The following is a 72,089-nucleotide window of genomic DNA, read 5'->3' as shown; positions in this document are numbered from 1 at the left end:
TTTAGTTTCTCTCCCTCAATTTGTTCAAAAAAAGTCATAAGGCGAGATATATCCATCTTCTTAATAAATATGATGGTACGACATTCCTTGGTAACCAAATCAAATACCCCTGATATGAATTGACTTATTCGGGCATGTGTGTCGGCAACTAATAACGGAGAATACTTAGAGAGCTTGGTGAACTTGAGGGCATAGTCCCTCATTCCCATGTTGCCTAGTTAAAGATTTATGAACTCCAACAGCTTAGCTTCCCTTAGCATAAGAGGGAAAAAATGATCAAGGAAAGAAAGTTTGAAGGTGTTCCATTCAATTGGTCCTTCATTAACCCTCTCCATATTCCATTGATTATACCATACTTCTGACAAACCTTTGAGTTGGTAAGCCGCCAACTCTGCCTTCTCTAACAATGACACCCCAATTATAGTCACTATTTTATAGACCTGATCAATAAATTCTTGAGGATCCTTATTGCCTTTGAACCATAAAACTTTGGAGGGTTCAGTCTTGAAAAGTCTCTTACCCTCGATGCTGGAGTGGGAACATTAAGAGGAGCCGGCACCACTTGATTTTCCAAAACTTGGGCTAGCATAATGATAGCAGTCTGAAACTCTGCATTGGTCACTTGGTCAAGTAGGGGACCATTATCTTGAGGAGCTGGGCGAGCTTGGGCCCCATTAACATTGTTTCTCCTTAGAAATAGTGGTCTTCTTAGAGGCATATTTCTGAAAATTGCAAAGGAAGATCGTTAGGGAAAGAAAGTGTTAGGGTAAACTCTATAGCATGACATAGACCATTAAAGAAGTGAGAATTTCCTAAAAAGCCTTATATCCTCCTATTCATAGATTTGGAGCACTGTACAACCCTGAATAAGACTCTACTCTGCCCGGCATATTGGAAACCTTAGGATATCTTAAATCTTGTGTTCTGATACTACAGTTGTCATGAACCGACCTAAGTCCTAGTCATAACACGATGATCAAAACCCCAAAAGGGATCCAACTAAACCTCTTGACATATCATAAAGCATACATAAGGTAAAATAAATGTGGAATCAATGTAAGAGAGTCTAGAACATGAATCATAAACGAAGAAGGTAACTTGACAACATAGACTCACAATATTTGTCCAACTAATGCCTATAATCAAGAATAGCGGCAAAAGCTAAGACATACCCTTAGCTAACCCTCAAAATGAAACAAAACAAAAGTCTTTTTAAACAATAATCAACTCGATAACTAGTCCTAGATAGATTAGGAATCACTACAACTTTATCGGGTAGGAAGGCTCAACTAACAACATGGGTGGATACAATTCTCAGCCTCAACCCCTATAATATGTGACAATTTAGGCAATAATATGTGTTAGTACTTTTGAATATACTAAGTATGTGGGAATGAAATACAACATAAATAATGGGATGTAATGATCGAGTAAGGTACAAGATAAGATGAGAAAAGTAAAAAGGTGGGAGAATCATAATTATCAAAGCAATTAAAAAGAATAATTGAGATCATGAAAGTACATAAGATATCATGCATATGTGGGATAGGAACCATAACTGACATTAAGACTATGTGAGCTATAACATGGAATCCCGATGTTACCTTTACATTGGAAAAAAGGGAATCTACTTACCAAGGCATACTCTACCCCACTTATCGGGCCATAACATATGCTGTATGTAGATCCACTAGATAATACATGAAGGGAACCTATAATGGCACATAGTTTAAGGGACAACAGGATATTAATGAGGGTCTTTTACCTCAACTACGGGAGAGAATGCCTATCCCAAAGTCCACTAGTGCTAAGTCAAATTCCACGGAATACATAACATAGTAACATAGTTAGCATATATAATAACTTATTCATAAAGTTCATATTTTATAGAATAGCTCATTTACACCATACTTGTAATGATAGAATTGTCCTTTCATCATTAAAATCATATTTGCATAATTCATATAGTTAGGTCCAAGGTCAACACATAGGGACCTAAGTCACCTTACTTCCTAGCTTTCATGAAATTCATACCTTGAAGTACTTGTGATTCATAATCACAATTCATATTTGAATTTAGAGTAAAACTCTAATGCATAATCAATTTGAATGATAATTATCACAATACTTTCAAAATCATTGAATTCATAATCATACTTTATAGTTCCATCATAAAAAATAGGCTTCATTCATGGAAAATCATAATTGAACTTAAAATCATGTAATTTATTCAGAAACATTCTTATAATGATCAAATATAATGATTAAAAACATAATTTAAACAACCCAATGCATTTCATAAGATTAGGGTTACAAACCCAATTGAAATTCATGAGATTTTGAGTAGAAATCTTGGGAATCCATCGGTGAAAGGGACCCATGGATCAATTCCTACATACACTAATTGAATTTGACCTTTGAATTGAAAAAAGAGACTTTTGCTTGAAAAAATTTGAGCTAAAAGATTGATGAAGAAGATGAACCCAGGAGGAGCCTTTGGAGAGAAGTCTTTTAGTTGATTGGGAGTTAATGAGGGAAAAGAATAGATTAAAGAGTATCTAGAATATTTTTATACTGAATTTAGTCCCAAAAATATCCACATACATTAATGAAATAATAGGAAATGCCTAAAATACCCCTAATTTAATTGAAGCTAGTACTCACCACGTAGAACCATTAAGTCCCATGATGCTCCTCATAGTCCGTGGTTATGTTCGTGACGTTTGACTTGATCTCTAAATTTTCTAAGTTGCACGGAAAGTTTCAAAACTTACTTCACGGGACCTTTCACAGTCCCTGAAGTGCAACATGGGATGTGAAGAGTGAGCGAGGTACAATCCCTCTAGGGTGACCTACAAAAGTGACCATCACAAAATACACCACGATCTGTGAAACGTCCTACAACCCATGATGGCCAGTCGTGGTCCTTGCCTTAGGGTCATGTTTGGAGGTTTCAGAGGAGGGGTCACCACGGATGGTTCATGGCCCATGGTCCCCACCAAGACCCGTGATGGCCTCCGTGGTTATCATCTGGTGCAAAAATTATAGCTTTTTAGATTTTTGTATTTTTATCCTCATTTTTTGGCTTTTCAAAATTCTGGGGTCTTACATGAACAAGGTCACTATAAAGAAAAAGTACCCTCTTCCTAGAATAGATGACCTTTTTGACAAGCTTCAGCATGCCACTTATTTCTCAAAGATAGAGCTCATATTTGGCTATCATCAGTTGAAACTGAAAAAGTGTGACATTCCCAAGATAACTTTTCAAATCCGATATGGTAACTTCGAGTTTCTTGTTATATCCTTTTATTTGACTAACGCTCTTGCAGTATTTATAGACTTGAGGAATAGATGTTCAAATAGTATTTAGACATATTTGTGATAGTATTTATTGTCGACATACTTATCTATTGAGAAGTGAAGAGGAGCATGCTAAGCATCTCAAGATTGTCCTCCAAACTCTCAAGGAGAAGGAGTTGTATGCTAAATTTTTCCAAGTGTTCATTCTTTCTTGCATCTGTGGCATTCTTAGGCCATATTATTTCTAAAGATAGTATTCAAGTTGACTCACAAAAGATTGAATTGGTTAAGAACTGGCCAATACCTACATCTCCGACAAATATAAGAAGCTTCTTGGGTTTGGCTGGCTATTACAAGAGATTTGTTGAAGGTTTCTCATCCATATCTTTGCCATTGACTAAGTGCACTCAAAAAATACAAAGTTTCATTGGTTTGATACTTGTGGGTAGAATTTTCAAGTGTTGAAAACAAGGCTGAGTACTGATCCAGTTTTGTCCTTACCTTAGGGAATAAATTATTTTGTTATTTATTGTAATGCGTCCAGAGTTGGATTAGGTTATGTATTGATATAGAAGGGTAAGGTTATTGCAACTGCTTCCAAACAACTTAAGATTCATGAGAGGAATTACCAAACTCACGACCTTGAGTTGGTAGTCATAGTATTTGCTCTCAAGATTTGGTGCCATCATCTATATGGAGTGAATTTTGATGTGTTCACTGACTACAAGAGTGCATAGTATCTATTTACTCGAAAGAGATGAACCTGAGGCAAAGGAGATAGCCTGAGCTGGTCATGGACTATGATGTGAGAATCCTTTACCACCCTAGTAAGGCTAATTTTGAGGCGGATGCTCTTAGCAGGTTATCTATGGGAAGCACTGCCCATGTAGAGGAGGGAAAGGAAGAATTGTATAAAAAGGTGCATAGGCTTGCACATTTGGGAGTTTAACTTATTGACTCTAGTGAGGGTAACACTATTGTTTAGAATAGGGTAGAATTATCTCTAGTTGCTGAGGTGAAGGAAAAGAAAGATCAAAATCCCATTCTCCTCTAATTGAAAGATTATGTTCACAAGTAGAAAGTAACGGTTTTTGCCAAAGGGGGAGATGGAGTATTGACGTATCAAGAGAGATTATGCATTCCAAGTGTTGATGTTATTCGAGAAAGGTTCCTAGCAGAGGCGCATAACTCCAGGTATTCCATCCATCCAGGTTCTAAAAAAATGTACCATGACTTAAGAGAAGTATATTGGTGGAGTGGAATGAATAGAGATATATCAGAGTTTGTGTCCAATTGCCTAAACTGCCAACAAGTGAAAGTTGAGAACCGAAGACCTTGAGGAGTGGAAAAAAACCTTGAGATTCCATAATGAAAGTGGGAGATGATATGGACTTGTTTAAAGGTTTACCGCTATCCCATGAAACACATGACTCTATTTGAGTGATTGTGGATAGGATTACCAAAACAACCCATTTCTGACCGGTTAAGACTACAGACACCGTAAAGGACTATGACAGATTGTACCTTTGAGAAATTGTTAGACTATATGGGGTTCCTTTCTCTATTATCTCATATAGGGGAGCTCAATTCACTACTCAATTTTGGAAATCATTCCAAAAACTTTTGGGTTTAAGAGTGAACCTTAGCACTACTTTCCATCTACAAATAGACAGCCAGACGGAATGTTGAATTCAGACTTTGGAAGATATGTTGAGAGCCTGTGTCATTGACTGTATAGGTAATTGGGATGATCAATTTCCACTTATTGAGTTTGTGTACAATAATAGTTTTTATTTGAGTATTCAAATGGCTCCTTATGAATTTGTTCAAAGTTGGTGAAGCTGAATTGATTAGATTAGACTTAGTTCACCAGGCTGTGGAGAAGGTGAAGATCATCCAAAAAAGGTTAAGGATTGCTAAGAGTTTCTAGAAATCCTACATTGATGTTAGGAGGAGGGATTTGTAGTTCGAAGTACATAATTGCGTATACTTAAAGATTTCACCCATGAAGGGTGTGATTAGATTTTGGAAGAAAGGGAAGCTTAGTCCCCGCTACATTAAGACTTTTCAGATTGTGAAGAGGGTTGGCAATGTAGCCAATGAGTTGGAGTTCCTATTAGAGTTAGCAACTATTAATCTTGTGTTTCATATCTCTATGCTTAAGAAGTGTACGGGAGACCCTTTGCTTTTTTTTTTCTAACTGAGAGCATTAGGGTGAAAGAGAGTTTGATTTATGAAGAGCTTTTATTCCAGATAGTTGAAAGTCAGGTTCGCATGTTAAGAAACAAAGAGGTTGCATCCGTAAAAGTTCTATGGCTAAATCAGTCTGTTGAACAAGCTATATGGGAAGACAAAGAGGATATGAAGGCTAGATACCCTCATCTAATCATGCCTCTTAATGATGTTGATTGTAATCTTTCTTTCTCTTATCCTTGATTTGATGTTCACTTCGAGTACGATTATATAAGGAGTATTCTTGAGTCTAAGTAGTTTATTATTTGAGTGTCTGATAAGTTTAGTTCTTTATTGTATTATTTCCTTGAGTTAAGCCTTTAGATTTGTCTTCATTCGAGGAAAAATAAATCCAAGGGGGAGATATTATAACACCCTATGTTATGCTAGCCTACACTGAGTTTTAGAACCATGAGAACAATTGAGAGAAGAAACTGACCAAGTAGGCTATGAGTGTCCTCTACGATTCGTAGATAGTTCTACGAGTCGTAAGGATGAATTGTTGACTCTTCCATCACTTAGTAAAATGTTGGGTTTGAGAACCCTCACTACGAATTGACCTTACAACTCGTAAGTAATTTTAAGACTCATAGAAATGAGTGGTAGAGTCATTGCCTGATTTCTAAAAAATTACAAGCCTTAGTACTTTTTTTTCTATTCAATAGGACTAATCGTAGGAATAACCACGACTTGTAGAAGATATTCAGAGAATCAAGTTTTCAAGATTTTGGAAGTTGGCAGGACGAGGGGTCCTTAAGAGTCATAATTCTTTCTACGACTCGTAGACCTGAGTTGTAGAGCAGGGTGCATATTTCAGTCCAGTTTGACTATTAGTCTTCTATAACCCATAGAATTTTCAACGTGTCATTGAATGACCAGTAGACAGCCAAAAGTAAAATATTATATTTTCATACATTTATTTGTATCTCTTGTTGCATATTATTTAAGCACTGTATTATTTTACTTCATGATTTATTGAGCTGAATCACTTCAGAGCGAGCCCCAGATTTGAGTTGCATGAGGTTGAGTTTGGTTAAATGTGTTCCTTTCTAGCTATTTTACATACTTTTACATTCTATGTACTGACGTCATTTGGCCTGCTTCATTTGATTATACAGATATAGGTGCTAGAATTCATCAATAGGCACTCCTTTCAAGATCTATTTCCCTTCCTCTATTAGTGGTGAGGCCTCCTAACTTGTGGAGGAATCACATTTATTTCAATCAATACTTATGAGTAGTTCCTTTTGAGGTAGCCATGAGCTTGTCTTGGTACCTTCTTGTTACTTTGATTGAGGCTTCATAGACAAAGTAATAATTGAGTAGATGTTTATTTCTAGAGTCTATTTAAAAATCATACTTTGATATTGAGATATGAGAATTGTGTTGACTCTTAATATTGTCTATTTAAATCATCTTTTTATTGAGTTGCTGATTTGTTAACCACATGAGTATCATATCTTATTTTGTGTATCTAAGTCTTGCACTAATTAGTTTGAATGAGTGAATGGACCAAGTGGTCCACGTAGGGCCAAGAATGATTTTTGAGTGCCGACCACGCCTAGGGTATGCTCTTCGAGCATGACAAAAAATCTACTTCTAATTTGTGTGTTTCATATTTTCAAATCATGCCTTCAAAATGCACTCCCATTCAGAGGAATGTAGACATATCGAGATATCACTTACTATTATGCCTCCACCATCTGGAATGAAAACAAGGAACTATCGTCGAGCACCAGATCTTAAGAATGACAATGGATTATAAGAGGTCCCATAGACTGCTCAGCCTACCCTCACTTCTAAGGACAAGGTTAGAGAAGCTATCATATTGCTCACCCAGTTCATGGCTACCCAGTATAGTTGTCAAAACACTCCAGTCCCTAACATTAGTTCTCAAGAGCTATCTATTAATACAAGGATTAGGAACTTTCTGAGGATGAAACCTCTGGTCTTCACCGGATCCAAAGTTGAGGAGGATCTCCAGAATTTCATAAGTGAAAGAAGATTCTAAAAGTTATGAATTCGACTAAGATTGAGGTAGTTGAGATTGTTTCCTACCAAATCAAGGATGTTGCAAATGTCTGGTACAATTAGTGGGAGGAAATTCATGGTAAGGATGTTGAGCTTACTATTTGGGATAAGTTCGAGAGTGCATTCCTAGAGCACTTCTTTCCTCGAGCTATGGGAAGTAAAGGTTAAGGAATTCGTGAAACTGAAGTAAGAGGGGTTGATTGTGAAAATGTATAGACTTTAGTTCATTCAACCATCTAGGTATGCTCCAGAGATGATTCCTAATGTGAGAGAAAAGATAAGGAAGTTTGTCTCTATCCTAGGAAAACATGTGAAGAAGGAGTGTCACGCTGCATTATTGATTTTAGATATGGATACCTTCAAACTCATGGTGTATGCACAATAGGTTGGGGATAACAAGAGGAAGTATAAGAGGATCACCAATATAAGAAATCGAGGTCTGCATGTAATGAGACTAACCACCAATAGAGATGTAATGTCAACCGGTCATTCTATCATTGGAGATCTTCTTGATATGTACCATCATCAGCTAGTTCACCAGCATTGAACAACAGAATGACCATAGAGCTCAAAGAAATCAGAAACTTTAGAGCCCCAAGTTCTCAGTCTCAAGGAAGTGTATCTCAAGGATCTTCACATAAGCCGCCTTGTGGTAAGTGCGGCATACTACATTTGAGAAAGTATCCTGATGGCACTAGTGGTTGTTATAAGTGTTGTCAGATATGTCAACTTATGAGAGACTTCTCATATGACATGCAAGGTAACAGGGACAGCATGACCAAGTTTTCTTTAACAACACCTTTAGCTAGAGTGAACCAGAGAAGTACTACTTTAAAAATAGGAAGAGGTTAGAACCATATGTATGCTATGGCAGTCTCCAAGATTAGAAGAACTTGCCAGATATTTTCAATGATATGTTAGAAATGCTTTCTTTTGATGTATATACCTTTCTCGATCTAGGTGCAACATTGTCTTTTGTGACTCCATATGTAGTTGTTAAGTTTGGAATCTATCCTGAATGTCTTTTAGAGCCCTTTAGTGTTTCTATACCTATTTGTGAGTCCATTCTAATGAGGAGAGTCTATAGATATTATACCGTTTTTATCTAGTTAAGTTAGACATGGTAGATTTCAATATCATTCTAGGTATGGACAAGTTCTTTTCTTGTTATACCTCAGTAAATTATTAAACCCGAGTTGTAAAGTTTCAGTGTTCAAATAAGCCAGTTATTGAGTGGAAGGGTAGTCCAGCTATGCCTAAGGGTCGATTCATTTCATACCTTAAGGCCAAACAGTTAGTTTCTAAGGGGTGCATTTAACACATTATTCGAGTTAGATTATCTTAAAAAGTGTCATGTGATCTAGATTATCTACCACGCTATAAAATAACTCTAAGGAAAGGAGAATGTGATACCCCACCAAAGGGAAGGTTGGAAATAGGGTTATAAGAGTCTGGAAGGAGTTGGATGCCAAGTAATGAGTCCTAGGACTCGATTTACTTATGTAAGCTACCAACTTAGATGTCTTACATACTTAAACTACTTGAGTAAATGCCGAGCTTACGTAGCAAGGATTAGATAGGTTCTTAAAGTAAGACGAGATTATGAGACTATAAAAGAGGGAGAAGGAGACACATGGAAGTAAGGGAGTGTGACATGTAGCGGTAGGTTACGAGGCCACGTGGTAGCAGGTGATGCACCTACTTGGACCAAGAAGGTGACCCACCTTCCACGTGGCAGCCCCTGATTAGAGGAATAGATGTATTGGTCCAATGGGAGCTGGACACGTGTCACCCTTAGTGTATGACATGTGTAACCTCCTAAGGAGGTGTATATATAAATTCTTGATGACTATTAATTCCCTTCTTCCTCCAAAATTCAAAAAAAAAAGAAAGGAAAGAAACCCTAGAACTAGAGAGAGAGCGCTACGGGTTGGAGCCAAAAAAAGGTATGTCCTCCAATATATTTTCGTGAATTAATTATCTATGAACTATGATGAAATGAAGGTGTTAATGATGTAAATTAACTATTCGGAGAAGCACGAAAAGGGTAATGAACAACCACTATAATTTCAGCCACGTCAAGGAACTTTTGAGGTAAGTTTTGGCAAGGTAAGGTTATCCCTTTCCGGTTGGAGTTAATGATGTTGTTATGGATTATATTACATGTGTTAAATGAAGTTGGAAGTAGGAAAACTGCATAAGTATACTTAACGTGAGAAACAAACTAAATTAAAGTCGTTCTAGTTAAATCGAAGTCGATTAGGGTGTTGTGGTTGTGGTACTGCGGTTAGAGATGGTTTGGCTATGTATTGTAGGGATGGAAAGTGTTTAAAAAGGGTTGTGGGCTCTTCTGGTTACATCCACATAGCCCTCTGGTTCATGTGGTAAACAATTTTACGAAATAGAGATAGAAAACCTTATTTTGGTATCGTGGTTTTGGGCGAGTTGTGTAGAACTTGTATTGCGTTGTATTGGAGTTATTTTATTATATATAGATGATGGATTTTGTTGATAATATGGATGCTAAGATTAAAATTTAGATATGGAAAGTTATAGGGGAGATGCTGTCTGATTTTCGCTAACTTCAGAACTAGTAATAAACTAGGCGAAGGAAATGGATAAGGAATTGATTCCTATGGATACTTGGTTGTAGATTTGGAAATTGGAAAGTAAAAGATTATTAATCTTAGTATTACTTTCATGTTAATAGGTTAAGGAGATACGAAGCAAGATGGATTATAGTTAATCTATAAAAAGGTATGTAAAGCTACCCTCCTTTTCTCTTGATATGTCTTTGACATAAGTTATGATGTTATGATGAGATGTTTATGGTACCGAGTCCCTTGATGGTCCAAGTATGGTATATGTATATAAGGATTGGGCCGATCGTCCCTCGGCATATGTTACTATCTAAGGATTGGGTCATACGTTCCTCGGCACATATATATATGATGACTACATGAAGGAAAGTAGAGAGTATGTAAAGTTATCCTTCTTTTATTTTGGCATGTCTTAGACGTAAGTAGTATGTGACAAGAGCTCTGGGGTAACTCCATTCCTAAGTCCTGAATGTAGTTCATGTCTCTTATTCACTTCGGGAGGTCAAACCTTCATAGTAACTGAACTACTTCCCATAAACCCTCTATATGTTAAGAAGTAATAAGTGTGTAAGCTCCTAGTACTAAGGACTATATGATGATACGTATCTATGATTCCATAAGCCTGTAGCATTATTCTGGCACATGTCTATAGTTCCTAAGATCCCAATTAATATGGCCCCAAATGGCATTTAGAGAGCACCTGAGATGATTACATTACTACTCTGGTCCTCAGATGATAGCTTACTCTTCTTATCCTATTGAGTCTCAAACGATGATTTAAATTATTTATAATTTATCACTACTCTGCTCGTGCATACTATAACACTTCTATAATCGAGTCCTAGGCCGGATACATAATAGTGCACTGTTTACTATATTGTCTACCGAGTCCTTCATCAAAGGACCGGGTATGCTATGTAACAACATAATAATGCAATGATATGATTATTCACCGAGCACCTCACTAGAGGGCCGAGTATGTATGTATATATATGATGATGTGACGTGATAAGGTGATGATGGTCCTATAGGTATGTGTTTCATCGAGTCCCTAAGAGGGCCGGATATAATATGTGATATGAACATGCATGGTTTTATGATTCACAAGGTACATGTACAGTAGTTTCTTGGATACCACATTTGACTCTTGAGCCTCTACTCTAACTGTGTTCTCATTTATGATATGTTATGCTTTGTATACTTAGTACATATATCATACTGACCCCCTTTCCTCGGGGAGGGATGTGTGTGTTTCACGCCCACAGGTACAGATACACGTTTTGGAGACCCACCATCTTAAGACTCCAATCAGCATGTTGGAAGAAGCTCCATTGTATCAGAGCCTAGTTTTGGTACTGGTCTTTTGATATATATATTTGTTTTATTATTCAAAGGTATGGAAGGGGCCCTGTACCACCATATGTTATCGTTCATACTCTTAGAGATCTGTAAATATGTGTGTGGGTTCTTTACCAGTTTGTTTCAGTTGTGCCCATATGATGTATTATACATGTTGGTATATTATGGCAGTTTTGTCGGCTTGCGTGCCCTTTCATGGTATGATGCAAATGAAAGAGGCCATGTGTATATAAAAGTGTGATCACCACTGAATTTCTTGTATACTATACTCATATCTGATAGTTAGGTATATGGGGGTACAAGTCAGACCCCATCTACGGCCTATGGGGATGGGTCGTGACAGAGATGATAGTTTGGAGACACCATCCCTTTAGTTAGTTCCAGTCATAAATAAGTTTCCAAAAGCCTTTCTTGAGGATTTACCTATAGTACCTCCCGACATAGAGATAGACTTCGAAATAGATATTCTTCTTGATACTCAACCTATCTCTATTTCTCCATGTACAATGGCTCCAGTTGAGTTAAAAGAGTTAAAAGAGTAGTTGCAAGATCATCTTAATAGGGGTTTCATTATCCCGAGTGTCTCACCTTAGGTCACTCTTGTCCTATTTATGAAAAGAAAGAGGGTTCTTGTAACACCTTGGAACTTCTAAGCAAAGATCAAAACCATTCTCCGTATGCATATAGGTCCAAACCTGATGACTTATAAGTTGTACATATATGTTATCGTCTTTTTTCTAAGTATTTCATAGGTATTGGATGTGGTTTAGTGTAATAAGGAACCTCAATCGCCAAGACAAGTTCGAAGCATCTCTATCAGCTAAGTTTTCACATGACTTCACATAAGGGTCAACTTCAAACCACTATATCTCTCTCAAAATATAAAGACTTAGGTAAATCATGACCTATCAAATTCAAGGTCTAAGAGTCTTCTTTTGAAATCTGCCAAGTTTCCATCATTTGGAATTCATAGTAAAACGTTATGATTGTTTTACTAGAGCATGTTCAGATTGGGAAAGTCGATAAGCTCACCTGCAAATTTGGAAACTCATCAAAATGGTTCGGAAACACAATGAATTGTCTTACCTAATGGTACTGAACACCTTCAAACTCTGAATAATTTGGCGTTCTAAAATGCCCTTTTGGAAATTCTGCAAATAGTTCGGCAAGGAGACCTCCAGATTGCTGATTTGATCGATAAAATTCATTACTATGTCATTTTAGTTTATTTTTATGGTCTTCTAACATTTACAGACGTTTATTCTTGACCTTTTACTATAAATTAATTTCCCCATGCCTATATGATATTCTAATAACCTCCTCATTCATGCCCAATCCTCTAACAAATCATTAATCTTCTTTTTACAATCTTCTCTCAAGCACAAGGAAGAAAAGGCTAGGGTTTTAAGATCAAGTTCGAGTCTCCAATAATTAGAGCATACTTTTATATTTTGATAGCTAAAGTATTCAGGAATTCACCAATGGATTTTTTTCATCCATTGGGTCCCAAAGGAACTCAATTCTCCTAATTCAATTTCACCCAATTTCAAGGGTTTCATGTCAACTCTTCATAGGTCTTTTCTACATTAATTTGATTGGTATTATTTCACTCGATTATGCATAAATTTAAATTGATTTCACATGGATCCATGCATTATGCGGTGATTTTTAATTATGAACTATGAATTCTGATCATGGACATTATGAAGGTTTTATGAATGATTTATGAAAATCTATGAATTTTGTTCCAAGTATGTTTTCAAGAAAGTAACCATAAATTGTGAAAGGTTTTCTCACAATATAAAATAAATCATCATTTAGATGCTTAGCAAGGTAAAGTAAATATATGCTTCTGCTATTATCATGGTGTTCAAGGAGAAATTCTTATGATGTTTTTTATGATGGGGATCGATTAATTATTGCCTTTCCTAATGACTATGACTATGATTTATATATTTTATTGAGAGTTTACTTAGCATCAAGTGGACTTTGGGATAGAGGCTCACCCATTATTAGAGGCATGAGACCATTAGTAGAAATCCCATAGTCTCATTACTATGTGCCACCGTAGGAAGAAGCATCACCTGTTAGTAGAGGCTTTATTCTTTAGAGAGGGTCACCCAATAGTTGAGGCTTGATTCTTTAATAGCTTAGTGGATCCACATAAGCAAAAATCATAGTTCTTACCTTTGAAAGTGTGGACCCTTTCTTTTAAGTTTGCTAGGTAAACACTAGACTACATGTCATAGCTCGCATGGTTTATGTAGGTTAACGGTAATTCTCACAATGACTTACGATTCTTACTATGTGACCGTTAAGTTATGATTTTCTTATGAATTTCATATTGACGATGCCTTTTGTCAAAAATGATATTTTAAAGGATTTTATTATGCTTCAACTTAGTTATTACATTATCATGTTTCATTCTATGCATTTCAATTTGTCACATACTTAGTACATTCCATGAACTAATGCTTACTGTTACCTATATTATCTCACAACGTAGGGTCCGACTCTCATCTCCTGTATGTGGCTAGTTGGTGATCTACTCGAGTTAGGTTTTGGTTAGTCCTCATGTTTTGAGGAAAACCCCATCATGTCTTTTATTATGTTCAGACTTATGTGCTTTCATTATGTTTTGGTGAACTAGGAGCCTATCTTATTCCCCATCTAAGGTAGTACAGACATGTTTAGTCTATTTTGACTTTCATTGTTGAATTTTCTTTATTTCAAAATTTCTCTATTACAACTATTTCCAAATCTAGAGTTATCTTCTAATTCATGTTTTTAATACTATGCTATGTATGATAAGAGGCTTGATTGGAGTGCCCTAGGGTGTCTAACATGCCGCTTCAAGTATAGTATTCTTCATAGGTGTGAAACGCGCCATATCTATGAAGCAGGAGGCTACCTTGCCAGGGTATAGTCTTTCATGGTACTCAACTTAACTCAACTGAACTATGCTACATGTGGATCCATTAGCTAGGCCATGAAGGAAGTCCTAACTAGGCGACATAGTTTGGGATCTTAGGTTGCTACTAGGATTCCTTTGGGTAACTAACTTCGTAATCAGAATGATCCCTACCTATAATTCCTCTCGGTGCTTTGTCAAAATCCCAATAGAATTCATTAAAACATGATCATTAACATTATAGGGAAATATAGTAACTACCTATCAATCCATCTTTATAAAAAATATTAGGAGTAGCTCACTGACATTAGTGATTCAGAAGAATCCATAACTTCGGTGAGAATTTTCCTTATCACAATATTTAAACATGATTGTGTAAGAATTTTACTTATCACACCATAATATATCTTTTAGATCATACTTGATCATCATCATAACTTCATCATTAAATCATAATCTCAACTTCATTAATGAAGACTTTCTTGTAAATGTCATTAAACTTATAATCAATTCATGTAAATCATCTTTGAACTATATAATCATAATTGAAATAGATTTATGCATAGGCAATCATAATTAAACTTAAAATCATGCAATTCATGTAGAAACATGCTTATAATAAGCATTGATAATAAGTTAAAATAAAATTAAAGCAACCCAATGCAATTCATTAAAACTAGGGTCCATAAACCATTTAAAATTGAGGAAAACTTGGAGAAAATTTTAGGGCTCCATCGGTGAAAAGGACCCATGGATCAATCTCCACATACCTTGATTGAAGTCACTTATAATTGAGAATAAATCTTGAAGAAAATATGAAATACTAGCTGGTAGCTTGGAGTAGAATCCTTGAAAGACTTGTGTTCTTGCCTTAGAAAATTTTGAAAAGTGATTTAGAATAAGGGAAAATTCAAAGGGTTGCATAGATATAGGCTTGAACTTAGTCATAATTGTGTCTAGGTTCATTCAACCAAACTTGGGAAATGACCTAATTATCCTTCATTAAATCCAAAATTTGACCCTATGAATTGGTTCCTACGAATCAGAGGAGAAATGATGATTCGTCAATACGACTCGTCCTATAGGTCTGAGAAAAGGTCTGTAATTCTAGTCTCCGTAGCTTTTGTACAAGTCGTGTCTATGACTCCTCTTCATAAACATGAGTCATCATTTGGACTCGTCCTGCAAGTCTTGAAACCCATAAAGTTAGAGTCTCTGAACTTTCAATTATGAGTCATGATTATGACTCATCATCTCAACCATGAGTCCTTATCTTTATTCTTCTTATACGCCTAAAAACCTACAAGTTTAATAACCTATGAAGTTTTGAAACGAGTCATTCTTATAACTGATCAACAGGATAAAGACTCATCCTATTGAGACATAGGACTTCTCCTGAGTTTGGTTGTTGACAGTCCCTTAGGATTCACTCTACGACTTGTTTCTTTGAGTCATAGGAATCTCTACGATTTGTAGAAGGGGTTGTATACTTGGGTCCAGTAAACATTTTTGAGGATTTTCTCTTTCCATCTTTGAAATTTTAGGGTCTTACAATATATCCTCCTTGGGAACATTCGTCCTTGAATGAGATTAACTTATCATAGAAAAGACATGGAAAGAGGACTAGCACCCCAATAAGATGTTGACAACACCTTAAAATCCATATAACACGAAAATTTCAAACTTAACATATGGAACATTCTTCCTTGAATGAGATTAACTTATTATAGGAAACACACGGAAAAAGGACTAGTACCTCAAAATGATGTTGACAAAACCATAAAATGCATAGAACATGAAAATTTCAAACTTAACATAAAACATAACTTAAAATCGACTTTCATGAAAATGCATGCACATGAATGACATAGGAGGAACTGAATACGTAAGAGTCCAATTAACTTGAATAAGGAACTTACTACCTTAGCCTTGAGTAGAGAGAAAGAGGTATGAGTATCGTTTCATCATATCTGCCTCCACTTCTCAAGTAGCACTTTCTACTTGTTGATTCCTCCACAATACTTTAACGGACACAACCTCTTTGTTTCTTAGTTGCTTCACTTGCCGGTCAAAGATTTCTACCAAAACTTCCTCTTATGTCAAATTCTCTTCAACACTCACATCTTCCAATGGTACAATGGAATTTGGATAACCCATAAACTTTCACAACATCGACACATGAAATACTGGATGAACCATAGCTAATTCAAATGGCAACTCTAACTCATAAGCCACCTTGCCAACATGTCTCAATACCTTATAAGGTCTAAGATATCTAGGACTTAATTTCCCTTTATATAATGACCCTCTGGTTTATTTTCCTAATACTACTTGCACTTTATCATTTAGAGAATTCCTATAGAGACCTCAGGTCATAAATGATCTACTAGCCCCGATAGCTTAATCACCTAATTGTTCATTTGGGTTTAAGACCCGTTTTCCTGTTTTGAAACTTTAATAATTTTAAAAGTTGCCTCCAGTCATTACTTTAGGTAAACAACCTCAGAACAAATTTTGATGGTTCCATTAGCTATGGAATGGCCAAATTAGGCTAGTTGCATGGTCGGCATTAGTATGAAGACAATTAATATGAGTTTGGGGCCATTTGGCAATTTTGCCTTTAAAATTTGGCTCATAGTTGACTTTGGTCAACATTATTGGAAAACGCACTTAGATAAAAATTCTGTCAGCGCAGTTAGTTCCGAAATGTCGAGTTTGGTATGAAATGACCTTTCGTTTGCTTTCCAAGGCTTTTGGTCTAATTTGAGGCCCATTATTGAATTAGACTCAATTTGGCACTTGGGTGTGGAACACACTTTCAGTCACAACACCTAATATGGAAATTTCGACTGTGTTATTGACTCTAGAATGTTGAATTTAGTAGGTAGAATATATCATTTTGATGCATGGGATTTCGAATGAATTCTGAGCACCTCATCGGAGTATTTGATCTTGGTGAAAATCAGTATTTCAGCTGATATTTGGTGCAGGAGAAATTTTTCTCTGTGATAGTGGGCCCTTGGACTCCTTTATGAAGGTCCAGGTATTTGTTCTCCACTTTCATAGGGTGTGGGCCTCATTCGGGTGCCTCTGGCTATGTTTGCGAAGGCCAATATTCCTGACCTCCGCATTAATGGGCCACTTAGGTCGCGTTTACAAAGGTTAAAACCTTGGTCTTTTAATAAAAGACCAAGGACGAACTCCTCCATATTTGCTTATTTTAAACATCAATTTCCCCTCCATTGTTCGACCAAATTTGGTGATCCAAGGATCTAAATTCAAGTAAATTGCATAGGGAATCCATTGGTGAACTCAGAAACGTGATTAAGACCTTCGTGTGAGGTAAATTTGTTAATTTAGCTGCTATTTTTTGCCATTTTCGAGTTGGAATTCTGTTTAATTTTTGGATAATGGTTCTTGGTCATTTTGGCTCTGTTTTCAGCGATTCTTGGGGCTAAATTATGAGTTATTCCACAAGGAACATCGTAGTATTCTAGATTTGGGTCATGGAGGTTTTGTTTTTGATAAATTCATGCTTATAGATGCTATCATAGTTGTTCCTTTTTGCTTGAATTATGGGAATTTGGTTGGATGGTTGATTCGTGTTGTTTTCAAAACACGGACTGTGTTTCAATTTGATTTTTGAGCTTTGGGTCCTTTTTTGGACTAGTTTTTGAGGTCAATTACTGAATTCCGGACATGCTTCCTGAATTTTCCATTTTAGACCTCAAAATTGATCCATCTCTAAAAATTATAAAATTAGTATCTAGACAACCGTAACGACATTGTGATTCTATTTTTGACAGCTTGGTAGCATTTCAAGGCCATTTAGAAAGGAAACGCTTTGATAAAGTGATTTAGAGTGCATATGTTCGGCCTATAGGTAGGCTATGACTTTTGTTTTATTTAAATTGAGCTGGAATGTGTGAAAGTATGTTGATATTAATGGAATTTGGGTTGGAATAACTTATTTTTATATCTTAGGTATTAAAGATCATGTTTTAATCTTTTATTGGGTTTTATGGGTAATTGAAAGTATGTGACCCTTTTCGTTAATTGTTAGTATTGTAAGAGGAGTTTAATACATATGGTGTTGGTTTTGTGGAACATGTTGGCCCTAGTATAGGTTGTGAAACTTGCTTTAGATGCTCCGGCTTCACTCTGATTGGCTTAGATCCTTATAGAATGGTGCAGCAGGCTAGTGTATGGTAGTTTGTCCGTTGTTAGGCGTTAACCTTGTTCTTATGAATAGCTTTTTCCATAATTATCTATTATTGCGACTTTCAAGATTCGTCGGCGATACTAGACTTTGTGATTATTTTGTTTCTACTATAGTTTAAGCTTTGGCGGTGTATCAATTTATTTATTTGGTAGGAGATTCTCAGTAAGTATTAGAATCTAGTTGAAAAAAAAAATGATCGGAACTACAAGATAAATTAGCTGTGAGCATTCTTGTCCTCAGAACCAATCTTCATTATGAGATTCACTCGGGGAGCATCCGGATGCTAGTCCCGGCCTCTGCCGACTTGCTAGTATGGTGAGCATCCAGTTACCTAGTCCCGACCTCGACCGTACCGATGTATTCAGGAAAGCATTCCAGTTCTAGGTATGGCCTTGACTATATTGATATCTCAGGCAAGCCTTCGTGTTCCAGTCTCGGCCTTAACTACATTGCGAACTCAAGTGAGCATCTGGGTAGCCAGCCACGGCCTAGGTCCATGGAGCATTCTTGGTTCATTAATTTTTTTAGAGATTCTTAGTTCAGAAATGACATTGTTCTTTAGTTCTAGGCATCGCAGATTCTTAGTTCCTAGCCTTCATAGTTGTGGCTATTCTGTGTACCCAACGGGCTTATTGGGGTTCCTCTGGTTTTTTTCATTTAAACTTGCATAAAAGTATCCCAGATGGGCTTATGGGGGCCCAATTGGGTAAAGTTAGTTGTGGCTATCTTAGATGGTACCTTCTTCACTTTAAATTCGTATAATGATTCCTATTTAGGCTTATTCCTCCTTTTCATATTATTTTTACCTTTCCTACTCAGTTGACCAATAATGCCTACTAGGTACATGTTGTTTGGGTATGCATACTACACTCTGTATCTACTTTTGTGATGCGAGACTGAACACCAACTACCAGCGTAGATAGATCGAGCCTATTGCTATCAGATTTGGAGAATAGTGTGAGCACTTCATGTTTTAGGTTCTTTTTTTTCTCCTTCCATATGGATGGACCATCTTTTGCATTTTGAAACAAGTTGGTTGTTGTATATATAGTTTTGTCGAGTTTTGGGACTTGTACTTGTCTTTTATTTTGTAGTAGCTCTGTAGTTGTGACCTCCAGGTTCTGGGAGGGATCCTTAGTTGTATATGTCATGTTTTTATTTTCTTCCGCATATCTATTTTGTTTATTTTAGAATTTTATATTCTTGCTTAGTTTCAAACGATAAATTCATTACTTTTCATTCTGCGTTAGGAGTTGCTTATCTACTGGTAGGTTATAGTAGGTGTCATTATGACTAAATAAATTAGGTCGTGACTAGTGGCTATGAGATTCCCAGGTTCATTAGTCTCACTTGTACAGAGCTAACATCTAGTAGAGTCCCGCGGATGGGTGAGGAGACATTTGTAACTTATCTTCGGGAGGCTGTTGGATGTCATTAGGAACGTTCTCTATGTTGTATCTTTTCATGAAATTTTTTTTCTTATTGGTTTCCTGAAATCTAATTTGTTCTACTCTTTATAGGGATGGTTTGTACGCATGACCCTACTAGTGGCAATGATCCACTATGACCGGGAAGGCCTAGAGGCCGGTACCGTGGCATATGTAGGGGAAACACGAACTCCTGATCCAGATATAGATCCTGAGCATATAGAGGAGCAGTAGGACACCACTATTCCTCCTCAATCAGAGAAGCCACTACCTGCAATATAGCATCCAGTCGCACTAGTTATGATCCCAGCGTTATAGGCAGGGATTGCTCAACTCCTTATAGCTATTTGGGTTATACCAGAGGCCCAAACTCCAGCAGTGGACATGCTAGCACTACGGGATCAGCCTGCATCGCCATCACCTAAGGTTCAGCAACCTCTACTAGTCGTTGCACTCCCGCCAATAGTCTTAAAGAGCATTATGACCTTACAAAAGTAGAAGATGTTGGGGGTCTATCAGAGGCTATAACCTCTTATGTTTTCTAGAGCCATTGGTGAGCATGCCTGGAGTTTCTGACTGACTGCCAAGAGAAGCACCACTCCTTGGGTCTTGTAGAGTCTAGAAGAACCGACTTCACTACTCATTAGTTATGTAGGTCAGCAAGGCAGTGGTGATGTTCTTACTTATAGACCAAGATAGCTGGGTCACCGTCGTTATCATGGGATCATTTCTTAGAGGTCTTTCTGTCTTTATACATCTAAAGAGTGTTAGGGATCGAATCTACGATCTATTTTCTTTGTTGGAGTAGGGTTAGATAATAGTTATCGAGTATGAGACCATATTGCACTATCTATTTTGGCATGCTACTATGATTCTAACTAGTAAGATGGAGTGGGTATGATGTTTTGTGCGCGGATGGAGCCCTAAGTGAGGTTGGTGACTAAGCACTTAGTTTATATGGGTAACTTTTTTCTAGATGTGGTGGATCATGCCTACACTATAGAGATTATTCATCGCTAGGCCCAAAGGAGCAGCGATAAGAGGCCAGGCATAAAAGCAGCTATAGTGGGTCCTATTCTAGGGGCCATGACTATTATGACTGGCCCCTAGCTGTTTCAGCATGATAGGTACTAGCAGGGTCAGTCCTGCCAATCGGTTCAGGCCGCTCTACCAGTAGCTAAAGGTATTTAGCCCTGTTTAGTGGGTTCCACCATAGGGCACTAAGCTTATTTCTATACCACCTTGCTGTGTGTCCCCCACAAAGCTCAAAAAGCTTAGTGTGTAGCTTGAGGATCTCCTAGGTAAATGCTTTATTTGTTTGAGTGTGTCGCCATGGGGTTTATTGTCCTAATTGTTAAGAAGAATGATGGGACTATACAGATGTGTGTTGATGACAGGTAGCTAAACAAGGTGATGCTAAAAAACCATTACCCTGGGCCTCGTAACGATTATCTGTTTGACCACCTTCAGGGTGCCACCATATTTTCAAAGATTGATCTGACGTCCGGCTATCATCAGTTGAGGATTAGAGTTGCCGACATTCCTAAGATTACTTTTTGGACTCTTTATGGCCATTACAAGTTCCTTGTGATGTCTTTTGGCCTTACTAATGCCCCCCGCAGCCTTTATGGACCTTATGATTGGTGCATTCAAACATTATATTGACATACTTATGATTGTATTCATCGATGATATACTAGTATACCCGTGAAGTAGAGTAGAGCACACACAACATTTGAGCATTGTGCTATAGACATTGAGAGATCATTAACTTTATGCTAAATTCTTAAAGTGAGAGTTTTTGTTGGAGTCTGGGCATTTCTGGGATACGTGGTGTCTAAGGAGGGCATCATGGTCAATCCGATGAAGATTGAGGGTATTCGTTATTAGGCAAGGCCCAAATCTATTATAAATATTCAGAGCTTCATCGGATTGGTTTGTTATTATAGGCTCTTTATTGAGGGTTTCGCCACCATCGTAGCCTTATTGACCTATTTAACTAGCATGGATGTGCCTTTTATATGGTTTGAGGAGTTTGAGTCGAGCTTTTGAAAGATTAAGGAGTTGCTTACCACCGCTCCAATTTTGACTTTTTTCGTTGAGGGAGAAAGATTTTCAGTATATTATGATGCTTCTAGTGTATGTCTTGGGTGTATTCTCATGCATCGGGGCCAATTTATTGCTTATGCTTCCAGAATGTTGAGAGCGGACGAACATAACTAGCCCACTCATGATTTAGAGTTGGCAATAGTATTTTTCACGCTTAGGATATAGAGTCACTATTTATACGAGGTCTATTGTGAGATATATATAGATCACTACATCCTATAATATAGTATGAGTCAGAGGGACCGTAATTTTAGATAGTGGCCCTGGATTTTGCTTTAAGTCAATTTTGATATTTCTATCCTCAGCCATCAAAGCAAGGAGAATGTAGTAGTTGACACATTTAGTCGAAAGTTGGGGAGTATGGGTAGCTTAGCTTATTTGCCTACTATGGAACGACCCATGTCCTTGGACGTCCAATCTTTGGCTAATACGATAGTCAGGTTAGATATCTTAGATTCTGGATTGTTTTTTACTCTTGTGGGAGATCGATAATCTTTATTGGATTAGATTCATGGCTGATAATTTGAGGATGGAGCATTGGAACAACATCGAGAGTTGGAATTACAAGGTAAGTGGTTCTAGGCTTCTATAGATTCAGATTGGATACTACGGTTTGATGGTCACCTTTGTGTTCCTAGAGTTGGAACTTTATTTAGTTTATCCTTTGAGAGGGCCATAATTCCAGGTACTCTATCCATTCGGGCAATGTGAAGATGTATCGGTATTTGAGACCACATTACTAGTGGTATGGTATGAATAGAGATATAACCGAGTATGTATCCTGTTGTTTGAGATGCTAGTAGGTTAAGACCGAGCATCAGAGGCTTGGTGGAGTGTTTCAGAGATTACCTATTCCCGAGTGAAAATGGAATCTGATTACCATGTACTTCATAATGGGATTCCCTCGAATTGCCAAAGGTAATGACAGTATTTGGGTCATTATTAATTGATTGAACAGGTCAGCATAGTTCCTACCAATGCGGTCCACTTTCAATGCAGAGCGTGTAGCTTAGGTCTATATTTAGGAGGTAGTCCATCTTCATGGGGTACCAGTATCTATTATATCTGATAGTGTGTCTTAGTTTACTTCCATTTTTTGGAGAACCTTTCAAAAAGAGTTGGGCACCCGGGTTGACCTTAGCACAACATTTCATCCATAGACCGATGGCTAGTCAGAGCACACTATTCAGGTTCCAGAGTATATACTGCAAGCTTGTGTAAAAGAGTGTGAGGGTTATTGGGAACAGTACTTATGTCACGACTCAAACTAAGGCCAAGTCGCGACACGGTGATTGGGATACGATGGACCCTAACCATAAGTCATCTTAGCATACATCGCATACATAAGGTAAAGAACATGAAAATATAAGTGAAAGTAATCATCAAGTGAGGAACGGTACTAAAGGAAATCAACTCAATAGACGTTCAAACCAGACTACATGATACACCGTCTAATCATGACTCTAGTCTAGTATTTGATGGGGGCTTAGGACAACGTCCTAGATAACCCTTATAATTAAAGAAAGGTCAAAGTAATAATAACATGTGTCCACGATAAAATGAGGACTCACCAACTGCTTGAGAATCTAGAGCAATCTTTAGGCATAAATAGGATGGTCGTGAGTATCATCCGTCCTTATATTATGAGACAATTTAGGAAAATATGCATTAGTACATTTGAATAAACTAAGTGTCTGAGGAATGCATAAATAAGAAAAACAACATAATCAATATGCCATAAGATGCATGATCAATCATAATGAACAAGATCAAAGCTTAAAATCATTTTAAAACATATGAAACCCATGGTCAATGCATATCAAACAACTCCAACTTTCAACTCATAACTTAACTTAAACTTGTGTTGGATAAGACCTTTAACCGACATCTAAGACCATGTGAGCTATTATATGAAATCCAATGACTCTTGCATTGAGAAAAGGCAAGCTACCTTGTCAGGGCATAATCCATTGGTAACTTATCTCAACTCAACTCAACTGTGCTATATGTGGATCCACTAACCAGGCCATAAAGGCAAATCCTATGCGGGCAACGTAGTTAGGAACTATAGGTTGCTACTATGATTCCCTTGGATAAAAAATTGTGTTACCGGACTAAACCCACCTAGAAGTCCTCTCAGTTTTTTGTCAATATCCCAACAGAAACTCGTAAATATATGATCATAACATAATAAGGAAAGATAGTAACTTCATATCAATCCATCTTTAAAACATATAAAAATAGCACATTTACGTAGTGATTCATGAGAATCTATAAACTTGGTAAGAATTATACCTATCACCTTTTTAAATGTGATTGTGTGAGAATTGAAATTATCACACCATAATAACATCTTTGATCTTAACTTTGATCATCATCATAACTTCATCTTTAAAAATCATAATCTGAACTTTAACTCATAAAACTTTCATTGAAAATTATTTAATTCATGATCAACTCATAAAATCATCTTTAACTCATAATCATAGCTTAAAAGATAGATTGATGCATGGACATTCATAATTCAACTTATAATCATGCAATTCATATGAGAACATGCATATAATGATCATTGATAATATCTAAAGATAAAATTTAATCAGCCCAATGCAATTCATTGAAACTAGGGTTCATAATTAATTGAAAATTGAATGAAAACTTGAGAAATATTTGGTACTTCATGGGTGAAAGGGCTCATGAATCAATCGCCACATACCTTGCTTGAATTAATTAAGTATTGAAGAAGAAACCTTGTAGAAATTTAGAAACCATAGCTTGAGCTTGAAGAAAAAACCTTGAAAGACTTTGAGTGTTCTTGCCATGGGAAATTTGGAAGAGTAAATTGAATAGGAGGGGAATTTGAAGAAATTAATATTTATAGACTTTGTACTTGACCATAAAATTGTCTAGGTTCATTGAATAGAACTTTGGAATAGACACAATTTCCCTTTATTAAATCTGAAAATTGACCTTACGAGACCCTATCTACTGGTCATTAAATAAATGGCGAGTAATCTAAATGACTCGTCCTATATGTATGAGAAAAAAGCCTAAAAATTTGAGTCTCTGAAGTTTGAGAATGGGTCCTATTTACGACCTGTCAAAGCATCTACGAGTTGTTCTTTGGGCTCATCCTGCAGGTCCTAAAAACCTACAATTGGAGAATCTCTGAAGTTTTTTCACAAGTTGTTCTATTACCCATAACAACTTCGACGACTAGTCCTGGCAAGTCATAGAATCTCTCTTAAGGAAAACATATTATTTTACTCGAGTGGTCACTCTACGACTCATCCTTATGAGACTTAGAAAGCTCTACAAGCCGTTAAGTGACTCGTAAACATGGGTGGGTTTGAAAATTTGGGATCTTTCTCCTTGGTTCAAACTTTCTGACTTCTGGGGTCTTGCAACTTTCCTTTGGCGGATTTTGCATTCAACAATATCTACCACTTTAGTAATCAGATGGCCTCGTTAGAGGCCTTATATGGTAGGCATTATCGCACTTCGGTTGGTTGGTTTGTTTCTTCAGAGCCTGGGCCACACAGTACTAATTTACTTTAGGATGCCGTAGCTAGTGTTTAGATAATTCATGATAGGCTGAGGATAGCTTTGAATAGACACCAGAGTTCTACTAATCATAGGTGCCAAACCTTATGCTTTGAGGTTGGAGATCGGGTGTTCTTGTGGGTGTCCCCTTGAAGGTCGTGATGAGATTCAACAGACAGGGTAAGATTAGCCCCAGGTATATTGGGCCTTTTGAGATTTTGAGGAGAGTAGGAGAGGTTGCTTATTAGCTGTCTTTGCCTTTAGAATTTTCTACTATTCACCTAGTTTTCCATGTTTCTACCCAATATTGGTACATCCCAGATAAGTCCCATGTTATTCGGTATGATTTTATTTAGCTGGTTGATCGCCTGACTTTTGTTGAGGAGACTATTTCTATTCCAGTAAGGGATATTCGCCAATTCTGTTCTAGGTCCATCCTTGTAGTTAAGGTCTAGTAGCACCATCATTCGATTGTAGAGGCTACTTGGGAGATTAAGTAGAATATGCGGGAGCATTTCCCCAGCTAATGTCGATGCCCATTATGAAAGTATTCTCAAAATGGCACTTGGGTGTGGGACCCACTTTCAGTCGTAACAAACTTGTTTGGAAAATTCGATGCGCCATTGACTCTGCAATATTTAATTCGGTAGGGTAGCATATTTTTTTTGCATGCACAGGACTCCGAATGAATTTCGAGCACCCCATTGAAGTATATGAACTGGTGAAAATTACTATTTTGGTTGATATCTGGTGCAAGAGAAATTGTTCTCCACAATCGCAGGCCCTTGGCCGCATTCGCGGAGGCCCAAGTATTTGTTCTCCCTATTCGCAGGGTCTAGGTTGTGTTCACATAGGTATGTTTCCTTTTCCTCTGTGTTAGCGCGCCTCTAGCTGTATTTGGAAGGCCAATCTTCCTGACCTCCGCATTCGCAGGCTACTTAGGTCGTGTTCGCAAAGGTTAAAACCATAGTCTTTTAATAATATACAAAGGACGAACTCAACTATACTTGCATATTTTAAAGATCGATTTCTCCTCTATTGCTCGACAAAATTTGGTGATCCAAGGGTCTAAATATAGGAAATTTCTTGGGGAATCCATTGGTGAGCTCGAAAACTTGATTAGTAGCTTCATGTGAGGCAGATTTGTTAATTTAGCTGCTGCTTTTGGCCATTTTTGAGATGGAATTGTGTTGTTCTTTGTCATTTTAGCACCATTTTCAGTGATTCTTGAGTCTAAATTATTAGTGTTTCTACAAGGAACATCGTAGTATACTTGGTGTAGGTCGTGGGGGTTTCTTTTTTGATAAATTGTTGCTTATAGATGTTGCTATAGTTATTCCATTTCACTTGAATTGTGGGAATTTAGTTTCATGATTGATTCGTATTGTTTTCCTACCCCAAACTATGTTTTAATTTGATCTTTGAGCTTAGGGTGTTGTTTTGGACTACTTTTTGGGGTCAATTCTGGAATTTTAAATATGGGTCCCATATTGCCCATTTTAGACCCTGAAATTGGTTCGTCTCTGAAGATTATAAAATTAGTGTCTAAACGACTATAAAGACATTATGATTATATTTTTGATAGCGTGACAGCGTTGTGAGACCGTTTGAAAAGGAAAATCTCCAGCAAACTAATTTGGAGTACGCATGTTCGGGCGACAGGTATGCCACGACTTTCCATTTCTTTAGATTGAGATGGATTTGTGAAACAATGTTGAGATTGATGGAATTTGGGTTGGGTAGCTTATTTTTATAACTTAGGCATTAGAGATCATATTTTAGGCTTTTATTGGGTTTTTTGGGTAATTGGATGCATGTGACCCTTTCCGTTAATTGTTAGTATTGTAAGAGGAGTTGAATGCATATGATGTTGGTATTGTGGAGAATGTTGTCCTTTGTATAGGTTGTGAAACTTTCTTTAGATGCCTTGGTGTCGCTCCTGCGGGCTTAGATCCTTGTAGAATGGTGTAGCAGGCTAGTGTCATGTAGTTTGGCTAGTAACCTTGCTCTTATGTATAGCCTTATCCATAATTCTCTATGATTTGTACTTTTGAGATGCGTCGGCAATACTAGAATTTGTGATTTTTTTGTTTTGGATTTGGTTCAAGCTTAGGCAGTCTATCAGTTAATTCATTAGGGAGGAGATTCTTAGTAAGTATTAGCATCCAGTAGGGATGGAGAAAGACCGGCACCCTCAAATAAATTATCTATGAGCATCCGGGTTCTTAGTCCCGGCCTCCGTGCTAGTATGGCAAGCATTCGGATACCCAGTCCCGGCTCGACCGTACTGATGTATTCAGGCAAGCATCCGGGATCAAGGCATATCCTTAACCACATTGACATCTCAGGAAAGCACTCGGGTTCTAGCCCCGGCCTTGACTACTTTGAGAAGTCAGGCAAGTATCTGGGTAGCCAGTCCCGGCCTCGGTCCCTAGAGAATTCTTGGTTTATAGATTTTTTTGGAGATTATTGGTTCGAAAAATAATGTGGTTTTTCATTTCTCGGCATCGCAGATTCTTGGTTCCTAGCCTTGGTAGTTGTAGCTATTCTTTGTACCCGATGGTCTTATAGGGGTTTCTCTAGTTTTTTTATTTAAAATTGTGCACTAGTGTCCCAAATGGGCTTATGGGGCCTTGTTGGGTATAGTTAGTTGTAGCTCTCGTAGTTGGTACCTTCTTCACTTTAGATACTTAATATGATTCCTATTTAGCCTTATTCCTTTTTTTTATTTTGTTTTTACCATTCCTGATCAGTCAGCCTATGATGCATAGTGGGTACCTGTTGTCTTAGTACTCATACTACACTCTATTTCTACTTTCGTGATGCAGGACAGAGCTCTATCTACCATCGCGGATATATCGAGCTTGTTATTGTCAGCTTTAGAGACTAGGGTGAACACTTGATATTTTGGGATTATTTTTGTCTCCTTTAGCATGGATGACCTGTCTTTTTACCTTTGAGTCTATCCAGTTGTTATATATATATTTTTGGTCTACTTTTGAAACTTGTACTTGTGTTTTATTTTGTAGTATCTCTTTACTTGTGACCTCTAGGTTCTAGGAAGGACCCTTAGTTGTACTTGTATTTTATTTTGTAGTATCATATTTTTGTTTGCTTCCACATATCTATTCTGTTTATTTTATAATTTCCTATTCTTGCTTAGTTTGTGCCCTTAAACCCATTAATTATGTTTCCGAATTATGAGTTGGCTTACCTACTGGTGGGTTATAGTAGGTGCCCTGATGACTTAAAAGCTTTGGTCGTGACACTTTCTTGCCAAAATGCTTTACACCCTTCATAGGCGAAACCTTCAAATAGACCTAATCATCTACCTCAAATTCAAGATCTCTTTTCCTAACATCCAAAAAGGACTTTTGACGACTTTGGGCCGTCTTCAACCTCTCCCTTATGAGTCTCGCCATTTCAATAGCATGTATTACCAAATCTAGACCAGTCAAGGACATTTTAGCTACTTTAAACAATCCCACCGCGGACCTACATTTTCTCCCTTAGAACACTTCAAAAGGATCCATTAGGATGCTAGAGGGAGAACTATAATTGTAGATGAATTCAATCAATGGAAAATGCTCATCCCAACTCCCTTTAAATTCAATAACACATGGTCTTAATATATCCTCTAAATTGTTGATTGTTCTTTCGTCTTGACCATTGGGATGAGGATGGACAGCAGTAATTAACTTAACCTTAGTAACAAGACCCTTTTGAAAAGACTTCCAAATGTGTGAAGTGAATTGTGTACCTTAATTAGACATAATGGACAAGGGAACACTGTCAAGTCTTACCAATTCACGAACATACAATTTAGCATAGTCTTCGGCACCATAAGAAGTTTTAACTGGTAGAAAATTTGATGACTTAGTCATCCGATCTACCACAACCCAAATGTAATCATATTGTTTCTTAGTATGAGGCAAACTCATTATAAAGTACATATTCACATCTTTCCACTTCCAAGTAGGAATTTCAATGTCTTGGGTTAGTCCTCCTGGTCTTTGTTGCTCAACATTAACTTGTTGACAATTAGGAAAATTAGACAAAAAGTCTGTTATGTCCTTCTTCATACCATTCCACCAATGCACTTCCCTCAAGTCACGGTCCATCTTCGTGGAACCTGGATAAATCGAATAAAAAGATATATGAGCCTCATTCAATATCAACTCTCTTAACCTATCAACATTAGGCACACACAACTGACCTTGGTAGCAAAGTACGCCATCTTCCCCTTAGGAGAAAGCCTTAATGGCTTTTTCGGCAACCGAATTCTTTAAATCAACTAACACCGGATCATAGTCTTGTTTAGCCTTAACATCGGCCACAAGAGACGATTATGAATAATTATGCACAAGAATGCCTCCATCATTAGAATCAGCAAAACGCAGACCTAAATGTGCCAATCTATGAACATCCTTAACCAATCATTCTTAACTTCTTCAACATGTGCAACACTACTCATAGACAACCTACTTAGTGCATCGCCAACGACATTAGCTTTGCATGGATTGTACAGTATACTTATATCATAGTCCTTCAATAATTCAAGGCATCTCTTTTGCCAAAGGTTCAAATATTTCCCTTAAATACATATTGTAAACTCTTATGGTCGGTGAACACATCCACATGGACACCATAAATATGGTGTCTCCAAATCTTCAAAACAAACACAACAGCCGCTAGCTCCAAGTCATGGGTTGGATAATTTCTTTCATGCACCTTAATTTTCCTAAGAGAATAGGTTATCACCTTACCATGTTGCATCAAAACACAACTAAGACCAACCCTTGAAGCATCACAATACACAACAAATCCATCGGACCCTTTCGATAAGCTTAAAATAGGAGCGGTAGTGAGATAATTTTTCAACTCCTCGAAACTCTTTTCACAAGCTTCCAACCATTGAAACTTCACTTTATTTTGAGTCAACATAGTCAAAGGTGATAAGATCAATGAAAAACATTGTACAAATCTTCTATAATATCCGTCTAGGCCTAAGAAACTTCTAATATCCGAAGGGGATAATTGTCTAGGAAAATTTTTAACTACCTTGATTTTCATAGGATCAACCATAATCCCTTCAACAGATATAATGTGACCAAGAAAACCCACCTCACTTAACTAAAACTCACACCAAAACTCACACTTATTGAATTGGGAAAATAATTGCTTATCCCTTAGAGTTTGCAACACAATCCTTAAGATATTAGTATGCTCCTCCTTATTCTGAGAGTAAATAGAAATTTCATCAATGAACATAGTTACAAACATGTCCAAATATTGTTTAAACACCCTATTCATTAAGTTCTTAAATGTCGTGAGGGTATTGTTCAATCCAAAGACATAACTAAGAACTCATAATGACCATACCTTATTCAAAATGCTGCCTTGGGAATATTACACTCCCTCACCCTTATTTGGTGATAAATGAAATGGAGATCAATCTTAGAGAAGTAACTTACCCCTTGTAATTTATCAAACAAATCATCTATCTTCATAATTGGGTATTTATTCTTGAAGGTTACTTTGTTCAATTACCGGTAGTCAATGTACATACGTAGCGAGCCATCCTTCTTTCTATGAAAACAATTTGAGCACCCTATGGGGATATACTTATTCTAATTAAACCTTTGTCTAGCAAGTCTTTCAATTAATCTTTTAACTCATTTAGTTCCACCAGAGCCATTCGATAAGGAGGGATAGAAATGGGTTGAGTACTCGGAAAAAGGTCTATACCAAAGTCAATTTTCCTTTCGGGAGGAATATCGGGTAGATCATTGAGAAACATCTCTGAAAAATCATTAACAATGGGGACCTACTCTAGAATATGGGCTTTAGAATTTGTATCCTTGGCCGGAGTACCTTTGGTGAATATGAGGGCGTCCACCACCTCTTAACTTAACATGAGAGGAAGCACCACCATCGTCCCTTGCTCTCTTAGACTTCCTAGTCTTCTCCTTTAGCTTCTTACTCTCTATTTGATCTGTATAATTCATAAGTGTAGAGATGTCCCTCTCCTGAATCAACATGGCCGTCTTACTCTTCTATGAGACCATATTTAACACACCTAACAATTTGTTTTTCATATGAGCTTTTAACCCTTTCCACTTCTTTCCTTTGTATTTTGATGGATTCTTTTTCACTACAGAACCCACGACAGATAATGGTAAGAACTAGGGCTCATGGTGGATGGGAATGGTGGATGGACGTGGTGCATGCCTTAGCCTAAGATCTGGCTGCCTTCTCTTGGCTGCATTCTTCAAGGAGGGGGTCTTCCTTTTTAAGGCTAGTATTGCACCACGGACCATGGTGGCTGTCTTGATGTGAATACTTTGTCAAAACATGATGATTTAATCTCCCAACACCCATTCCAAGGTCCTTCAAGTTCTAGTGAAGTTTGTTCTTTGAGTTCTCCTTTCAAGTTGTCTGAAATCTTGCCAAAGTCAAGTGTATGTACACCTCATATGAGATTTTTCTTTTCTTTGGGCATCACCACAACACCAAGCTACCAATATATTTCAAGATTAATAAAATTTTCACATGAACCATGCCAACTATAATTAACCCAAGCGTGCTTCAGTTTTCCTGAAAAATAACTAAAAATACATATCAAACTAACAAAATGCACTTGAGAACTTACAATAACTCCTTGTTTTGGGCGTCGTAAATATCGTTCCTTGGAGACACATAAATACCCTCAACTTAGAATTGTTGCTTGTCCTCAATCAATAGCAACACATTAACCAAATGATGCACAAATATAAGCAACTCATAGGAAATATATAGTAGCCTTGTAATATAAAACTCATGCCCAACTACCCTCATGCAATGCACTCATGCTCTAGCCACTCGCTAGGATTACTTCATGACACTATATTATCCATAGCTTAAAAAAATCAATGCAAATACTCATAAACTAGTCAATGTAGTAACAAAATAATACAATCATAGTGCCCTCACTACAAATAAGTTTCTCACACAGTGTATATAAGAAAAATAGAGACTGAAACAAGATTACTCGCACTCTCAAAAGAAGTTCAAAACAATGCAAAAGTAAATACCATAATCTTGCCCTTATTTTCAACACTTCAACTCTTGAATAATTCAACCCTTGAATAACCTTTTTAGGATAACAATAGAACTTTTTAGGCTTGTAACATAAGCTCGGGTTTAGGTAGGATGCACTTGGGATAAAAGTGACTACTTTGCCCCTCCAAACGCTACTTTGGCTTAGCTACTTAGTTTTTCAGCCCCCTAAACTCTACTTTGGCTTAGCTACTTAGTTTTTTAGCCCCCGAACTCTTGTTGCTCCCTTATTTTCTAATTCTTTCCTCTTGTGAGTGGTTGCTTCTTTTGTTCAATCTTATTCTTTTTTATGACTCATTTTTGCACTTACTTTATTTTACATTTGCGTCCACAACCCATGTTTTTCTTTTCTTCTCATCCCACCATTATTTTCATACCTTAACCTTTTTGCTTTTCCTTATGCTAGCCACACTCAACTTAGGCTTTTGGCCTGAGTTGAAGTACATAATTCCTAGGAGGGACCAAGGATAAGATAAAGTTCACAAAATTGATTTTCTTTATAGTAGCCACCTCAACTTAGGATTTTGGCTTGAGTTCTGGTACACACTATCCTTAGAGAGGACAAGGAAAATTTTTTGATTCATAGACAACAAGGGAATGTGAATTTTGGTTAATCAAGGAAAAAGTTTATTAAAGCTTAATCTTTTGGTTCAAATGGTGCAATTTCATTTGGTTATTTAAATTTAGGCTAAGTGAATTGTTACCAACAAAATCCTATGATCCTTTCCTAATCCAGCTGTCCAATTATTTTAGTGAAATTAACCAGACAAGTTCTAGCTTACAGATGCATCAATCAAACTACACAAATTAAGCTCAAAAACACAGGGCACCGATGTTATGTTATTGAGCACTAACCAACACAGGTACAACTAGAAAATCACCATGTACAATGTTACAAAGATCCTAGCAAATTAACTATCACATTTAAGATGCAATCACATAGTATTTTTTTCAGAATTTTTTTTAAATACGAGCCATTTTCTTCCTTACTTTCACGAGATTTATACAAACTCGTATAGACACTTGAATTTACACAAACAACCTAAACATGCCAGTTCTACTAGATAATACACCTTCAGAGAAAAGAAACATGACAAGAAAAACTCCAAAGGGTTTCAGGATGCCCCACTCCCCACTAAAATTTGTGCATTGTCCCAATGCACTCAAAAACTCAAAAATTGAAAGTAAGGGAAGTGATCATACCTGCGTTTCCCAACTCATTAGTAGTAGGTTACCTGACTACTCAAGCTTCATCAAGTATCTAAATGGATTGCCTCCCATGAAGCGCCTGATTTAGAGTCACGGCGCGATGTAATATACTTGATTACTCAGAATTCATCAGGTTTCCTCGTATATTTTGCACTAACCTGATCCCTATAGTAATCAAAAATAATAAAAAATAGTAAAACTGGAAAATAGAACTACAACCTAAAGTGCTCACTAATAAACTATTTCAAAACCATATTCTCCGGCAATGACGCCATTTTGATAACACTCAATTACATCACTCAAAAGAGATATAAAAGATTGTTAGCAGTATATTTTATCAAACTAAGAGTGGGGGTCAAACCCATAGGAAATAGGTTGAAACAAGTTCTATTAGATATCACTATTTAGTCATAGTTACTACTTTTCAAAAATAAACTTGCATAAAGTAAAAGTGGGGTTTTTGGTTTTAGTTTAGAATAAGTAAAAATGCAAAGACAAGTAAATAAGATTAAGGTTGTAAAAATAGGAAGACTAGACTAGGATTGTGTTCCCTATGACTTGATAGTTAATAGGCTAATTGTATTAATGATATCGTTCATTGTATTGCATATAAAATCAAACGAGTTAGGTGACATCTAATTCACCTTCTGGTCCTCTTTAGATGTATTTCATTCATATCCTCCCGGTCTCAGAATGTATACTTTACTAACTCTTACTCTAGATACTAAAGTACTATCTCCTTCCGGTCTCAAATAACTTAGATGAAGTTTATCCCTTCTTTCGACACCACACTCTTTGAATTTCTGTTGTCAATTTTTTTTCCTAATCCCTAACTCCCTACTGGGAAAGCAATGAATACGGGAAATTTCTTAATGAGTGCACTCACTAAGAAAGACTTTTGAATGAATAAATCATAATACATGCAAAAATAAATCACGAATAACAATCTTACTTTCGCCAATTTTAGTTATGGTTCCTACAACCCTAATTATGGGACTAGCTATGCATATTTTTAAGTAAATAAACAAGAAATTATGTATAATTCATGAAACAATACTTAGAAAGTGATAGAAAATCAACAAAAGAATCAAACAAAGCAAACTAGCAAGCAAAACTTGATTCAAGTCTCCAAAGATAGTAAAGAAACACAAGTTGTCGCGTTGTTCCTTTAGCTATTTCTTAGTGTGTGTTGTCAATGAAAGAAGACTCAAAAATATAATTTTAGGTCGTGTATAATACCCTTCAAACAGTATGGAAAACGCGGGAGAGGGAATCCCTAAACCTAGAACAAAATAATGTATTTATAGAAGTGTAAAACTAGTCCTAAACCAACTAGGACAATGAAACTTGATGAACTTTGGATTGCTCTGGATGGGAGCCACCACGGCCAGTGGTGGGAACCATGGCTCGTAGTGGTCTTCCTTGGTGATTGCTTAGCCTTTTATGGCTGGCCATCCCACACGGCACCCACCACGGCCAGTGGTGAGGACCAAAGCTCGTGGTGAGGCTCTTGGTGGTTGTCTTGGACATGTTTCTCCTTGCTTTAGTTCTCGGTGATTGCCTTTCCCTTACCACTTCTTCCCTTTGCATTTTCATGGCTGAATGTTTTCTGCAGAACCCATCACGACCAGTGGTAAGCACCATGGCTCGTGGTGGATGGGTGTGGTACATGCCTTAGCCCAAAAGTCGGCTGCCTTCTCTTGGTTGCATTCGTCATGGATGGTGACTTCCTTTCATGGCTAGTATTGCACTTCACAGGATGTGGTGGCTGTATTGGTTTGAATAATTGGTCTAAACATGATAATTTAATCTCCCAACACCCATTCCAAGGTCCTTCAAGTTCCGGTGAAGTTTGTTCTTTGAGTTCTCCTTTTAAGTTGTCCGAAACCTTTCCAAACTCAAGTGTTTGAACAACTCTTGTGAGATTTTTCTTTCCTTTTGACATCATCACAACACCAAGATACCAACATCCTTCAAGATCAATAAAATTTTCACATGAACCATGTCAAATATTATCAACCCAAGCGTGCTTCAAATTTCTTGAAAACTAACTAAAAACACATAACAAACTAACAAAATTCACTTCAGAAATTATAATAACTCCTTGTTTTGGGCATCGTAAATGTTGTATTTTGGCGACATAACAGTCCCCACTTAACTGTAATTGGAAGAAGCAGTCAACAAACACTCTTTTGAACTCCTCCCAAATCACAAGATCCACCTCTATAGGCCTATCACTTTTCCATTGATCATACCAAATTTTAGCAACACTCTTCAATTGATATGTAGACAACTCCTCTCTCTAGACTAGGCTAACCCCTATAATATCCACAATCTTGTGAATGCCATTAACAAACTCTTGTAGATCTTCTTCCACCTTGGAACCCTAAAACTCCGAAGGATTCATCCTCATGAAATCAAGAGGTTTTATCACCGCTGTATCCACATTTAGGTTCACGGGAGCAACCACATCATTATTTTCTTGAGTCATAACAACTTTAGCAATACTTAAAAGGCCGCTTGGACCTTAAAATTAGAGACTGGGTCATTCAAAGGATCATTTGGAGCTTGTTTTTCCTCTTCAACTACAATCCTTCTAGCGGGGTATATTCGTGGAGGCATTTTCTAAAAATCACAAAGAACTAGCATTAGAGGGAAAAACTTAGAGACCACTCTACCACACGACATAAATTATGAAAGAAATGAGATTTTCCTAATACATTTCATAGACTCCAATTCATGGATATGGCGTACTTCACACCAATGAATGAGACTCTACTTAATGCGTCATGTTAGACTCCCTACGACTCTTTTAAACCTTGTGCTCTAAAACTAAGTTTGCCATGGACCAACCCTAGGGCATAGACATAACACGGTGATCAAGATTACGAGGGATCCCAAACAAGCCATCTTAGCATACATCGCATACATAAGGTAAAGGAACATAGTACAGTAAGCAGAAGTAACAACTTAAAAGTGAAGTCTAAGAGATAGAAATACTCAATAAGTGTCTAAACATATTACATCGAAATAACATCCAACATGCCTTTAATTTAGAATTTGATCGGGGCTCAGGACAACTTCCTAGCTCACCTGAATCATGAGAGAAAGTAAAAGTAGAAATGTAAAAATAAAGTCATGTCCTTGATAGAATGAGGACTCACAAACTCTTTCATATCTAAAGCAAGGAATAGGATGGTCGTCGCCTGCTCCTATATTATGAGACAATATAGGCAAAATATATGTTAGTACATAGAAGGTACTGAATATGTGAGACATGCATGAACAAGTAAAGGAACGTGAGCAATATGAAATAGATGCATCACCATCATAATGAACATGAATAAGGCTTAAAAGCATGTGAAAACACATTAAAACTTATGGTCAATGCATCATAAGAACCTTATAATAAATCTCACAGCTTAACATTCAAATTGTGTAGGATAAGACCAGTAACAAACATCTTAAGAACATAAGAGCTATAAAAATAGAATCTAATGATCCCCACATCGAGAAGCGGGAGGCTACCTTACCATGGTATAATCCATCATGGTACTCAACTCAACTGTCCTATATGTGGATCCACTAGCTAAGCCATGAAGGCAATCCTATGTGGACAACATAGTTTGGGACCTTAGGTTGCTGCTAAGGTTCCCTTGGGTAACTAACTGCATTACCGGATCAAAGCCCACCTAAAATTTCTCTCGGTGATTAGTCAATATCCTAATAAAATTCATTAAAACATGATCATAAATATTATACAAAAATATAGTAACTACCTATCAATCTATCTTTATAAAACATATTAAGAGTAGCTCATTAACTTTAGTGATTCATAGAAATCCATAACTTAGGTGAGAATTGTCCTTATCACCATCTTTAAATATGATTGTGTGAGAATTGTACTTATCACACTATAATAGATTTTTTAGATCATACTTGATCATCAACATAACTTTATCATTAAATCATAATCTCCACTTCATTCATGGAAACTTTTTTGTAAATATCATTGAATTCATAATCAATTCATGAAATCATCTTCGAACTGTATAATCATAATTGAAATATCTTTATGCATGGTCAATTATAATTCAACTGAAAATCATACAATTCAGATAGAAACATGCTTAGTAAAATCATTGATAATAATTCTAAACAAAGTTGAAACAGCCCAATGGAATTCATCAAAACTAGGGTTTATAAACCATTCTCAAATTAAGGAAAACTTAGAGAAAACTTTGGTGCTCCATGGGTGAAAGGGATCCATGGATCAATTCCCACATACCTTGAGTGAAATCACTTAGAATTGAGAAGAAACCTTCAAGATAATCTGAAACCCTAGCTTGTATCTTTGAGAAAAATCCTTGAGAGAATTGTGTTCTCGCCTTAGAGAATTTCGAAGAGTGATTTAGAATAAGGGAAATTTCAAAGGATTGAGTAGATATAGGCTTGAACTTAGCCATAATTGTGTCTAGGTTCATTGAACCTAACTTGAGAAATGACATAATTACCCTTTATTGAATTCCAAATTTGACCCTACGAATTATTTCCTATGAATCATAAGAGAAATGATGAGTCGTCTAGAGAACTCATCCTGCAAGTTTGAGAAAAGGTCTTGAATTCCAGTCTTTATAGTTTTTGTATGATGTGTCTATGACTCATCTTTAGGACTTTGAGTCATTGTTTGGACTCTCATGTAGGTCTTGAAACCTGCAAACTTGGAGTCACTAAACTTTCACTTATAAGTCGTGATTATGACTCATCATCTCAACCATGAATTATCATCTTGAATCATGTTGTAGGCCTAAAAACCTGCAAGTTTAATAGCCTCTGAAGTTTTGAAATAAGTCATTCTTACTACTCATCAACAGGAAGAAGACTCGTCCTGTTGAGGTGTAGGACTTTTCCCTGAGTTTGGCTCATGAAAATCCCTTAAGATTCACTCTACAACTAATTTCTATGAGTCGTAGGAATCTCTACGATTCATTGAGTGGGTCGTAAAATTGGGTCCAGTCAACATTTTTGAGGATTTTCTATTGATTCCAACTTTCTGAATTTTTGGGTCTTACATCTTTAGGGAACTTGCGATAGATTTGAATTCTATAAATTCATATCGGGTTTCTTGAATAACTTGTGCCTATGATTCCTTCCCTTGAAATATCATAAGAGTTTCCTTTACAAGTCTTACAAAGGCCAGTGGAGGCCACGTTCATGTCCTTTCTTATGTTCTTCATGCCTAAGCTAGTTTTTGCGCTCTTGGCTCATACTTTTAGATTCTTATTGGTGATTGATAGACCGTTATTATTAGTAAAATTCATTTATGCTATTAATTTTAGCATATAAAACCCAAAGAAATCTTAGCTTACTATATTCACATGCCTATTCTATCTTTAATCGTCATTTAAGGAATAATGATCACAATGTGGGATATTGTAATGCCCTCCTACTTCTAAGAAAAGATCTGAACCATCCTATGTATGTATATAGGCCCGAACCCTATGAATTATAAGTTTTACATATACATTAAGGTCCTTTCCTAAGTATTTGAAGGGTATTGGATGTGGTTTAAGGTCATAAGGAGCCTCAAAACCAAGCCAAGTTCAAAGCATTTCTATTGGCTAAGTTTTCGCATAATTTCTCATAAGGGTTAACTTCAAAATACTATATCTCTCAATATATAGAGATTTAGGTTGCCCATGATCTATTTAAAGGTATATGGTTCTTCTTTCTAAAGCACCACGTTTGCATCATATGGAGTTTAGAGTAGAAAACTATGGTTGTTTTACCAGAGCATGTATGAACTAGGCAATCCAGTGAGCTAACCTGCCAATTTGGCAACTGGTTCAATGACACGCTGAATTCGCTCACCAAATGGGCCTTAATACCTTCAAACACTTAATTAGACAATCTAAAATGTTGTTTTGGTGACTCACCGAATAATTCAATGAGGAGACCTCGAGATTGTTGATTTGACCGATGAGATTCATACAAAGTTAGTTTCATTGATTTTTATGGTTTCTTATATTCCAGAAGTTCGTTCTTGACATTTTATCCTTGATTAACTTCCCTATGCCTAATAACCTCCCCATTCATTCCCAACCCTCAGAAAAATAAAAAATCTTCTCTCTCCAATCTTCTGTCAAGCACAAGGAAGAAAAGTCTGGGCTTTCAAGATCAAGTTCAATTCTCCATTAATTAGAGATTTATTTTAGGATTTTATAGATAAGGTATGTGGGAATTAACAAATGTATTCTTTTCATCCATTGGGTCCCAAAAGATCTTAATTCTCCCAATTCAGTTTCACCCAATTTCAAAGGTTTTATGTTAATTCTTCATGGCTCTTTTCTATTTTGATTCAATTGGTATTATTTCAATTTATTATTCATGAATGCACATTATCAGATTATTTTGAATTTATTTCACATGGACCTAGAGCTTAGTTCAATCATCACGACTACCACCATGGGCCGTGGTGAGCCTCACAAACCGTAGTGGGTCCCCCATCCAAGCGATTTCTAATTTTTATGTTTTGGAGTATTTTGGTCTTTCTCTATATTTTCATTAATGACTGTGGACGGTTTTTGGGATTTTATTATAACATATTAACTAGCCTAAGCCGTTCTAACCCTACCATTCTCACCCTAACATTCTAAATCAAAATCTTCTCTCTAATAATGTTGTCTTAAGAGTCTTCTTCTTCTTCAACAAAATTCAAGGGATTTATTCTAGTTCAAGCTTCAATTCCTTCCAATTAGGGATTTCTATGGTCAAGGTATGTGAGAATTCATTCGGGGTCCCTTTCACCCATGGAATCCTAAGTTTTCTGTAAAATTCTCTTATAATTTCTTCTTCTGAAAGCCTTAATTATGTGATGTTGCATTGGGTCTTCTTACTCATGATATATCTTATAATTATTCATTAGATTATGTATAATTCACATTATATTGGATGATTTCAAGGTGAATTTCAATGACCTACGCTATATTCTAGTTTGTAGTATGTTTTTATGAATTATGATCATGATTTCCAAGGGATTTCAATAAAAGCTTTATGAATAATTTCCAAAGTTTTGAATGAGCCATGAAAGATGATGAATGGTGATTCAATGATGATTTAAGAAAATATTATGGGGTAAGAAGGACAATTCTTGCATAACCATGTTAAAAAAGTTTAAAGGTTGTGATGGAATTTCCTCATACACTCATGATGAAGTTGACAGATGAGTTATTCTTATGTAATATTTACAAATTTGGATTAGTATCTATTATTATATTTTCTAATAATGTTATTGACTATGTTTTAATAAAATTTCCATTTGGATAAAGACTTAGCACTGAGATGACTTTAATATGGGGTTCGGTCTGGTAGCCATTGTATCTACCTAAGGGAATCAAAGTAGCAACCTTTAGTCCCTAAATATGTTGCACGCATAGGTTTAAAGATGCCAATATGAAAAAGCTAGTGAATCCACATATACCAATGTTAAAGAGAGTACCATAATAGAGTATGCCCTGGCAAGGTAGCCTCCCCCTTCCAAATGTGGGGATCATCTGATTCTATGTAATAGCTCGCACGGTCTTAAGTATCGATTATGTCCTATATTCATTGTTCATGCATACGTCTCACATACTTAGTTTATTCCATTTAAAAACTCATAATTTTTGCCTACATTGTATCATAATATAGGGATGGATGATCATCGTGCACCTCCTATTCGCTAGTAAAGTTGATCCTAGACTAGCACTTGTGGTGAGTCCTCATGCTTCGAGGATAAGACACTTTATTTCATTGCATCATTTCACTATTTCATTCTCTTATGTTTTCATGCATGAGGTAGGAGCTTATCTTATGCCCCCATCAAGTTAGTAGAGGCTTGATAGATGTTTAGAGTCTACTTTGTCTTTCATTCCGAATTTAGAGACTTATGCCCTTTATTGAGACTATGCTTTTGTGTCTATGCTTTGGATTGTTTGCTTGTTTATCCTTATGTATTCTCATGAATGATATTCTTAGAGACTTAGTCGGGGTCCGGGGATTCTAATTGTCGTGTCACACCTAGGGTTTAGCTTGGATCATGACAATTCCTAAATAGCTTAGTGAATCCACTTAGGAAAAAATTATGGTTCTTACATTGGAAATTATGGACCCTCTATTTTTAGTTTGTGAGGTAACCACTAGACTCCTTGTCGAAGCTCATATGGATTATGTTAGTTAACGATAACTCTCATAATGGCTTACTATTATTAGTATGGTATATTTAGCTTATGATTTGTTATGAAATTTTCATTGACCATGCCTTTTGTCTCATATGATGTTTTAAAGGGTTTTATTATATTTTAGCTGGGTCATTGCATTATCATGTTTCATTCCATGCAATGCATATTTCTCATATACTTAGTACATTTCATGTACTAACATATACTGTTGCCTACATTATCTCATAATATAGGTTCTGACTCTCATTTTCCCATATGTGGCTAGTTGGTGATCTACTGGAAGTTAGAGATTGGTACGCCCTCATGTTTCAAGGGAAAACCCGTCATGTCTTTTATTATGTTCATACTTATTTTCTTCCATTATATTTTCAAGATCTAGGAGCCTTTCTTATGCCCTGTCTAAGGTACTAGAGACATCTCTAGACTTACGAGTATGTTTAGTCTATTTTGAGTTTTATTGTCGAATTATCTTTATTTTAAGATTTCTATGTTCGGACTATTTCCATAGCTAGAGTTATTTTCTAATTCATGTTTTGAATATTATGCTATATATGCTAATAGGCTTGGTTGGAATTGTTCGGAGATCTATTCTTCTTGTTACATCTAGGGCCTACCCTGGGTTATGACAAACTTAGTATTAGAGCACAATGTTCAATTGGACTAGGGTGTCTGGCATGCCGACTAAAGTAGCTTGGTCATGGGTGTGAAGTGAGCCACATGTATGAATAGGAGGCTATGAGGTGTTTATGGAACTTCACTTCTTTTATCACATGAAATGTTATAAGAGTTTCCTTTGCAAGTCTTATTGTCATGACCCAACCTCATAGGCCACGACTGGGTTCCGACTTGGACCCCCGTGTACATATCTATCAGTTGTCGTCAAGTTGAGCTATGTATAATGTGATACTACACAAAAAATCCAATAGGTCAACACATTTTCATGTACATATAGTCTCTTTCATTAGTACCATATCATGAAAGGGCACGCAAGCCGACAAGGCTGCCATAACATAATAACATTTACAACACGCCGTATAAGCACAACTAAAACAAACTTACAAATAACCCACAAACATATATTTAAAGACCTCTAAGAATAGTAATAGTAATATATGGCAGAACAGGGCCCCCGATGTACCCCTGAACAAACAAATATATACATAGGAGGACTGGTACCAAAAAGATAGGCTTCGGCATAACGGAGTATTTCCCAAAGCCGTTGACTGGAAATCCTAAGCTGATGGATTCCTAGAACGCATATCTATACCTGCGGGCATCAAACGCAGCCCTCTGATGAAAAGAGTGTCAGTACGATATATGTACTAAGTATATAAAGCATAACATATCATAATTGAGACAACAACTGAACTATGGATGCAGGAAACAAGTATAATAGTTAGCAAATCGCTATACCTTGATCTTACGAAATGAGGGCATGTATATCATCCTCACATACTCTACCCTTCCCGCTGTAGGACTCGATGTTACAACTGTATAACTATATTTTCATATGCATGTCTACCTATTATAACCGTCCCTTTAGTGAGGGACTTAGTGAAGATAGTAGTGTATATTTTTATTGCACCCGGCTTATCATGGGACTCGGTGCTATCATTGTGTCATCATCTTATCATCTCAACACATACGACATCATATCATTTTATGTGGCATCATATATATCATACCGTTCCCGGCCCTCTAGTGAGGGACTTGGTGTCATTATTTTATGATATCATCATACACGGAATCATACCATCATATATGAGATCATATCATTGCATATATAATCATATATATCTAGCCCGGGGCTTTGTGAATTATCATATTATCGCATCACCATATCATCATATCATCGTATCATCACATACAAAATTATATCATCATATTTTGAATCATACCATCCTTACATAACATACCTGGCTTGGGACTCGGTGAAAGAGTAGTAAAGTTGGGCACGACAATATTCCCGACCCCCTTATAGGACTCGGAGGAAGATGTGTTACAGTATTCACGAGTAGAGTAGTGACTAACCATATGCAATTTAAATCATCATTCGAGACTCAATGAAATAGTCAAGTGAACCGTCACTTGAACATCCGAGTAGTTATTGTCTCAGGTACCCTCTAAATGTCATTAGAAATCATATCAGCTGGAGTCCCAAGAATCGTAGACATGTATCGAGACAAAGCTAAACAACTTATGGAGTTAGAGATGTTCGTCATCGTAGAGACCCTTAGGAATAGGAGCTTGTGCATTCAATCATTACTCAACACGTTGGAGACTTGAGGGTAGTAGCTCAACTACTTGAGATCTTTCATATAAAGAAGTGAATAAGAATTATAATCCATGTTTCTTATGCATCCAATTACTATTTCACATATAGAAGACTCGAGAGTAGTAGCTCAACTTCTTTATGAATTTTAACATTCAGAAGTGAACACGAGTCATGAGTTATACTTGAAACTTATAATTGGAACTACCTCCAAACTCATATCACATAGCATTTTATTTACATTTAATACATTCTAAAAGAAAGAAGAGATAGGCTTTACGTATACTACTTTTCGTCATATAGAAGACTTACAAGGCAATAACTCAACTGTTGCAAGAGTTCTAACATCAAGAAGTGAATAAGATTAATGAACCATAATCGGTGTTCTATGAATGTAATTATCCCCACAATTCATATACAAACCACTTAAGACTAAGACATGCAAAAAGAAAAAAAATAGCTTTACAAACCTCTTATGGAATACTCATAACCGCGCTTGCCTCGTCGTCCTCTGAACCTATTTAACATGGAATTAATACTAATGTCAATAACCCTTAACTTTCTATATTCCATATCTACAATTAATCCTCCATAGGAATTATTTTCTTATTTGGCTTTCTCGACTAGTCTATTAGTTAGTCGAGAAGTTAATGGAAATTGGGCAGCATCTCCCCTATAACCTGCCCTATCCGAACTTCTAAGTACATATTCAATTATTACATCCAACCAACAACAACAATCAACAACTATGGATAAGTAAATCACTTCAATTTTACACAATACAAACTCCAAACAATTGGCCCAAAATCACGATACCAAAATAAGGTTGTTAATCATTAATTCATAAAATCTTTAACCATACGGAAGGGAGGGTTATGTGGATGAAAACAGAAGCACCCACACCTATTTTGACCCAAGTTCCAGCCCTGCAACATGCAATTAAACCATCTCCAAATACACACCACAATCATAACAACACTATGCAACTTTAACAACTTTAACTCAGCTAGAACGACTTTGATTTGGTTTGTTCATAACGTCCAGCATATTTATGCAATTTTTCCTACTTCCATCTTCATTTAACATAAGTAATATACTCTATAACAACATCATTAACTCCAACTTGAAAGAGAGAACCTTATCTTGCCAACACTCGCCTCAGAGCTCTCTAATGCGACTGAAATTGTGGTGGCTACTCGTTACCGTTTTGTTGCTGCTCAAAACCATTAATTTAGGTTATTAACACCCCCACTTTACCTAGTAACACCTTAGATAATTAATTGATTGAGAAAAACTTGAAAGCTTACCTTGGTAGCACCTAGGCAGTAGCTCCCCTCTCTTCTTTTTCTGAAGTTTTCTCCAAGAATTCTAAGTGTACAAGCTGAAGAAAATGACTTCTTTGTTATCTTAACATACATATATACACCTCCTTAGGAGGTGACATGTGTCATCCCCTAAGGGTGCCACATGTCCAGCCCCTTTTGGGCCAATACATCTATGCAGCCACTCTTAGGTTGCCACGTGGCAGGTGGGGGGTCCACCCCAAGATGCTGCATTACCTACTTGACCCTAAGTAGGTGCATCACCTTATTCCATATGTCTTCACCACATGCTGTCACGTGTCCAAGTAGGTGTATCACCTACTTACCCCTTTTTCGTGGGTTCGTAATCTTATCTCACTTTAAGAACCCATGTAATCCTTTCTACCTAAACTCGACATGTACTCAAGTAGCTTAAGTATGTAAGGCATCCAAGTTAGTATCTTGCACAAGTAAATCGAGCTCCACGGCCTCTTTACTTAGCCTCCAACTCCCTTCACATCCTTCCAATCCTATTTCCAATCATTTGGGACGACTTCATCCTCCCTTCCTTAGGATTATGTGATAATGTCATGGACCACATGGTAGCTCTGGATAAACTAAATAGATGTTCTGTATACCTAAAGTGCAGGGTATAACATCCTTACCCCCTTTAAAAGATTCATCCTCGAATGTTAATAAATTTTATAGGTTCTTACGTGGACTTTGGGAGTTCTCTATAACTGTCATTACCCAATACATTTAGGAGTTTAGATGACCTTGGGATACAAGGAACAAGCACGGATATCTCTTCTCTATCTCTCCTTTGGCTTCCCAGGTTATTTCGTTTCTATTCTTATGTCGCCATAATACTTCAATGGAAGCCACGTCCTTAGTTTGCAACCATCTAATCTGCCGATCCAATATGGCGATGGGTTGCTCCTTGTAAGATAACTCCTGTGTTACATGGACCTCATCCATAGGGAAGATTCTAGGAGGGTTGCTTGTACATATGCGAAACATTGCCACAAAAAAACTGGATGCATTATTTTCAATCAGATGGTAGGTCCAACTCATAGGAAACTTTGCCTGTGCCATGAATGATCTGATAAGGACCAACATATTTTGAGCCAGGTTTCTCTGTCTTGCTGAATTTTCATTATACCTTTCATCGGTGACGCCCTCACAACTACCTAGTAATCAACCTAAAATTCCGAAGGTCGACGACAATTATCTGCATGTGATTTGTTTCACCTCTGGGCTGCTAATAACTTCTCTTGAACAAGCTTCACTTTATCCATAGCTTGTTGGACCATGTCTGGGCCTATGAGTTGTGTGTCACCAATATTAAACAAGACAATAGGTGACTTACATTCCCTTTGAAGTTAATAATGCAGGCCCACAATATGTCTTCTGGCATCTGAATAGTGCACTCGGCCTGTCCATTAATCTAAGGGCAAAATGCTATACAAGATTCACCTATGTTCCTAATCCCTTATGGAATGATCTCCAGAAGTTAGTGGTAACTTGAACTTTCTGTCTGAGATAATAAATATGGGAACCTTGTGAATTCTTACTACCTCTCTTATATACAACCTCATATAGTCCCTAGTTACATATGTAGTCTTAACTGGAAGGAAATAAGTTGATTATTCTCAGCCTATCTACAATAAACCATATGGCTCATACTTCCATGAAGCGCGAGGTGAGCCTATAATAAAGTCCATATTCTAGAGTCTTCCACTCCATGTATTACCTTTTGATTGCTTTTCAAAGACTTTAACTGCCCCTCTGCTTTTTAGCTTTCAACCTCAATCCTTAGGGTTGTCTTCCAAGTAACGCTGGAATTCCCTTATATAATAACTTTACATAGCTGCTTTGTGCTCCTTTTATCGCTAACTGGTATAGTTCTGAAAAACGATTTGACATAAAAGTTCACCATCTTTTAGTAACCAGCTAGTTCTGATCGTCTTGCTGAAACCATCTTATGATTCCCTTAGCCCGGCTCATAACAACCCCTAGACACATTATCTCATGTCGTTCCTTTATCTTTAGCCCAGACTCTTCTATTTTCCTTTCATTTTAGAATTTCTCTTAATCATCTGTCCCATGTTATATTGTAACCTTTGCAAGAATATACGAAGGTGCTCAACTTAGCCCAAGAAATATCTTCGCATCATCTCATTAGTATTCATGCTTTACCTTGCCTTCTCCTTTCTTATCTTACTATTGGTATCGGGATATATCTTTGGTCCAACCATGGCCATGTCTTGTTTTCCTTTAGTACTAAGTCTGTCCCGATAATTCAGCTTAACCCATATTTGCATCCCTTTGTATGTATGCAAACATCCTCACTACATCGTCATTAGTGAGTCCTTACTCCTCTTATCATGTACTCACTCACTTGGCCTTATTCTTAATGTACAAGCATCTGTAGGTTGCATAACCTTTCTTACTTCCATTTATTTATTGCCGGATTTCAAACCTTACTTGTTTTTTTCAGTAAGGGATCTTATTTGAAGTTTAAGCATCTATATCAAATATATTGTAGTGTCAGTCGTTTCCATCTTGCATTTGCATTTCTTGTACTTGCTTCCCTCCTTAAGGGTGTCCTTATACCACTACCCATTTACACCTTGATCTGTGTCCTTATTTCCAATCTTTTTCCCTAATCCATTAGGTACTATACCATATCCATATCTTTCGTTATAATTTATAACTTGATTATCCACGTACAAAATCTTGACTAAATCACGAAGTGATGAGGATCTTGCCATATATAGTGCAAGATTTCATCTTATAATCCATACTCAAGTAATGTCACCAGTGTAATAACTCATCTAAGGTCACACCTCACTCATTCCCATAAGTAATCAATTAGTACTTGTAGTCATCCCAATCTCATTTAGGCAACCCTTATCTTTTGATGATAAGTGTTCAAATATTTCTTTTGAGGTGAAATCGTGAACACGCAGTACCCTTTTATACCTCCTTCCTTTGTACTCTTATTGTGTTCCCAATACAAACTTCTAAGTTTTTTTTTCAACAACATACCAAGATCACCTCAATCAGGGCCTTACCTTTTAACCATGTAGTCATACTACACTTTTAAGTTCATAATTGTACGTTCCCCTTTCATTCCGTACTTGTATTCATTTAATCATATCTATCTTGGGTGCTTCTGTTAGATTTCCCTTATCAGTTTTTCCATCTATGTCTATCTTTTATTCTACACATGAGGGATCTTATACTACCTCTGTATCATTCAAAACGCATTACTTCCACATAATTTTTTTTTCTGATTTCCAAACGTATTTTGTCCATCCATCTTTATTCGTATCATACCAATCATTCCCTAGTACACATTCTACCTCCTTGCTCATTCGTCTATAGCTTGGTTTTTCATAGTTCTGTGACTTTTAACATTCGTATATTCACCTACACATATCATGACTTATTGTTACATTGTTATCTCGTTTTTTTCTTGTTTACTCCCTTCAGTTACTCTTTCTTTCCTTGTGCTCGCTATCATTTCTGTTATCGCATAACCTTTATTCAGAACTTTCTCTACAGAACTTTATAAGTCTATTTTTTTTATTTATCCCATAGCTCGCTTTTCCATTACACACTTACCCTTATAGTTTTATTACACGGACCACGTTCGATGTTTAGCCACTTCCTCACTAGGCATTACTTATTTTCATAACGATCCTCGTTCTAGTCACATCATATCATGTTTGTATTCCACCCCATAGTATAACAATTCTTAACCTTTTTCACGATTCTTACTATGGGTTACTTATCCTTCTTAGTTGGTCTTTTCCTTAATATCTCACAAGCTGTCTTATTAATACTTCATATCCATCATAATTATTTTTCCTTTGTACTCTTGTCTTAATCATACTGTTACTTCCTTTAACTATAACTCATCCCAGTTTATTCCTATGTATCAATTCAGTCGTGCCTTAATATATCATTCTATCTAGATCTACCAGTCTTCTCTAAATCATCTTCTTAGGATCACAATTCTTTTCCAACTTCATTTTACCATACCAATATCGACCCCCTAGTATCTATTGCCATCAATTCAGTAATAAACTTATTTCTCGAGGTCAGCTATACCCATGGTTTATCCAAATCTCATCATCATTGTGGGAACAACCTTTAAAGATATACTACAGCCCTGTATATCATTCCCTTTTTATTTCTACAAAAATATGGGCAGAGTTTCCTCTATATTTCTTACTATCTCCAACCTGCAGGCATAAAATACCAACAGTTCCTCATAGGGCCAACATATATATCGATATATATATGTACCATACCATATCATATCCTAGCTATACAGGGCGCCCAATATCAATCGTATGAAAATGGATTTACCTAGTATGTCTCCTCGAACTACACCTCTTACACTGCCCTGTCTACTTTTCCTTTTTATTTTTAACTTTACATGCCAATTGTACTTCGATACCTTACCTGTCATATATCTTTCATGCCATTACTTACCTATGTGCTTTGTAACTCCCAATATCGTTAGTCACTTTCTTCTATCGATGTTGTCTTTCTGCTAAAATCACAGGTTAGTATGAGGAATTTCATTCTCTATGACTCGGCTCTATCACACGATCTTAGCTATGAAAGAAATGTAACATGCTAAATGTCTTGTAGCCTCCTATCTATAGGTGTGGTGCAAAACACACTGATAAACAATACTCTACTAGATATGGTTTGTAGATACTCCAAGGACGACCTGCTCTGATACCATTTTTGTCATAACCCAACCCCGTAGGCCGCGACTGGGTTTCAACCTGGACACTCGTATATCTATCTATTAGCTGTAGTCAAGTTGAGCTATGTATAATATGATACTACACATAAAAACCCCAATGGGTCAACACCTTTTTCATGTACATATAGCCTCTTTTATTCATACCATATCATGAAAAGACACGCATACCGACAAGGCTTCCATAACATAATAACATTTACAACGCATCGTATAAGCACAACTAAAACAAACTTACAAATAACACACATACACATATCTATAGACCTCTAAGAACAGTAATGGAAACTATGGCAGGACAAGGCCCCTGCCGTACCACTGAACAAACAAATATATACATAGGAGGACTCGTACCAAAATGATAGGCTCCCGCACAATGGAGCATTTCCCAAAGCTGCTGACTGGAAATCCTAAGTTGACGGATCTCTAGAATACGTACCTATACCTGCAGGCATGAAATGTAGCCACCCAAAAAAAAGGGGGTTAGTACGATATATGTACTGAGTATATAAAAAATAACATATCATAACTGAGACAACAGCTAAAATAGGGATGCTAGAAATAAGTATAACAGTTAGCAAATCAATATACCTGCATCTTATGAAATGAGGGCATGTATATCATCCTTACATACCGTACCCGGCCCACTGTGGGAATCAATGTTACAACTGTATCACTATATTTTCATATGTATGTCTACCTACTATATCCGACCCTTTAGTGAGGGATTCGGTGAAGAAAATAATGTATATTTATATCGCACCCAGCCTATCAGTGCTATCATCGCGTCATGATCTTATCATCTCATCAAATATGGCATCACATCATCGTATATGGAATCATATATATCATACCATACCCGGCCCTCCAGTTAGGGACTTGGTTTCATTATTTCATCATATCATCGTACATGGCATATACCATCATATACGGCATAATATCATCACATATATCATCATATATATTCATCTCGAGGATCGGTGAATTATCATATTATCGCATCATCATATCATCGTATCATTATATACGATATTACATCATCGTATGTGGCATCATACCATCCTCACACCCCATAATCAGCCCGAGACTTGGTGAAAGAGTAGTAAAGCTCGGCACGAGAACGTTCCCAGCCCCCTTATGGGAGTCAGAGGAAGATGTGTTATAGTATGCACGAGTAGAGTGGTGAGTAATCATATGTAATTTAAATCATCATCTGAGACTTAATGAAATAGTCAAGTGAACCGTCACTTCAAAGACCAGAGTAGTAATCATCTCGAGTACCCTCTAAATGTCATTAGGAATTATATCAGCTGGAGTCTCAGGAATCGTAAACATGTATTGAGACAAACCTAAATAGCTTATGAAGTTAGAGACGTTCGTCATCGTAGAGACTCTTAGGAATAGGAGCTTGTGCATTCAATGATTTCTCAACACGTAGGAGACTCAAGGGTAGTAGCTCAACTACTTGAGACCTTTCATATCAAGAAGTGAATAAGAATTATAGTTCATGCTTCTTATGCATTCAATTACTATTTCACATATAAAAGACTCGAGAGTAGTAGCTCAACTGCTTTACGACTTTTAATATTCAGAAGTGAATAGGAGTCACGAATTATACTCAGAACTTATAATTGGAACTACCTCCAAACTTATATCACATATCATTTCATTTACATTTAACTTATTCTAAAAGAAAGAAGAGATAGGCTTTACATATACTACTTTTCGTCATGTAGAAGACTTACAAGGCAATAACTCAACTATTGCAGGAGTTCTAACATCAAGAAGTGAATAAGATTTATGAGCCATACTTGGGGTTATATGAATGGAATTCTCCCCACATTTCATATACAAACAACTTAAGACTAAGACATGCCAAAAGAAAAGAAAGATAACTTTACATACTTCTTATGGATTACTCTTAACCGTGCTTGCCTCATCATTCTCTGAACCTATTTAACACGGAAGTAATACTAATGTCAATAACCCTTGACTTTTCAGCTTCCATATCTACAATTAATCCTCCATAGGAATCATTTCCTTATTTGCCTTTCTCGACTAGTCTATTAGTTAGTCGAGAAGTTAACGGAAATTGGGAAGCATCTCCCCTATAACCTGCCCTATCTGAACTTCCAATTACATCTTCAATTAGTACAGCCAACCAAAAACGACAATCAGCAGCTATGTATAAGTAAATCACTTCAATATTACACTATACAAACTCTAAACGATTGGCCCCAAATCACGATACAAAAATAAGGTTTTCAATCATTAATTCATAAAATCTTTAACCATACGGAACGAAGGGTTATGTGGATGCAACAAGTAGAACCCACACCTGTTTTGACCCACGTTCCAGCCCTGTAATATGCAATTAAACCATCTCCAAAGACACACCAGAATCATAACAATACTATGCAACTTTAACAACTTTAACTCGGCTAGAACAACTTTGATTTCATTTGTTCACAACGTCCAACATACTTATGCCATTTTTCCTAATTCCAGCTTCATTTAACATAATTAATATACTCCATAACAATATCATTAACTCCAACTCAAAAGGGAGAACCTTACCTTGCCAAAACTCGCCTCGGAAGCTCTCTAACACGGCTGAAATTGTGGTGGTTGCTCGTTACTCTTTTGTTGCTGATCCAAACCATTAATTTATGTTATTAAAACCTCCACTTGACCGAGAAACAATTTATATAATTAATTCATGGAGAAAAACTCGAAAGGTTACCTTGGCAACACCTAGGTCGTAGCTTCCCTCTTTTTTTTCTCTCAAGTTTTCTCCAAGAATTCTAAGTTTACAAGCTGAAGAAAATGACTTCTTAGTCATCTTAACATATATATATATACCTCCTTAGGAGGTGACATATGTCATCCTCTAAGGGTGATACATGTCCAGCCCCTTTTAGGCCAACACATCCATGCTGCCCCTTTTAGGCTGCCACGTGGCAGGTGGGGGTCCACCCCAAGCTTCTGCATACCTACTTGACCCTAAGTAGTTGCATCACCTTCTGCCACATGTCTACACCACATGCTGCCATGTGTCCAAGTAGGTGCATCACCTACTTACCCTTTTTCGTAGGTTTGTAATCTCCTCTTAATTTAAGAACCTATGTAATCCTTTCTACCTAAGCTCGACATGTACTCAAGTAGCTTAAGTATGTAAGGCATCTAAGTTTATAGCTTGCGCAAGTAAGTCGAGCTCCATGACCTCTTTACTTAGTCTCCAACTCCCTTCACATCCTTCCAATCCTATTTCCAATTATTTGGGATGGCCTTATCCTCCCTTCCTTAGGATTATGTAATAATGTCATGGACCACATAGTAGCTCTAGAGAAGCTAAATAGATGTTCCTGTATAGCTAAAGTGAGGGTTATAACACTTATAGAGGTCGATGGAGGCCAAGTTCATATCCTTTCTTATGTTCTTCATTCCAATGCTAGTTTATGCGCTCTTATCTCATGCTTTTACATTCTTAATGTTGATTGCTAGACCTCTATTATTAGTACATTTCATCTTATGATATTATATTTAGTACAAATTGCCCAAAGAAATCTTACCTTACTCTATTCACATGTCAATTCTAGCTTTGATCTTAATTAGAGGAAGAATGATCCCAAGAAAGAGATATTTTAACACCCCACTACTTTTTAGCAAAGATATGAACCATCCACTGTATGCATACAAGACCATACCCAATGACGTATATGTTGTATATATATATTAAGGCCCTTTCCTAAGTATTTGAGGGGTATTAGATGTGGTTTAGGGTCATAAAGAACCTCAAAGGCCAAGCCAAGTTCAAAGCATTTTTATCAGCTAAGTTTTCGCATGAGTTAACATAAGAGTCAACTTCAAACCAAGATATCTCTCATTATATAAAGAGTTAGGTGTACCATGATCTTTTTAAAGGTATATGAGTCTTTTTCCCAATTTTGCCAAGTTTGTATCATTTGGAATTCAGAATAGAAAGTTATGGTTATTTTTCTAGAGCATATCTGGACTGGGAAATTCGGTCAGCTAACCTGCCAATTTAGTGACTAGCCGAATGATTCAGAAAAAATAGAATTGGTTCACCAAATGTCCTAAGCATCTTCAAATTCTAAATAGTTTGGCGATCTCAAATGATGTTTCAGCAACTCACTGAATAGTTCAGCATGGAGACCTCCAGATCGTTGATTTGGCAAATGAGATTCACACAAAGGTCAGTTTTATTGACTTTTATGGTCTTTATATATTCCCAGAAGTATCTTCTTTACCCTTTTCCACTAATTAACTTCCTTATGCCTAATAACCTCCCCATTCATGCCCAACGCTCAAACAAATCAAAAATCTTCTCTCTACAATCTTTTCTCAAGCACAAGGAAGAAAAAGCTAGGAATTCAAGATCAAGTTCAAGACTCCATTAATTAGAGCTTGATTTTAGTATTTTATAGATAAGATATGTGAGAATTCACCAATGGATTCTTTTTATCAATTGGGTCCCAGAAAAAATCAATTCTCCCAATTCAGTTTCACCAAATTTCAAAGGGTTTCATGTCAATTCTTTATCAATCTTTTCAATTTTGATTAAATTGGTATTATTTCACTCGATTATGCATGAATTAATATTATTACATATTTTAAATTGATTTCACATAGTCAATGCATTATGATATGATTTTCAATTATTAACTATGAATTTTAGTCATGGACTTTATGAAGGTTTTATGAATGATTGATTAAAAGCTACAAATTATGTTCCAAGTATGTTTTCAAACAAGAATTGTGAAGGTTTTTCTTACAATGTAAAAAAAATCACGATTTAGATGCTTAGAAAGGTAAAGTGTCTATATGTTTATTCTATGATCATGCTTTTCAAAGAGTTAGTTTTATGATCTATTTTATGATGTGGATTAGTTGAATAATGCCTTTCCTAATGACTATGACTATGATTTATGTATTCTATTGAGAGTTTACTCAGCACCGAGTGGACCTTAGGATAGAGGCTCACCCATTAGTAGAGGCATGAGACCGTTGGTAGAAATCTCATTATGCCATAACTACGTGCTATCATTCAAATAAGGATCACTAGTTAGTAGAGGCTTGATTCTTTAGAAAGGGCCACATAATAGTTGATGCTTGATTCCTTAATAGCTTAGTGGATCCAATTTGGCAAAAATCATGGTTCTTACCTTGGCAAGTATGGATCCTCTCTTTTCAGTGTGCGAGGTAAAAATTGGACTCCATGTTGTAGCTTACATGGTTTATATCGGTTATGGTAACTCTCACAAGGACTTACAATTGTTATTATGTTATGTTTAGTTTATGATTTTCTTATGAATTTTGCATTGACCCCACCTATTGTCTCAAACGATGTTTTTAACGGATTTTATTATGTTTTAGATTAGTTATTGCAATATCATTTTTCATGCAATGTATTGCATATTTCTCATACAATTAGTTTATTCCATGTATTAATGCATATTATTGCCTACATTATCTCATAATATAGGGTCCGACTGTGATCCTCCCATATTTGGCTAGTCAGTGATCTACTCGAAGTTCGTTTTTGGTGAGTCCTCATGTTTTAAGGTCAAACCTGTCATGTCTTTTATTATATTCAGACTTATGTTCTTTTATTATGTTTTGGTGATAGGAGCCCTTATTATGCCCCATGTATGGTAGTAGAGGCATGTCTAGACTTATGAATATCTTTAGTCTATTTTGACTTTCATTGTCAAATTCTTTTTATTTCGAGATTTCCACGTTGAGACTATTTCCACATTTAGAGTTATCTTCTAATTCATGTTTTGAATACTATGCTATGTATTCTAAAGAATTTTTTGGAGTCCTTTTAGATTCTAATTACAATGTTACATCCAGGGCCAAGCCTGGGTCATGACAGTTCCCTTAGAATGTGCATTGACTACCGTCAATTGAACAAGGTTACCATAATGAATAAGTACTCTCTTCCAAAAATTGATCACTTATTCAACCAACTCTAGGGGGCACTTGTTTCTCTAAAATATACCTTAGATCAGGCTATCATTAGTTGAAACTAAGAGAATGTGACATTTTTAAGAAAACTTTAAGAACTAGATAAGGTCATTATTAATTTCTTATCATGTGCTTTGGTTTGACTAACGCTCCTGCAGCATTCAGGGACCTCATAAACTGAGTGTTTAAATAACAGCTACATATGTTTATTATCATGTGTATCAGTGACATCCTGATCAATTCTAGAAACTAGGAGTATGCCAACTATCTCAAAATTATTCTTCAAACTCTCAAGGATAGAGAGTTGTATGCTACATTTTCTAATTGTGAGTTTTTGCTTGCATCTGTGGAATTCCTAGACCATATTATTTCTAGTGAATGTATCCAAGAAAGTTCACAAAAAATCAAAGCAATAATGAATTGGCCCAGACCCACATCCCTAATAGTTATAAGAAGTTTCTTGAGTTTGGCTGATTACTACAAAAGGTTTGTTGAGGGATTCTCATCTATATCATTTCCATTGGCTAAGTTGAATCAGAAGAAGACTAAGTTCAAATGGTTAGATGCTTATGAAAAAACTTTCTATGTGATGAAAAGTAGAATCACTACTACTATAGTGTTGTCCCTACCCGAGGGAATAGATGTGTTTGTGATTTATTAGGATGCATCTAGAGTTAGACTAGTTTGTGTATTGATGCAGAGTAAAGGTATATCTTATGCTTTAAGTCAACTTATGATTCACAAGAAGAATTATCTTACTCATGATCTAGAGTGGGTAGAAATAGTATTCGCTTTGAAGATATGGTGTCAATATCTTTATAGCAAACATGTGGATATGTTCACCGATCATAAGATTCTACATTATGTGTTTAGACAGAAGGAGCTAAACCTGAGGCAGAGTAGATAGCTTGAGTTTCTCAAGGATTATGACATGAGCATTCTCTACTACACAAGTAAATCTAATGTTGTTGTTGATTTTCTAGCAGGTTATCCATGGGGAGTACTGCCCATGTGGAAGAGAAGAAAAAGTAATTGGTTAAGGAAGTGTGTAGACTTTCACGTTTGGGAGTTTGTCTTATGGACACCTATTAGGGTGATGTTTGTTTAAAATAGGGCTGAGTCTTCACTGTTTGTTGAGGTGAAAGAAAAGAAAGACTAAGACCCTATTCTACTTCAGTTGAAGGAAGTTCTTCACAAGAAGACAGTGATGGATTTTACCAAAGGGGGAGATGATGTATTGAAGTATTAAAAAAGACTTTGTGTTCCAAACATTGATGGTCTTGTATATAGAATTATGGTAGAGGCTCATAGCTCTAGATATTTGATTCATCCAGGATCCACCAAAATGTAGAATGACTAGAAAGAAGTCTATTAGTGGAATGGTATTAAAAAAGATATAGCAGACTTTATTTTTTAGTGCTCGAACTGTCAACAAGTCAAGGTTGAACATCAAAAACCTGTGTGGTGCACCTCAAAATATAGAGTTTATAAAGTGGATATGGGAGATGATCAATATAGACTTCATCACAAGATTATCGAGATCTCACAGACAACATGACTTGATTTGGGTTATTGTCGATAGGATGACAAAATCAGCACATTTTATATCGGTTAAGACTACAAATTCAATAGAGAATTATGCCAGACTGTAGATTCATGAGATAGTCTAATTTTATGGAGTTCCCTTGTCTATCATCTTATATAGAAGAGCTCAATTCAGTACTCAGTTTTGAAAGCTGTTTCAGAGAAGTTTGGGTTCAAAGGTGAGTTAGTATCACCTTTCCATCATCAGACAGATGTTCAAGAAGAGTGTATGATTCAAACTCGTAATGATATGTTGAGAGCTTGTTCCATTGGTTTTAAAGGTAATTGGGATGACCACTTGCCTCTTATTGAGTTTTCTTACAACAATAGTTTTCACTTAAATATTCAAATGCCTCTTTGTGAGGCTCTTTATGGGAGAAGATGTAGATTACCAATTCGTTGGTTTAAAGCTGGTGAAGCTGAGTCGATTGGGCCATACTTTCTTCATCAAGCTATGCAAAAAGTGAAGATCATCCAAGATTGATTGAAAATCGTACAAAGTTGTCAAAAGTCCTACATTAATGCTTGGAGAAGAAAATTAGAGTTTGAGGTGGATGATTGGGTGTATTTGAAAGTTTCACTTATGAAGGGTGTTATGAGATTTGGAAACAAAGGAAATCTTAGTCCCCGTTACATTAGTCCTTACCAGATTGTTAAGAGAGTTAGTAATATAGCTTATGAGTTAGAGATTCCATCAAAGTTAGTAGTTGTTCATCTAGTCTTTCACATTTCGATGCTTAAGAAGTGTCTGGGAGAACCTTCACTCATTGTTCCTACATAAAATATTGGTATGAAAGATAACCTGTTCTATGAGGAGATTCATGTCCAAAAATTTGATAGTCATGTTTGGAAATTGAGGATTAAAGAGGTCGCTTCAGTCAAAGTCTTGTGGAGAAACCAATTTATTGAGGAGGCTATATAGGAAGCCGAAGAGGATATAAAATCTAAATATCCACATCTATTTGTTCCTCCTAGTATCAATGAAGAAGCTAACACTCTTTTCCCCATCTCAAATTTAGTGCCTTCTTGAGTATTTGAGTAGTTATTCATAAGTGTGTGTCTTTGAGTTCTTGCATTGCATTCATACCTTGTGTAAATGATCCCAATGGGGAGATATTTTAATACCCTGTACTATTCTAACTTAGATCAGTCCTGAGGATCCCAGAGAATATAAGTTCAAGTGCATTGCTAAATGTCCATGAGTGGAACCTACGACCCATAGTAGCTTCTACGAGTCATAGGTAGGGATCATAGAACCCACCCCCCAACTCTTACTGGAATTTAACTTTGTTAATACCTTTCTATGAGTGGCTTCTACAGACCGTATAAGTTTATAAGGACCATAGGAAGCATCTATAGAAGGTGTCCCAAGCCTAGTCTGAAGACCCTTTTTCATGAGTCCTTATACGATTTGTCATATAGTCTATGAACTATAGGGGAACCTCATAGACTCGAGAGAAAATTCCAAAAGCTATTGGAATATGCATCAAGCCCTTAAAACCCATGCCTATGACCCATCAAGGGTTCTACGACCTGTAGAGGGGTCCGTAGAGACACTAAGCCTAATTTCCTTAGTGAAATCCTACGACCCCTAGGTATGACTCATAGATGGGTCTACCACCCATAGAGGGTGTCCATAAACTCAAACTTACTCATTCTAGTAGGTCCAATTTTGGACCACCAATCTCTATCATTGGCTTTCTACAATCCATAGAAGGCTCCACATTCTGTAGAATGAGCCATGGCAGACTAATTCAGTTTTAACTGATGGGTAGTATTATCTTTTCCCACCTTTTCCAAATAAAAAAACCTTAGTTTTTGGGACAAATTTAGGTCCCTTATCAGTACCCAATGTGCTTTTCTCTTATTAATAGTTCAAATATTTTTAAAAGCAAGGATTAGAGAGGAGAAAAACAAGGGTTCGAGAGTTTCGACCAAGTTCTTCGAGTTTTGCTTTGATCATTGATCTTCCAAGTATATAAGGCTATTCTAGAGTTGGATTTGAGTTCATCCACATACCTTACATCTTAATTCTACAATTAAAGAGTTCATGTTAAAGTTCAGTCCCGTTAATTTGAGTTCTTGAGTTAGTTATGCAATTCCTTATTGAGTTTTAGTTATATTTAATTTTATGATGATGATTCCTATGGCCTAAGTTCTTGAATTTTTGTTCATGTTGCATTCACATGAAGCCTAGTTGAGTATTTTCTATTGCTTAATTCTATGCATTATTTTGAGCTTAAAGAATGATTTGAATTTCATATCTTAATTGAGAAGGGGCTTTTGAGCATAATATATCATTTGAGTTGAAGCTTTTCATTCATTACTTTGAGTATGGTCCTTATAAATCTAACTAGTTAGAGTTTATACATTTAGTTTGAGACTGAGTTGAGAGACCATAGCTATGTTTTTAATGTATTCACTGAGTTAAGAGCATAACTATTTGAAAGAGAAGGTAATGATTTGAGAAGAGTTGAGTAAAATTGAGTAAAGTCCAATGAGACTAATGAGATATTATTTTGAGTATTTTCATGCACTTGAGTTCATAACCATAATAATATATTTTGGGTGTAGTAATGAGCACTAATTTTGAAAGAGTTTATATAACTCAAACCCCATAAACTAATATAGCCAACATAGGATAGGATCATACCATTGGTTTGGGCAGCTTCTCACTTCAGTCCCTGATACAGACTTTTATTAGATCCATGGGAAGAGCTACATCCCTTATCTTGAAAAGGTATTGGACGGTCAACAATTTGTTGTATCATCACATGCTCATAGTGATGGTTGTCGGTTATAGAAACTCTCTAAAGAGTAAAATATTATTTTTATACTAAGTTGAATTCACTATTTATATTTTGCAAAGTATTTTCTTATTTTTATTTTAAATGGTTTTTTGAGTTAAGTTATTTCAGTATTGTATTCAATTGAGTATTCTTTATTAAGTTTCTTTTTAGCTATTTTACATACCGTACATTCCATGTACCTACATCATTTGGTATTGCATATCACCCCTACATGAAATGATATTTATTGTAAAAAATCTATTATCATCATCCCTACTCTATGTTTCATAACCCTAGTTATGATTTTAGCTAATCATAACTAGTGGTAAATAATAACTGTAATGATTTAAGATATTATACAACATGAATGTAAAATAAAGTAATAAGAACATTTGATTAATGTAGCTCTTGCAAGAGAATATTGTTCATTCCACAATGATCTACTAAAATTATAAAGGAAACCCTAAAAAAATAAGAACAATGAATTCTAATGTCTAAGAATAAGTAGTAATCCTCTCTAATTTTAAACCCCAATATACTAAAACCAATATGAACAAAAGCTAGGAGGACAACCACACAACATGAACAAAAGCTTAGAGTTCATAAGTGTAATTGAGGCATGTGGTCTCACTGATCTGGGATTCCATGGGCAGAAATTTACATGGTGCAACAACAGGGACATGGAAGTTAGAATTTGGAAGAGACTGGACAGGGCCATGGTGAATGATAGGTGGTTAGAGATGATGCCCATGACTACTGTGGCTCATCTTGCTTCAACAGGTTCAGATCACTCCCCCCTATTACTTGAATGTAAGGAGACTCACAGTAATCCTATCAAATACTTCAAGTTCTTCAACTGTTGGGTGGATAATGAGACTTTCCAGTACACTGTTAGAGTCTGTTGGGAAAGACCAGTAGAGGGTAATCCAATGAGAATATTCCACTTGAAACTTAAGAGGGTGTCTAACACCCTTAGTAGCTGGTCAAGGCAACAGTATGGGGACATATATGAAGCTGTCAAAGAGTTTGAAGAGAAGGTAAAGCAAGCTGAAGTTGATCTCATCCAAGACAAGTCTGAGGATAACAAGATCAAGCTGAATCTTGTGAATGCTCAGTACATTAAATACTTAAAGACTGAACAATCCATCCTTAAACAAAAAACTAAGCTTCAGTGGTTTAAGGAGGGAGATGCCAATTCCAAGTACTTTCATGCTATTATTAGAGGAAGGAGAAGAAGATTATTCATCCATCAGATTACTGATGAACAGGATAATACTATTCAAGGTGATCAGAATATAGCTACTGCTGCATGTGACTACTTTGAGAAGATATTTACTGGTAAGGATGATGCTATCAATGAAGATATCCTCAGATGTATCCCCAAATCCATCACAGATAATCAAAACCAAGCTCTTAATGCTATGCCAACTAAAGAGGAGCTGAAAGAAGCTGTTTTTTCCCTCAGTGATGTATCTGCTGCAGGTCCAGATGGTTTTAATGGCAAGTTCTTCCAAACTTGCTGGGATATCATCAGTGAAGACTTATTCAATTTGGTGAAATACTTTTTTTGTGGGCATTCTATTCCCAAGTTCATCTCACATGCTTGTTTGGTTCTACTCCCAAAAGTAGATCATCCTAATAAGTTATCAGATTTCAGGCCTATATCACTAAGTAACTTCACCAATAAAGTTATTTCAAAGATCCTATGTCTCAGACTTGCTCCTATTCTTCCTCAACTGATCTCTGAAAATCAGTCAGGTTTTGTTAAGGGAAGAAGTATAGCTGAAAACATAATATTGGCACAGGAAATCACTCATAGCATTAAAAAACCAAAGCTGGGAGATAATGTTGTGATCAAATTAGACATGGCCAAAGCCTATGACAGGGTGTCCTGGTCATTTATATGTCTAGTCATGAGAAGGTTTGGATTTGGAGAAGGATTTATTGACATGGTTTGGAGACTTATGGCTAATAACTGGTATTCAGTTATTGTGAATGGAGGTAGGCATGGTTTCTTCCACTCTACAAGAGGCCTCAAACAGGGAGATCCATTATCCCCAGCCCTATTTATTTTAGGTGCTGAGGTACTATCAAGAATGCTCAATAATCTTCATCAACACCATTTGTACAAAGGTTTCCACATGGAGAAGAAAGGTCCATTGATTAATCATTTGAGCTTTGCTGATGATATAATCATTTTCACTTCAACATGTAGTAACTCTCTCAAGATGATCATGAAGACACTGGAAGTGTATGAACAGACTTCAGGCCAGCTTATTAACACACAAAAGAGTCAGTGCATGATCCCTCTGAATACTGATCCTGAGATCACTGAAAGGGTCACTTCTACCACTGGTTTCAAAACAACTTATGGCCCTATTACCTACTTGGGTTGCCCCTTATATATTGGAGGTCAAAGGATCATATACTTTACTAGTATGGTGTCCAAAGTAACATCCAGAATTAGAGGATGGCATACCAAAATTCTCAGTTATGGGGGGAGAGCTGCTCTTGTGAAGTATGTGTTGCAGTCCCTCCCAATTCATCTCTTATCTGCTGTGATTCCAACTGCCACTACACTCAAACAAATAAAGTCCCTAATAGCAAATTTTTTTTGGGGATGGGACAAAGAAAAAAGAAAATACCATTGGGCATCATGGGAGACCCTCAGCTACCCAACAGATGAAGGAGGTGTTGGCATGAAAAATCTGAAAGATGTCTGCCTAGCAATGCAATATAAACAATGGTGGAATTTTAGGTCTAAGAAGACTCTATGGGGGAGCTTTCTGAGGGCCAAGTATTGCCAAAGGGCAAATCCAGTAATCAAGAAATGGGACACTGGTCAATCAATTATGTGGAAACACATGATGACAAACAAAGCTGAGATTGAGCCTCATATACAGTGGCACCTTAACTCAGGCTCTTGCAGCTTTTGGTGGGATGATTGGTTAGGAATTGGCCCCCTAGCTTATCACAAAGACTGTCTACCTAGACTTAACAATACCACTGTCTCCAAGTTCCTGAAGAATGGAGAATGGGATGAAGAGAAGGTGAGGCAACATGCACCACAGCATCTGATACAGAAGATTCTAAATGTTTCCTTCAAGTACCAACCTGACCTCCCAGATACAGCCTACTGGAAGCTGAATTCAGATGGAAACTTTACATGTGCTTCAGCTTGGAACCAAATCAGGCCTAAAAGGAACAAAACCATGACAGACAATAATATATGGCACAAGAATATACCCTTCAAAATATCCTTTCTTATCTGGAGAGCTCTCAGAAGCAAGTTGCCCACCAATGAAAATATTGAGCACTTTGGTCATGCAGCTGCTCAGTGTTCTTGTTGCTACAGGCCAGGATGGGATACTATAGATCACATTTTTATCTCTGGACACATGGCTAGTCACATATGGAAGTATTTTTCTGACTGTTGGGGTATACAACACAGCAGCAACCCAATGAGGAGCAATATGATGAAATGGTGGCTGGCTAAACCAAATAATGAAGTCCATAAACTATTATTGCAAGCTACTCCTATATTTATTTGTTGGAACTTATGGAAGAACAGGTGTGCTAGTAAATATGGTGGCAAAAAGTCTAGCAGTACTAGAGTGAAATTCTCAGTCATCAAAGAACTCTACATGCTGATCTTCACAGATTTCCCTTACATTAGTTGGCCAAATGACTGGAAGGAGCTAATAGCTATGGTGGAAAGATGCAGCCATGAAATGAAAATCATCCAAGTCAGTTGGCACAAACCAGCATACCATGTGGTTAAACTGAATACTGATGGAAGTGCCTTGGATAATCCTGGAAGAATTGGAGCTGGGGGTATCCTAAGAGATCATAAAGGAAACATCCTTTATGCATTTGCTGCACCACTTGGAATTGGTTCTAACAACCAAGCTGAGGTACAAGCTGCAGTCATAGGCATTACTTGGTGTATTCAACATGGCTACAGCAGGGTTCTACTGGAGGTTGATTCTGAATTACTTGTGAAATGGTTAAAACAAGAGATCACATCTCCCTGGAACATCAGGAAATACATCACAAACCTGCAGGAGATGATCATAATGCTGGATCTCTTTCAATGTAAGCACATCTATAGGGAGGCTAATTTTGTTGCTGATACACTCTCCAAGCATAGCCACAGTGTAGATAGCATGGCTCAATTCTACAGTGTTCAACAGCTTCCTAAGGAAACAAGAGGATATTACATCCTAGACAAGATGGGGATGCCAAATTTTAGGAGGACAAAACTGAAGAGGATCAAACAACCTCCTTGATTTGCATACCAATAATAGTAGTACAGAACTCCCTATGTATAAATTCATAGGTAGGAGTTTTGTAAAGGGGACAATCTCCCTTACTTATTGCATTCCTAGAGCAATCAACCTACCCCTAGAGGTAAGGATTAGAATAGATAGCTTCTTTTTTCTTTTCATTCTTGCTTGTGTAGGTATCAGTAGATTTGGAAAATGGGAACCAACAATTGCAAGCCAGGCAAGGAAAGCTGTAGTGATGCAGCACAGGAACCAGCAATGGGAATCAGCAATCAGGAACCAACTACAAGTAATTAGAATCTTGCAGAATTGCTTGTATGTGTGTTTTTCTGTTGGTGGGTGCAGGTACCATAGGGAGCTGGTTCTGAGTACAACTAAGGGTCCTCTCTTGGGAGAAGCCTGCAACAACATGCAATTTAACCTCATTTACTATGGAAGTCACATGGAGCTACAAAAGAGTCTCCAGCAGCCTGTACACCTATCCTTCTTGTTTGGCTTCTTGTCACTTGTCTTTACAGGTTCAAAGTATCTCAACAAAAGAGAAGCAACAACCTGGCATGCTAGGACTTCACCAAATATTCAGCCTCTCACTAATGCTAACACCTTCCCTGCAACACCTGTAACTGAGATTCAGCAGGGTAAGATGTGCAGGGTGAGTTGCAGCAGGTGGACTTGTTCAATGCCCCCCAAACTTTGCAGGATGTTAGAATATATTATTTTGACAAGCCCCAAGAAGTTTCAGCCCAAACGGATAATTGGAGGCGTTAGGCGAGCGACATGGAAACATTCAGCTGCCTTAGGCCTAAAGAGAGGGTCTTTAGTAATTTGGACCCTCCAACTTGGGAAACAAGTATTCAAACTTTTCAGGACTAAAGGAGAGGATACATATGCTAAATCCATAAAGTTTCAACCCAAATGGACAATTGGAGACGTTAGTCGAGCGACTTGGAAAATGATAACACTCTCCAAAGCTCTTACTGAGGTCCCTTCTTTATTGCTAGTCTGTGTACATTATTTTTTGTTTGGGCTTGTTTGTTGTATTATTGCAGGTGTCTGGAGTAATATATTAGCATTCTTCAACAACAAATACATAGACAAGAGCACAAAAACAACTTCCAAACACCCTGCAACCTCTAAGCTTCAGCAGGGCAGCAGGTGCAGGGTGTGGAGTAGCATGTGGACTTGTCCAATGCCCCCCAAACTTTGCAGGAAGTTAGAATATATTATTTTGACAAGCCCCAAGAAGTTTCAGCCCAAACGGATAAATGGAGGCGTTAGGCGAGCGACATGGAAACATTCAGCTGCCTTAAGCCTAAAGAGAGGGTCTTTAGTAATTTGGACCCTCCAACTTGGGAAACAAGTCTTCAAACTTTGCAGGACTAAAGGAGAGGATATACATGCTAACTCCATAAAGTTTCAATTCAAATGGATAATTGGAGACGTTAGTCGAGCGGCTTGGAAAATGATAACACTCTCCAAAGCTCTTACTGAGGTCCCCTCTCTATTGATAGTCTGTGTATATTATGTTTTGTTTGGGCTTGTTTGTTGTATTATTGCAGGTGTCTGGAGCAATATATTAGCATTCTTCAATAACAAATACATAGACAAGAGCACAACAACATCTTCCAAACCCCCTGCAACCTCTAAGCCTCAGCAGGGCAGTAGGTGCAGGGTAGGGAGTAACTTGTGGACTTGTCCAAAGTCTCCCAAACTTTGCAGGATGGTAGCATATATATTTTTGATAAGGCCCAAGAAATTTCAGCCAAAAATGGATAATTTTAGACGTTAGGCGAGCGAGCTTGAAACAATCAGCTGTCTTAAGCTTAAAAAGGAAGAAATTTGCTAAATGGAAGCTCCAACTTGGGAATCAAGCCTTCAAACTTTGCAAGGCTAAAGTAAAGAATATATATGCAAACCTCATGAAATTTAAGCTCAAACGGATAAGTGGAGACGTTAGTCGAGCGACATGGAAAATGCTAACAGGCTCCAAAATCCTATTTGAGATCCATTCCTCTCTACTAACCTGTATATGTCTATGCTTGTCTTTGGTTACTTGCTGTGTATTTGCAGGTTGTTGGAGACTTACACCAACATGCTTTAACATCAAAATCATAGAGGACAACATCTGCAGCAGCTCAACACCTGCAGCAGCCCAACACCTGCAACACCTGCAGCAGCTCAACACTTGTTTGCTTTGTTGCTTGTCTTTGGTTGACTTTCTTTGCTTAGAACCTATTTGGCACTGCTATGAGGGCTGCAGTAACCTTGGGCTTATATGGAGTAGCACACTCAGCTGGCCAACCACACTCTCTATTATCAACACACCCCAGCACCAACCTGCAGCAGACAAGGAACAAATCCAATCCACCTATGCCTTCTCTAATAACTCTAATAACACAACACTTGCAGCAGCTCCTTTCTTGCTGGTTCTTGTTTGTGGTGTAGATGCAGATGTCAGGATGAACTCATCAACATGTGTTTCCAACACCTACATAGAGCACAGCACAGATACAACCACCAAAACAAATACCTTCACTAAGAGGCCTACACAAGGACTATGCAGAGCAGCAACTTCCTTCTGGATTTTGTGGTTGTTTGGTTGCTTGTATTTGGCTGTTTGTCTTGTTGGTTGTGTTTGTCTATGCAGGTACCCCAGCTTCACCCCCCTCCAGGAGAATGCATTGATCTCCATGACCAGTCATTCTCAGCTTCACCAATGCAGCTGGCAGACTGCTAAAAGGACTGCAGTATCTTGGGGCTGCTTTGGAGCAGCACCCTCAGCTTGCCAAACACATTCTCCACTACTAACACACTCCAGCAACAACTCCATCAACCTGCAGCAGACAAGAAACATATACAAGTTTGTTGGTTTTGTTATTTTGTGCAGGTGCTCCAAGAGGCCTAACCACCTCAAAACAAAGACCAACAAGCAGCCTAGGGAACCTGCAGCCACCTGCAGATTGGCAGCCTTGGATGCATTCCATCAACAGCTGCAACAGCTCCACCAACTTGCAGCAGCCAAGGAACAAATACAAGCTAATGCTACAGCAGCTTGCACACCTCTTTGGTTGAATGTATTGTTGGTCTTGTTTGGCTGTGCAGGTACAGGTCTGCAGCAACCATACATTTGGACCACCATGCAGCTACTTCCTTCCTTTCAACCTCCATAGCTGGTAATCATGATGCTGATACAAAGGCACACTTCACCTGGATTTACTTGGTACGACAAGACTAAAAGGAGCAAAGATGAAAGGAATTTCCCATCCCATGCGAGATAGAAGTTTCGTATGCTTGTTCTTCTTCAATGTAGCTATGTCTGGTACGTAGCATAGTTGAATAGGACTAGTGTAGGTTACTTTTCTTTTTTCTCATGGAAGGGGAGAGTCTCCCTCATTTATGCTTTCATAGTTGAATTGTACCGGGAGGAGTCCTCTCACAGGTTTAATGCTTTCTAGTTATAGTTAGTTTCTTTTTTGTATCGGGGATGAGTTAGCCGACCTTAATAGGTTAGCCGACTTATGAACCACCATAGGATCGGAGGTAAGGTTTATGTCCCCCTCCTTGTATTTTTATTTTGATTATTTATGTTAAGGCTTGGGGGTGTTGCTTAACCCCTGACTGTGCACGAGAGGTGGGAGCCTCGTGTAGGGTCTGTTCCCCTAAAAAAAAAAAAAAAAAAAAAAAAAAAAAAAAAAAAAAATATGCGCACTTCGATAGAACATTCCTTAATAACTAGAGTATTTTTTACTCACATTTTAGGAACTTGAAATTTTGCAATATTTAAAAATTAGTTTACAATAAATTGCGATTGTAATTTAAGGAACTTTGTTGGGGTATTTACGTAATATAGTTATTAAAATTACCTATATATATATATATATATATATATATATGCATTTTGGGAAGCCAACTTTTTACTTTTTGGGTAACCATCCTTTTTCCAGATATGTTTAACACCTCCTCTATAGAATTTGTTTTCCATCAGGCTAAGAATCCTTGAGAACTCTCTCATAACCATAATATTCTAGAAAATCACAGTAGAAAAATTGCTCATTTTGGCTGAAACTCTTGCAAACCTTATCTTGTGGTAAGTGATCAATTTATTTTTGTACTGTAGTGTTCAGTATTATTAATATGTATCATTAAGTAAACCATTATTTTAAGTGAATAAATATGTTTTGGAAATATAACACACATACCTAAAACTCTTATATTTATGTTGAAATAAAATTTTACTGAACTAAGGATTGGAAGGGTTGAGGATAGAGTTTCTTTTTCTGTCATGAATTCAAAAAAAAGGAGACAAATAAGGGACAAGTCCTGTCCAGATTTTTAATTTAGAAATCCCAAATATTCAACTAGTAGTGTTTTGATTATATGTTTTATCCACAAATTATTTTGCAGTGATTCATGGCTATTTGAAAACTTAAGACATAAAAAAATATTTCATGAGGGCATAAAATTTTGTTTTTCCATTTGCCTTTTAGAAACTAAGTTACAAACATGAGGAACTGGATTGGCCAGATATGTTATTTTAGGGGCCTGTATTATGTACACCAACTAGGCTTACTTTTGATGATAATATTATTTTATATCAACATGATGGATCTACTAGAAATTAAAGAAGGTGTTTATTATATTTCTAAGGTTTTATATACTCGTGTAAAGTCTAAGGACTTGATACGTTGTTAGGTTTACGATTTGGATTTTTAAAGTTGTGGTTGACTGTTGTTTGCTAAAACTTTGAGGTTTGTATATAAACTTGTACTTGTAATTTTGTTACCTAGTAATATATTTAAAAGTTAATCTTGGTACATTGGTTACTTCTTGTAATTTGTGTTGTCGTGTTAGTATCCTTTGAAACTTGCAAGACACTTGTTTAACTCATCCACTTGAACAGATTTCTTGATCACCTAACATTCTTATTGGGACTGTTTCCTTCTTTTGGCTGTGACTTTGTCACTATTGGCATGCCTCTTGATTCGAATAACTTTTCATCTTGACTATGTATTTTTGGTTCATCTTAAGTATGGAAGTTGTCCAGTATAAGTACGAACTAGAAAGCCATTTTTAATATGGTTCTTCATACTCTAGGTTATTGGATTTTAACCCTTCTTGACACAAGGCTTTGGTCCTTCTTGATACTTGATTATATTTTGTGTGACGGCATGGTGTAGATATTAGGCAAGCCTTCTTATTTAACATAATGTAAAGATTGTTCTATGAGCTTTCTAACATTTTAATCTTTAAATATTGAATTAGATACTCTTGATATATTTATTTACGTGATTGGTTTTTATATATATTTCAATTATGTTTCCCACGACTTGAGAATGGTAAATTGGAGAATTTAATAGCTCCACACCTACAGGTTTCAAACCACTACACTTTATGCTTAGCAATTGTTGTATCTTTCATAGGAAATGTTCGAACGAATACTTGAAGCTGGCCATTGAAGACAAATTTTTTGGGAGCTTTAAAAAAGATCAAATTTTCATATCGGTATCTATATTTTTGTAGAAATCTTGGGACTTGTACATGATCCATGAGTTATATTTATATTTAATTTTGAAAGTTGTTTGTTCATGACACCATGGGTTATAACATAAGTTTGGTGATATGGTTTGTTGTTTTGGAGTGTGTAAACACAAGTCTTATAATATATTAAAATACTGTTCCTCTTGGGATTTTGTATGAAGCATGAACCGGTAAATTTTAGTACTCGAAAGTTGGAAATAATTTACAATGTGAGTGGTAGTAGTATGGATAATACATGGAAATCTTATAAGGTATTTTCTTTAATTATTTCAAAAGGTTTTTCTATCATAAATTGAAACTCTTACTATCACGACTCGACCGTGGGCCTAGTCGTAATATAGGGATCGAAATCCCGAAGGGCTCCGACCAAGACTCCTGATAAATCATAAGCATGCAAGGTAAATTATGTCCGGAAATAACGCAGAATGAGTCTAAACATAAGTCATGAAACAAGAGTGTGACATGACAACATAGACTTGATAACCTTTCTCCAACAATGAATTACTACATATAAAGAGCGGGGGGCTAAGATAGGTTCCTAGCTCACCCTTAACATGAAAGAAATAAACATATTTGAAAGAAGAAACAACTCATAAATTGCACTCGATGCATGAGGACTCTTCAAAACTTCGTCGGATAAACACTCTACTAGCCACGTGTGGGAATGTTATCCTCAACCCCTACTTTATGAGACAATGTAGGCAACAATATGCATTAGTAAGTTTGAATATACTATGTATGGGGGCATGATATGCAATATAAATCAAAAGATGCATTGATCAAATAATATACATGATAAAAAGGATATGTAAAGTCAGGAGAAAATCATAATGATCAATGCATTTGAAAGACATGGTTAAAACATAAAGATCTTAAAAACATATACATATGGGGGATACGAACTATAGAAGACAATAAAACCATACGAGCTATAACATAGAATTCTGATGTCTCCCCATACAATCGAAGAAAGAGAAATTTACTTGCCAAGGTAGAATCTACCCTGCTAGGTTGGTCATGCACATACACTCTATGTGGATCCACTAGCTAAGCCATAAGGACAATCTATGGTGGAACATAGTTTAAGGGAGTTAAAGCTGATACTAAAGCTTTTGGTATGGCTGTCACGACCCAACCCCATAGACCACAAGTGGGTTCCGACCTGGACCCCATATACCTATGTATTAGCTATAGGGAAGTTGAACCACGTATAATGTGATACTACACACCAAAAATCCCAATGGGTCAAAGCTTTTTTATGCACATATAGCCTTTTTCATTC

This window comes from Solanum dulcamara, chromosome 6 (assembly GCF_947179165.1).
Source record: "Solanum dulcamara chromosome 6, daSolDulc1.2, whole genome shotgun sequence".
In the NCBI taxonomy this organism is placed as follows: Eukaryota; Viridiplantae; Streptophyta; class Magnoliopsida; order Solanales; family Solanaceae; genus Solanum; species Solanum dulcamara.
The sequence above is the reverse complement of the archived record's forward strand: the minus strand, read 5'-3'. Positions refer to the sequence as shown.